Below are 68,644 nucleotides of genomic sequence, written 5' to 3' on the forward strand. Positions count from 1 at the left end.
TTCAGTCTTATGTGTTCATAAAGAGATGGCTTGAAATTGGAATTTATGTTTAAAAGGGAAGCAGAGCACAAAAGTTTGAAAGATTTGCAGGCTGACCATGTAGTCAAAAAGAAAAACTCATTTTCTAGGGAGGAGTTCAAACCAGTTGCAGAAATTTGCATTAATAATGAGGAGCCCAATGTTAATTCCAAAGACAATGGGGAAAATGTCTTCAGGGCATGTCAGAGCTCTTAACAGCAACCCCTCCGTCACAGATCTGGAAGCCTAGGAGAGAAAAGTGGTTTTGCAGTCCTGGTCCAGGTCTCCATTGCTGCTCTGTGCAGCCTTGGAACTTGATGCTCTGTTTCTCAGCCATGTCTAAAAGGTACTAAGGTATGGCTAAGTCCATTATTTCAGAGGCTGCAAGTTGCAATCTTCGGTGGCTTCCACATGCTGTTGGGCATAGGAGTCCACAGAAGTCAAGAACTGAGGTTTGGGAACCTCCACCTACATTTCAGAGGATGTATGGAGATGCATGGATGTCTAGGCAGAAGTCTGCTGCAGGGGTGGGGCCATCATGGACAACCTGTGCTTGGGCAGTGCTAAAGGGAAATAAGGGGTTGGAGGCTCCACATTGAGTCTGCACTGGGACACTGTCTAATGGAGGTGTGAGAAGTGGGCCACCATCCTCCAGATCCCAGAATTGTGGATCCACCAAAAGTTTGCACCACACACCTGGAAAAGCCACAGACACTCAACACCAGCCTGTGAAAGCAACAGAGAGGGTCACTGCACTGGGCAAAGCTACAGCAGCATAGCTGCCCATGACCATGCAAGCTCACCTCTTGCATCAGCATGCCTGGATGGGAGACATTAAGTAAAAAGGAGATCATTTAGGAGCTTTAAGATCTAATGACTGTTCCACTAGATGTCTAATGTACTTGGGCAGTATAACCCCTTTATTTTGGTCAATTTCTCCTATTTGAAATAAGAGCATTTACCCAATGCCTGTACCCTCATTGTATCTTGGAAGAAACTAATATGCTTTTGATTTTACAGGTTTCTATGTTGAAGGAAATTGCCTTATCTCAGGTTAGGCATTGTACATGAACTTTCAAGCTAATGCTGAAATGAGTTAAGACCTTGGGGGACTGTGGAATAAATATGATTGATTTTGTAATGTAAGGAAAGGAGATTTGGAAGGGGCCAGGCATAAAATGATATGGTTAGGCTTTGTGTCACCACCAAAATCTCATCATAAATTGTACACCCCATAATCCTTATATAGCAAGGAATAAACCACATGGGAGGAAATTGGACTATGGAGGCAGTGTTCATCCCACGATATTCCTGTGATAGTAAGTTCTCATGAGATCTGATGGTTTTATAAGTGTCTGACAGTTTTTCCTTCACACACTCATTCTCTTGCTTGCCACTTTGTAAGACATGGTTGCTTCCTTTTCTACCATGATTGTAAGTTTCATGAAGCATCCTCAGTCATGTGGAATTGTGAGTCAATTAAGTCTCCTTCTTTTATAAATTACCCAGTCTTGGGAAGTACTTTCTAGTAGTTGGAGAATGGGTGAACACATAAGGATTTAGTCATAAATTGTTTCCAAAGGCAAATGTCCAGAATGGTGTCTCCTAGGTTTTATTCTAGGATTCTTATAGTTTGAGATTGTAGAGTTAAATCTTTAATTCTTTGTTGTAGATCATTTTTGCATTGTTATAAAGTAATGCATGTGGTTGCATAAGTTATGAAGAATGGAATTATATTTGGCTCACTGTTTAGTAGGTTGTACAAGCATCACCCCAGCATCTGCTTCTAGTGATGGCTTCCTGAAGCTTACAATCATGGAAGAAGGTGAAGTTAAGACTTTGGGGAACAGTTGGAAGGACATAATGGTATTTCGAAATGTTAGGACATGAGATTTGGAGGGACGAGAGGCAAATGATATAGTTTGGCTGTGTCTGCACCAAAATCTCATCTTGAGTTGTAGTTCCCATAATTCTCATGTGTCATGGGAGGGACCCAATGTGATGTAATTAGATCATGGGAGTGGTTTCCCCCATGCTATTCTCACAATAGTAAGTTCTCAAAAGAACTGATGGTTTTATTAGAGGCCTCCCTCTTTGCTCAGCTCTCATTCTTGTCCTTGCTGCCACCAGGTGAAAAAGAATATGTATACTTTTCCTTCTGCCATGATTGTAAGTTTCCTGTGGCTCCCCCAGCCCTGTGGAATTTGGGGTAAATTAAACTTGTTCTTTATTAAGTTACCTAGTTTTGGGTATGTCCTTATAACAGCATGAGAACAGACCAATACATCATAAAAAATCTAGTTCTTAAAAAAATATCTTCAACTTACCTTCTCTCTCTTCCTTCCATTCTCTCCCTTTTACTCATGCAAGCCTGTCTAGCAAGTGAATGCACTGAAGCCCACTTGAATAACTCTCCTGAAAAGCTATTTTCATTTCAACCTAATGTCTATTCTGAGAATATTCCAAACTTTTATGCTCTTTTTCTTTTTCTTCTTAAATATATGTTTTAACTTTAGGTTCTTTCCTTGCTCCTATATCTTATCATAGGCTGTTAGAAACAGACAGGTCACATCTTGAATGTTTTGCTACTTACAAATCTCTTCCACCCAACACTCTAAGTCACCACTCCTAAGTGTAAACATTCAGAAATCCCTAGGACATGATCATAATGCAGCCAAGATTTTTGGTAAGGTGTAATATGGGTGACCCTTACTCTGGTTCCTCATATCTTCCTCATTTTCACCTGGTACCTTCTCAGTCTGTCCCTCACTGTCCATACTTGTGTCAGAATTGTGGTCACAAACATCACCCCAGTTTCAAATGAGTTCCAAACATTTTCTCAACTTTCTTTCTTCCTCTAAGCCCTCAAATCCCTACTAACCTGAGCCCATTACCCATTTCCAAAGCTACTTCCATATTTTCAGGTATCTCTATGCCAACATGCTACACTTGATATCAATTTTCTGTGTTGGGCTATTTTTGGCATTGCTATAAAGTAATAAATTAGGCTGGGTGATATGGTTTCTTTTATTATTATTATTATTATATTTTAAGTTCTAGGGTACATGTGCATAACGTGAAGGTTTGTTACACATGTCTACTTGTGCCATGTTGGTGTGCTGCACCCATCAACTCGTCAGCACCCATCAACTCGTCATTTACATCAGGTATAACTCCCAGTGCAATCCCTCCCCCCTCCCCCTTCCCCATGATAGGCCCCAGTGTGTGATGTTCCCCTTCCCGAGTCCAAGTGATCTCATTGTTCAGTTCCCACCTATGAGTGAGAACATGCGGTGTTTGGTTTTCTGTTCTTGCGATAGTTTGCTGAGAATGATGGTTTCCAGCTGCATCCATGCAAAGGACACATACTCATCCTTTTTTATGACCGCATAGTATTCCATGGTGTATATGTGCCATATTTTCTTACTCCAATCTGTCACTGATGGACATTTGGGTTGATTCCAAGTCTTTGCTATTGTGAATAAAGCCGCAATAAACATACGTGTGCATGTGTCTTTATAGCAGCATGATTTATAATCCTTTGGGTATATGCCCAGTAATGGGATGGCTGGGTCATATGGCACAATTTGTATTCCTGTATGAATCTCATGTTGAATTGGAGAAAGGGCCTGGTGGGAGGTGATTAAATCATGAAGGTGGATTTCTTCCTTGCTGTTTTCTTGATAGTGAGTGAGTTCTCATGAGATCTGACAGTTTAAAGGTGTGTGGTACTTCCTCCTTTTCTCTCTCTCTCTCTCTCTCTCTCTTTCTCTTTCTCTCTCTCTCTCTCACTGTCCTGCCACCTTGGAAGATCTGCTTGCTTCACCCTTTACTTTCTCCATGATTTTTAGTTTTCTGAGGTCTCCCAGTCGTGCTTTCTGTCAAACCTGTGAAACTGTCAGTTAATTAAGCCTCTTTTTTTTCATAAATTACTCAGTTTCAGGTAGTTCTTCAGAGCAGTGTGAGATAGACTAATATGCTGAATAATTTATAAAGGAAAGAGGTTTAATTCGTTCACAGTTCTTTAGGCTGTGCAAGCTTGTCTCCAGTACCTGCTTCTGGCAAGGACTACAGAAAACACACAATCATGATGGAATTTATAGAAGGAGCCAGGGCATCATATGGCAAGTGTGGGATCAATAGAAAGAAGGGATGTTCCCAGCTGTTTGAAGCAACCAATTATTGTGTGTATTACCTGAGTGACAATTCACTTATCACCAAGGGGATTGTGATAAATCATTCAAGAATGCTTCACCCCCATAATCCAATCACCTCCCACTGTACCAAAAGAGGGTCTGGGTGCTCACTGCTTATAGAAATAAGCCACAATAACAAAAGCAAGGTATAATAAGAAAGACAGTAAATTTTATTACTGTTGTCAGCAGAGGGGAAAGTGGCCAGAAGCACTTTCAAAATTTACCACTTCTCAACTTCTGGAGACATGGTAATGATTTAAGAAGAGGGACTTGGAATGCAGAAGAGGCAAGGTGGGATAGGACGTGCCAGGTGGTGTGACACACTCCAGAGGTATATCTTGAATTATTGTTCCATCTAGTGAAGGTGAGAGCATTATGTGCTCAACCTGGTTGCAAATTAATCACAGAGAATCTTACAGTTACTCTAAAGCTGGGAGTGAACTCCAGCCTTGAAGTAATCTCCTGCTGGGAAGAGAATTCCACAGGTGCCTGCTGCATGTGAGGCTTTGATCCCTGAAGCTTCTAATGTGTATATGGCCAGATAAGTTAGCATAGTGTGAGGTTAACAGGTATCTAGGTAAATAAATGTGCATAAGACATGGGAGCTTAAAGTGGGAAAGGAGAGTGGAGTTTTAAAGCACATTCTAATGCTGTATTTCAAGATGAAAGAACACACATCCGTAGACTGCCTCAAAGCTATGTCTTGAGACTGGAGAGAAAGAGGAAATAAAAAAGTTTTTAAAATATTGTTTTAACCTAAGCTGCTTGGTTACAAACTGATACAATTTTTGCAAAGGTGATATTGATATCTCTTTTGGCTTTCATATGTCTTATTCTTAAGTTTGTGAATATAGAGATAAAAAAAGGGTTAAAACCAATTTGGCTTCTTCCTCCTGACAGAAGCATAGGTAAGGAGTTAGTCCCAGGGAAATAGGAGGGAAACCACTGCTGTGAAGCTAGCTATCTGCATGTCCTCATGAGTGTATAACAAATATGTTAATATTCTCACCCACAGTTCTAGTACAGCACTTACGTGAACAGTGACTATAGAAAGTCACTCAGTTTTAGAAAGACAGACTCAGTTAAACAACAAGAGCAAACTTAAATACATCATCCTATATCTATTTAGTCAGTGTTCTAGTCCTGAGACCAGATGAGTTCAGTTAAACAGATGTTTCCCATATCTGTTTAAGAAGGCAGCATTGAAGATGAGCTAAGCCTCTGTATGTAGGAAAGAAAACATATGTTTAATGAAAGGCAGTTATGTAGAGACCAAAGAAAAACAAAAGGTTAATGTTGAGCACAATTTTTCTATACATTAGACTTAAAGGATTTTTATTTATAGAGGAGTAAGGTAATATCAATTCCACAAGCTTTTCTCTCACCTGTATTACAAAGAACCAAAGGTTCAGAAAAGATGTAGTAACAATTTTATTGCACCCAAGTCAGAAAAAGAATTAAAATATAATTTGCAGGCATTACTTTTGGGACTTGTAACCAAGAAAGAAATCAGGATTAAGTCCACATTGCAGAAAATAATAAAATCTCAAAAATAATAGACAGAACTAGAATCTAACAACAGGTGTGCTATATTATTTTTCTGAAACATAATTTTCCTTTCTTCAATTCCCATTTTTACTAAAAAAAAAAAAAAAAAAAAAAAGAAAAAAATAGTAGGACAAATGTATTTGCAAAAAGTATTAAAAAAAATTCCTATTAAATTTGGCCTGAGTTTTTGTATAAAGTTAATAAGAATAATTATTTGCCTCATAGATTTCTTAAAACTAGCTTTGCTGGAACCTTATTGCATAAGAAATCTTAGCTTAGACTTTTCAAACCCTCTGTGCCTGCAAATATCAGTATGGATTGGATGAATTTCTCACCTTGAGGTCCCAAGATAATGTGGGGCTCCTGAGACTCGTTGAAAGTGACATGCTTTACTTGCCATAGGGAAAGAATTCTTACAAGAATTGTGTAGACAAGTTAAGAGGTCACATTTACTAAGGGGCTTTTATTGGCTCTATTAGTCAACTTTGATCCCTAAAAGCAATCTGAAATTATGCCATTCCAGTTGAAGCTTTGATATATATTTCCTAATAGTGTCCTGTTATTAAAAAGGAAAACAAAACAAAACAAAAAAAAGCTTCTTGTTTAACTTTTACAAGTAACTAAAGTAACTATACTGTCATAAATTAAGTATACTTAAAATGAGTCTTCAAATCCTGCAGAAATCAGGTAGAGAGAGAAATATGTTTTAAATTTTGCTCAAAGGAGTGTACATTACCCAATTGTTAAAAGTTGTATGTGGCTCAAAAGGAAAAAAAAAAACTTTTCTAATTTCTAAAAAGCAAAATTATTAGCAATGCTTCAAACAAAAATCCACAAAAAATTATTTTGAGCTTCCATTAGTTAGGTGTGGTTAATTTACTCCTGTTCTTTTCAATATTATCTCTTTATGAAAATCTCGGAAGTTTTGTCCTCCATTCTAATGTAACAAACACCACAGTTATCAGAAACCTGCATTCAATAGCACTAGTCAGAGTTCTGATTATGAAGTGATCTTGAAGTAACCAAATAAGTAAAATAATTGTGAATAATAAAACACTTAGAAAAACCATACGTAAAGTCTGACAATATCTTTAGCACACAATAATTCATGTAATCATCAAAATTTTTACTGAAAACATATGCTGTGTCATGTCAGAATTATAAAAGCTTTATGCAATTCTGGAACACACAACAGTAACAGATTTCTATAGAAACATTCCCTAAAAAAGCCAAACACCATTTTATACTTGACAAAGCTACACCAAATATGTGTTTGTTTGTTTGTTTTGTCAAATATAAAAGTTTTAAACCATTCATGTTATAAAATAAAATTCTAGGTCACTGTAAGTCATTTATTTAGCCAAAAGGAGAACTAAAATATTTATAAAAAGCAAGAATGAAACAGAATGAAATAAGAATGAAACAAGAATGAAACAAAAGAAATTTTGTTTACCATAAATGGTAAACAAAGATCTTTCATTTTTTAATATTACATGAAAATCATGTTTATAGAGAAATCAAAATTCTACCTTTGCATTAGCGTACTATTAATGCTCAATTCAATTACTAACTTACTTAATAGTTTACCTAAAATATTCCTAAAAACTGTGATAGTTGTCTTTTGAAGTTATTTTGCTATTAACCATTTTTATGACCTATGAATTTCATGAATTTATATAAGTAAAGAACTTAAACATATGAATGTTTTACCAATAACAGAATTTAGTTGCTTTGATTCAACAAACAATATTAAATGTCTTTTTTAGCAAAAATTACACCAGCAAAGATTATTCTGTTTGGAGTGGAGTTCATAGTTTTATAAACCTTATACCAAATTTTGACACCTTATAGTACTTGGCAGGGATAAGTATGAAACTGCTTGATCAATAAATGGAACAAAAAATGCTGACAATTATTAAGACATCTCTAATAGTACCTTACCAATAATTTTAAGGCTAGCTTTTTAACTGAAAATTTTACTTAAGTCTCATGAACTTGAAAGTCAGTTGTGCTTATTATTTTTTTTAATTTATAAGTGTTCCTTAACTTTAATTTAATTTGATATCTTGCACCCATAACACATAAGAAAATATGTGTATAAACACATAAAAACATACCTACACAATCATACAAAGATCCTATAACTTTTACGTTTGAACTCTGTCATGAAATGTTGATGTAAACTCATTTTTTACATGAACAAAACAAAACAATAATGGCTGGATTCAAATAGTTTATAAGAGCATATTTAAAGTAGGTAGAAAACAAACAAACAAACAAAACCACTTAGAAACTTTCTAGTTGGGTATCAATTTTGGGGTTCTGAATTTTTACTTGTGTGATTTGCCCATCAGTTTAAAATGTGCACAACAGACCATAATTTGTAACCAGTTGGAGTACTAGAAAACTTGGCATGCCCTCGAACTTCATTTTACACAAACATTTGCAAGTAGATGTTCGATCAAACCAATAGAGTGCTTAAAAGGGGTTTGGTTTCTTTGTTTTTCCTCATTCTTAAATTGTTTCTTACTTTTTTTTCTTAAAAAGAGGAACCAAGTTATGGCCTAATGTTTTATGTGTGTGGTGGGTCACTGTGCACTGATTGTGGGCGAGACTTCAGTGTTTGACCACTAAGTTGTGTCTGCTTTCTTATGCATCTTAGTTTCTCTTTCCACAAGTCTATCACCTCAGAGAAGGGTGAAAACACTGAGGGATAAGCTCTTATATTCATTTGCTGACTAAGCCTTTTGAAACTAATTATGTTGGGGCATCCTCTGTAGGGACACTGCACATAATGGGGGTGGGAGAAAAAACACCTAGATGTTCCCACTTAGCCTCTGGTCACCCAGGACCCATTTTCTGGGAGGAGCAAAATGTTCTTTCTCTTTAGAGCTGAGAAGCTTAGCCTCTCATTTATCTATGACAGTTCTACTCTTCTTGCAAATGTGAAGACAAGCCAATTGAGTTTATCTTTTCGAGAAAAGACAATGAAGAAGACACTTCTGGATTCACCCAGAATTAGAATTAGAATACCAAACAACTTTTTAGGAAAAAAAATAAGTTCAGGAAAAAACAATGTCCTTCAATGAAAGGAAGATCCAGGGCTCTAGAGGACTTACCAGTTCCATCAGAGGAGCTTAAAGTTAGAAAAGTCTTCAATGGGGCCCTTCTGGTAACTTAGCTTCAAATTCAGGCAAAATTTTGGGGATCCTGAGGTTTCTGTGAGTTCCCACATGTTCAAGTGTCAAATTGCTGTGAGGAAATGAGTCAAACTCTGTAAAATATTCAAAGAGATTTATTCTGAGCCAAATAGGAGTGACTGATGGCCCATGACACAGCCTTCATATTTTTCGAACATGTGCCCAATGTGCTCAGTCTACAACTTGGTTTTATACAATTTAGAGAGACATTCGACATCAATCAATACATGTAAATGATACATTGGTTTGGTCTGAGAAGGTAGGACAACTGCAAATGGGATTCTGAAGGTCATAGTTAGATTCAAAGATTTTCTGATTGGCAACTGGTTAAAAGAATTATCTTATTGTCTAAAGCATTAGAATCAATAGAAAAAATTGTATGTTAAGAGTCTGTGGATACCAAGGTTTTATCATGCAGATGAAGCCTCCAGATAACAGGCTTCAGAAAGAATAGGTTATAAATGTTTCTTATCAAACTTAATGAGTCTATTCTATCAGTCTTTTGTTCTGTGGTGATGTAATGCTGTCAACTTTTCCTGAATTCCAATATGGAGGAGGCTTTAATGGAGCATGTTCCAATTCCCCCATTTCCATCATGGCCTGTGTTATGCCCAGACCGTTTATTCCCCGAAGAAGACCACCAGAGTCCAGAGTCAAAGCTAAGCAGCAAGGATCTTTATTACAGGTTCGAACCTGGAACTCTCCCTCGCTCGTGAAACGAGACGGGCAGGAGAGCTCCCCCACTGAGCTCCGAGCAGTGTTATATAGTCTAAGAAAAGTGGGCATAGAGTTATTATACAAATCAGATACATGATTGACTAGTGTTTGAACAAGGCGATTTGGCTAACTATGATTGGTTCCCGCCATTTCTGATATTTTGGTTCAAACTTTGAGGCGGGAGAGCAGGTTTATGGCAGCAAGAGTTTATCTTACTTAAACACGTCTTGTGACCTTGCCTCAGAACTTACAAAATCTCTGGTATGTGCAAAACAAAATCTCTGGTACGTGCAGAAAACCAGGTACTCACAGAACTTATGAAATCTCTGGTATGTGCAAAGATTAGAGAGCAGAACAAGGGTGTAGCGGGTGGGGGGCGGGTACACATCTATCTTTGTGTCCTTTCACCTGAACTAGTTTTTCAGGTTAACTTTGGAATGCCCTTTATGAGAGGAAGGGTTAATTCAGATGATTGTGGGCCTTAGAATATTATTCTTGATTTACATTTTTCCCCTTCTTGCCAGGGTTTGCAGGAGGCAAGGTCAATAGCGAACAACCTCTTATTTTGTTCCATAGCATTGCTGGGATGGCATGGCTGCCAGCCCTGGGCTCCTACTATCCATGGTTGAGACACCTATGGCTAAGAGACTTAAAGCCAAAATATTTACAGTCAATTTAAATGTCCTATACAAGACAGGAGTGAATATGGACAAGCATTATATTTGACCTTTAAAATTTTTAAACTAATATAAAACCAAGAAACAAAAAGTCAAAGGTTAAAAAACAACTTATCTTTAACCGCTATGTGTAGCTAAGGTAATCTTAGTTACAGATTTATAGCACTTAGTTATACAATTAAGAGGCTTTTACTGTGCTGCAAGACTTTTTGAAGTCTTTTAGTAATTTATTCTCACGTGGTTTAAAAAATTTGTTTCAAATCTGTATCTAGCTAAATAAAATATCATAATTGTGAGCATTATATCCAGGACACTTTGTCATGAGGAATCGTAATATTTTCTTTATTTTAATTTTACTTTAGTTCTACAGGAAGCAGAAAATTCTTTAAGGTTGGGATAAATAAACATGTGCCATATAATAGCTCAGAAAGTGAAGTTCCTAGTTTTACCAGCTGTTTATCTTCAATTCTTTATTTAGAGGGTCTGAATTAATTCTGTCCCTCAAAACTGGCCCTTACAATCTCATGCTCCCACCCTTTCTGTGGTAGTCCCTGGAAACAGAAGGTAGGTACTTGTATAGTTGTGTAGCAGGGCATTTGCAATAAAAACTAAATCAAGATGAAAAGAATGAAATAAATCAGGCACATTCCTCAGCCCCGGGCTCAACTTCCCAAGCCCAGTACAAACACATGCCCCCATATATCTCTCAACTTCCCAAGCCCAGTACAAACACATCCCCCCATATATCACTCAACTTCCCGAGCCCAGTACAAACACCACCTGGAAAGTCTCCGATAAGGACACAGCCGTTCGTGGATTTACTGAAAGCACGGGAACCAATAGAAAACTGCTAAATATATAACTTAAAATGTTAACCAATTGTAGTGCTGTAACCAAAAGAATTCCTTTGTTCCTCTGTAACTTGACGTATCCTATTTACCTCGGGCTATAAAAGGCAAGCACTTGCATTGTTCGGGGCCCTCGTATATGCGGTGGAATGGAGGGACCAAGTTCGAACTTGTAGTAAAAGATCCTTGCCACTTGGCTTTGACTCTGGACTCTGGTGGTCTTCTTTGGGGAACAAACGGTCTGGGCATAACAAAGCCCAATAGGATTTCAAATGAGGGAGATGAACAGGTTTTGTCAAATGATCTCTAGACTTCAGAACAGCTTTATTCTGATTTTCTCAGAAGTGAAATTGGGAAACATTAATAACAATAATTTGACAAAAGAGAATGTGTGTGTCAGATCAGGAAAAACAAACAAACAAACAAACTATTCCAGTAGGGTGCAAAATAAAAACATGAAGAAAAGTGATAACCTGGCATTCTTTAGGAGATTATTGCAGCCAAGAAATGAGTCATGATTCAATCTGCATTCAAAAATAAAAGTCACTTTTCTTTTGAAAAAATTTCTCTGTCTCTCTAGTTCTTTTTCATACTAAAGAAAACCTTACAGTAAGACCAATTTGTGTGTAAAATAAGCTTCAGGATTATTATACTTGGCCTTATTATTCACATAAAGTGCATCAAGAATTGATCAACCACACTGGCTCTTTTCAAGTTAGCTTTGCTGGAACTTTACCTAAAAATATTCTAGTCAAAGCCTTGATAAAATAACTAATGTCTCCAATTGTCCTATTTTAAAAATATGTATTTTTAGTAAACTTATGCCAATAACAATATTGTCACAAAATCAAGACTCATGAACAGTTTCTAAATTTTGGAGAAGTCAGATAGAAAGGTAAATTTGCTTACAAAAGCAAATTTTACCCAATTGCTCTAAACTATAAAAAACTCATAAGAAAAAGATTTATTTGACGCTTCTTTAACTGAAGCAGCAGCTTTCCAAACAAGATGGCGTCTGTTCACTTTTGAACTGCCATTCACAAGATAAGCAGCTCTTGTAATAGTGAGAGCTTTTTATTAAGCACTGTAGAATATAATAGCTTCTCGCATAGTTAGAGTCCATCCTAAAGGAAAAAGAGTCTCCCTGCTCATAAATATGTCCTTCTTGCATCCCAGGTAGCAATATCCTGTATAAACCATTTTTATTTTACCATGGAGCTCTTTCAGTCACCATTGTTCCCACTAGCATAGAGGTAGTTTCAGTTAACATCCCATAGCAAAGCTGTAAATGATTCTCAAGTGGAAATTCTCTAGTCCAAAGTCCCAGTAATTGCCATTTGAAAGTGCTCACAGGCTTTTGCCCTAAGCCTCAATAAACTTTCCACAAAGGGCCATGAAGTGGAAAATTTGTCTCAACCAGGACTTCGGCTAGTATTCATTTAGCTGTCCAAATAACATTTCTTAAAGAGCAGGTTTACATGCCTTCAATTTTATACAACTACACTGGGAAATATCACCCAGTCAGATAGAATACCCATTTTCATAAGACATTTAGTTAAAGGAGTCACAACCACCTTACATCCAACCTGTTTAAACATCTCAAATTTCAAAATCCTCTCAATATTTACAATTTTATGTCGTAATCCCAGGAGCTTTTCTTCTTTATCTTCAAACCAATTTACCTTTCTGGTAAAAAATAAACTCTCCTAAAATAGGGTTGAGCCAAGAGGCTCAAGGTCTTTTGTCAATCTTTATCTAAACTTGCCTCAACATTGCCACAGGCAATGCCAGCTTTCCCATTAGATTACAAATCTTGCTTTTTTTTTTTTTTTTAGAGAAAAATATTATCCAATCTAAGGCAAACACCAAAAAACTGGTGTAGGTCCCTTTAATGTTTGGAGACCAGTAGGCGCTCCCTTTGGTTCACCCCACATTTGATAGCATTGTAAAAGTCTTTGTTTTAAACCTGTCGATTTTTATTTTATTTATTTTATTTCTTAATAATCATCTAAAGATTTCCACCTTGATGGGATGAGACGTTTGACTCCCTTTTGCCTTCCCCATTTTTAAAAATTACCCTAATGTTTTAATAGCATTGGTAAGATCCATGAGGAATAGCAAATTTGGGAAGGCTTCTCAAACACTTGTTTGATTCTGCAGGAGTAATGTCACGGGGGATGCCCAGGTAGAAGGGGCCCAATTAACCATAGCATTTACTATGACCAGGGTAATAGATATATTTAGTTGAATAATATTCTGGTCATCATAAAGCCAGTCCCATATTGCTTTCATATGAAGCATATCAGGGGCTTCATCTGGGGAACTCCACCTGGAATTTTACAGGGTGAGTTGAGCAGTCCCTCTCTCAGGATGATAGAACATTACAGTGGCAATTATTCAGTCCACTAGGCTGCTTGTTTTCTTAGGAATCACCTTTTGTGAAGCTGGGTCACATATACTCCTCAGTGATTGTTTAATCGTGAGTTGTGGGAACTGCATAAACCCATGCTCTTTCATTCTGTAGCACTTAATATAAAAAATATTGTCTTTAAATTACTTTTTCCAATCCATTATAGTAAAGGTTTCTCAGAAACTGATTATATTACTCTACAAAATGGAGCAATTTCTTTACATTGCACCCTCTGGGTTTAATAGTTAACGTGGTGTTCCCTTTCTCCGCATTGACAACAGGATCTTGGTAACTACAGGTTTCAAAAATAACTTTGTTGCACTGGCTTAAGTTGTGTGTGTGTGTGTGTGTGTGTGTGTGTGCACGCGCGCGCACGCGTGTGTGTGTTGTGTGTGTCGCTTTGAGGCTAGGTGAGAAAGACCCACATAAATTTGGTCCAGTCTTAAGGCAAAACCCAGCATTCTTTTTCTTTCATTTTAGTGATTACAGATAGCACTAACTGAAGGAATTAACATTTTGTAGTTTCCTTATTAGTTTACATTTGGTTATGGATTCAGTGAACTAACTCCTGAGGTGGGAAAGACCCACATAAATTTGGTTCAGTCTTAAGGCAAAATCCAGCATTCTTTTTCTTTCATTTTAGTGATTACAGATAGCACTAACTGAGGGAAGTAACATTTTGTAGTTTTCTTGTTAGTTTACATTTGGTTATGCATTCAGTGAACCAACTACCTGGGAGTATGTCTATGATCCATCTCTAAATTCCACTGGTAACTTTTACCTTTAGTTAGTGAATGCAGTCCAGCTACAGCTCATGAAGGCGGGTGACCATGTAACCACCCAAGAGTCAAAAGTTTCTCATTCCCTGAGTTTTCATTTTTCTATTTATCCATTTGGTCTATCTATCTATCTATCTATCTATCTATCTATCTATCTATGCCCCCTGCATTTTTGTTTTGTTTTGTTTTGTTTTGTTTTTGAGACAGAGTCTTGCTCTGCCACCCTGGCTGGAGTGCAGTGGTACGATCTCAGCTCACTGCAAGCTCTGCCTCCAAGGTTCACACCATTCTCCTGCCTCAGCCTCCCAAGTAGCTGGGACTACAGGTGCCCACCACCACACCTGGTTAATTTTTTGTATTTTTTTTTTTTGGTAGAGATGGGGTTTCACCATGTTAGCCAGGATGGTCTCAATCTCCTGACCTCATGATCCACCCATCTCACCCTCCCAAAGTGCTGGGGTTACAGGCATGAGCCATCACGTCCGGCCCATCCTTCTGTTTTTATAAACCTCTCCCAAAAAACCTTTTTATTCTACAACTATTTTAACTGTTAGCAACATAAATTATCAGTGACCATACTGAGGGTTACTTAATTTAATATAACATAAGTCAGATTTTATACTATTGGAGAGAATTTTGAAGTTAAATTTTCTAATTTAATGTTACCAAATATTACTATAGTCATGTGAACTCAAAGGTATCCAAGCTAGCTTTTATTAGTATGATAAGCAATTAACTTTTCTTTAAGTCAATTGATTAGAGCTCTTTCATAGATTTTGATATTGAAATATCACTTCTACATGACACAAGTAATATATGAATATAACAGAGATACAGACAAAGGCAGATGTTGGAAACAGGCCTCCAAATATGGCCATAATCTGGTCCCAAAACTGGCCATAAACAAAGTCTCTGCAGCAATGTGACATACTCATGATGGTCATGACACCCACACTGGAAGGCTGTCAGTTTACTGGAATGAGGGCAAGGAACATCTGGTCCACCCGGGGCAGAAAACCGTTTAAGGTGTTCTTTTTTTTTTTAAATGAGAAATTATTATTATTATTATTATTATTATACTTTAAGTTCTATGGTATATGTGCATAATGTGCAGGTTTGTTACATATGTATACATGTGCCATGTTGGTGTGCTGCACCCATCAACTCGTCAGCACCCATCAACTCGTCATTTACATCAGGTATAACTCCCAATACAATCCCTCCCCCCTCCCCCCTCCCCGTGATAGGCCCCCGTGTGTGATGTTCCCCTTCCTGAGTCCACGTGATCTCATTGTTCAGTTCTCACCTATGAGTGAGAACATGCGGTGTTTGGTTTTCTGTTCTTGCGATAATAGCATAAGTGATCTGTGCCTTAAGGACATGTTCCTGCTGCAGGTAACTAACCAGAGCCCAACCCTTTGTTTGGGCTTTATTTCCCATAGGAATAATTTTAGTAAATCTTATCACTGGCTTGCTGTCAATAAATATGGTGGTAAATCTCTGTTCCAGGATCTCAGCTCTGAAGGCTATGAGACCACTGATTTCCCACTCCACATGCTGTATTTCTGCGTGTGTGTCTTTAATTCCTCTAGTGCCGCTGGGTTAGGTTCTCCACGACTGAGCTGGTCTCGGCAGGCAGAACCAAAATATGTTTTTCATGCCTGTTTTCAAAAACTGTCTCCCATACTTTATTAATAAAAAGAAATGTTATAGAATTTAACAAAAGTTTAAGGAGAGAGTTACCATCCCAGGCCTTCTCAAAAGGGAAGAAGAGCTGAAGCAGCAGGTACAGCAGAAACTAAACTTCTATTAAACAGATTATACAGTTTAAAAATTGAAATATTCTTGTATTAACTCAATTTTTTAATATAATTTTTTACTCCAAACATTAGTTTTGTATTAGTTTAATTTTAATATTAAAGTCCAATTACCAGAAAGACTATTATAGATTCTTTTAATTATAGCTAACATAATCATATATATTTCATATATTTTTTTGAATACATTTCATTTTACTAAACTTACTATGACCTACACAGATTATTCATAACATACTTAGACATTGAGATTTCTCTTAAACATCCATATTCTTAAACAACCTGTTATTTTATTTTAGAACACAAATTTACCATACAAGATTTATTTTCTTGTAATCTTTCTTACCAAAGGTTACTTTTTATATTGATGCTTCTTTAACTCTCTCTTATTCCCTAGTTTCTTTTGCCTTGTATTATATATACCCTTTAAATAAACTTTGAACTAGAAAAATAATTGTCTTTTAATAAGAAAACATTTTTAAAGTTTCCTTATAATTCTTGAAATCAAATATTACCCATACATTTAACAAATATCTATTATTTAATATAATTTTAGATTACAAATTATATGACATTCATTTTATTACAGTCACATAATAAATTTATTTAATAGTTTACCTAGATTATTTATAAAAACTGCGACAGTCATCATTTAGTTATTTGTTGTTGTTGTTGTTAACCATTTTCATACCCTATGAGTTTCAGGTATTTACCTAACTAAGAAACTTAAAGTTAAATATATGGGTATTTAAACTATCACTCAGGATTTATTTGCCTTCATTAAGCCAACAGTATTAAATGTCTTCTTTACTAAAAATTACACAAGCAAAGATTATTCTGTTTGGGGCTGGGTTCATAGTTTTATAAACCTCATGCCAAATTTTGGCACCTTACAATATTTTGCAGTTAAAAAAATATATTTGGCAAGAATAAGTAAGAAACCACTTGATCAATAAGTGGAAAGAAAAATGGTGACAATTCTTAAGACATCTCTAATATTAGGTTACTTATAATTTTAAAGCTAGTTTATTCATTAAAAATTTTACTTAAGTCACATGGACTTGAAAAGTCATTAGGCTTGTTGTTTCTTTAATTTATGAGGTGTCCTTAACTTTAATTTTATTTGGCTCCTTGTAGCTACAACACATAAAAAAAAATACACATATGTACAGGTAGACATATGCACACTCATACAAAGATTTTAGTGCTTTTACTTTAGAACTCCAGACATGAGATGTTGATACAAACTCACTGGTTTACAAATAATAATAATTAAAATAAAAAGAAAATCACCAAAATAATGGTTCTAGCTAAAAGGTAATTTTTTTTTTCTCAGTAGAAAACTGCCAGTAGACTTAAAGCAGGTAGGAAAAAATATGTAAAAATAGAGAAACTAGAAACTTTCTAGTTACATGTAAGCCTTTGGGTCTAAATTTTTACTTAGTGGAATTTGGCCATCAGTTTAAAAAATGCAAAACAGAACATAATATGTAACTATCTGGAGCCCTAGAAAGTCTGATACTCCATTATCACATAGTTATAAAGAACTACCTGAGACTGGGTAATTTATGAATAAAAGAGGTTTAATTGACTCACATTCTACAGGGTGTATAGGTAGCATGATTGAGGAGGCCTAAAAAAACTTATAATCATGCCAGAAGGTAAAGTGGAAGCCAACATATCTTACATGGCTGGAGCAGCATGAAGGTGGGGGGTGGGGGGTGATGCACACTTTTAAACAACCAGATCTCATGAGAGCTGTATCACAAGATAACACTAGGAAGATGGTGCTAAAACATTAGAAACCATCCCCATGATTCAATCACCTCCCACCACCCTCAACATCTAGCACCGAAGTTAACAATTCGTAATAGTTCATTATCACATTGCTAATAAAGACATACCCAAGACTGGGTTAATTATAAAGAAATTTATAATTTATGGTTCAATGGACTCACAGTTCAGCATGACTGGGGTGGCCTCAGGAAACTTACTGTTATGGTGGAAGCAGAAACAAACATGTCCTTTGAACAAAAGGGGAAAACACCCCTTATAAAACCATCAGATCTCATGAGAACTCACTATCATGAGAATGGCAGCATGGGAATAACTGCCCTCATGATTAATTACCTCCCACTGGGTCCCTCCCAAAACACATGAGGATTATGGGAACTACAATTTAAGATGTTATTTGTATGGTGACACGGCTGAAACATTTCACAATTTAACATGAGATTTGGGTGGGAACATAGAGCCCCAAACTGTATCATTCTCTCCCTGAACCCTCCCAAATCTCATGTCCTTCTCACATTTTAAAATAAAATCATGCCTTCTCCACAGTCCCCCAAAGTCTTAACACATCCCAGCATTACCCAAAATGTCCAAATCCTAAGTCTCATCTGAGACAAGGCAAGTCTCTTCCATTTATGAGCTTGGAAAATAAAAAACAAGAGGGTTACTTTGAAGATACAGTGGGGATACAGCAACTGAGTGAATGTTCCCATTTTAAAAGGAAAAAATTGGCCAGAAAAAGGGAGTTACAGTCCGCAGGCAAGTCGAAAACCCAGCAGGGCACTCATTACATCGTAAAGCTCCAAAATAATTTCCTTTGACTCTGTGTCTCAAAACCAGGGCACATCAGTGCAACGGGAGGGCTCTCAAGGCTTTAGGCAACTCAGGCCCTATGGATCTGCCTGTCTTTTTCTCATCTTCCTGTGTTATTCTGAGCCCTCCAAACTGTTCCAACCTCTGCCTATTACCCAGCTCCAAAGTTGCTTCCACATCTTCAGGTATATTTATAATAATGAACCACATCTCTAGTTTTCTGTATTCATTTGCTGTCCCATTGTTCTCACATCTTCTGTATTACTTTGTTTTCACATTTGTTCTCATATTGCTATAAAGAACTACCAGAGACAGCAGTAATTTATGAAAAAAAGAGGTTTAAATTACTCCCAGTTCCCCAGGCTGTATAGGTAACATGGCTGAGGAGGCCTCAGGAAACTTTTAATTATGAGGTGAGGGGGAAGCCAGCAGGTCCTACCTGACTGGAGCAGGAAGAAGGTTGGGGGAGCCGCTACACACTTTTAAACAATCATATCTTCTGAAAACTCCATGACAAGACAGCACTAAGGGGGTGGTCCTAAACCATTAGACACGGAATGCCCTCAAACGTCTCCATTTTACACAAATGCTTGCAAATGTGAGCCCAATGAAACTAAAAAATTGCCCCAAAAGAGATTTTGTCCTTGTCTTTCCTCATTCTTAAATTTTTTCCCACTTTTTTTCTTAAAAGGAGGAACCAGACTGTGGCCTAGGGTTTTTTGTGTGGTGCGTCGATGTGTGCTGAGTGTAAGTGAGACTCCACATGTTTTAACGTTGAGTTGTTTCTGCCTGCTTACATGTCTTAGCGAATCGTTGAAATGCTTTTTCTTCAGTGCCATAAAGAAATAACACCTGAACATAAATTTAATTTCTTCAGCAAGGCCATTTTTTTTTTTTCTACTTTCTGCAGAAAGTATGCACTAACCAGCAGTTTAGTCATGAAACTACACTGAAAAAAAGAGACAGGGTCATTTATAACTTGACGTGTCCACCTTACTGCTGTGTCTGGTTTCTACTGGAAGGAATAGGACCTCACATTCTCTATTAGGGCAGATTGGCTAACAACTTAGAACTTTTTAAGAGGCAAAGGCAGAGGAGAACAAAGGAAGGAGGAAGTAACTTGTGGAATGCTGAGAAAGGTAGAAACACCTTCAAATAAGGAAAAGGAACAGGCTATTACCTAATGCTTGCTTGGACCAGTGTAAGCATGCCAGGGCAAATATTTAGACTAAATTGTGGGAGTTAAAAACATAAAGTATATTGATTTCTTTATTACGGCTAGCAGATATTTAAGAATGTTAGCACAGGTCTTTGAACAAATTTTGCTTCTAAGAGAAGTTACTATTTATTCTTAATTAGAGGGGAGGAAAGTCTTTGAAGAGGAACCTGTACTTTACTTTTTACAGTGAAGCAGCCTAGGGTCACTGGAGCAGTCTTGTTGTTGAGGTATGACTGGGAGCTCTTGAGAGGGTTGTCATTTCACAGTAGAATGCAAAGACTTTTATTAAAAAAAAAAAAAAAAAAACCTAGTGGGGCAGAGTGTTTCATTTGCATAAGACACGAAAAACCAGTCAGGATTGGATGTCTTATTTGCATACATACAAATTCTTGTTAGTTTCACTTCTTCCCTCTAGTGTGTATGCACATCCTTAGCCTGACTTATTGCATGTTGTTTTATTTTGCTTACTATGTATGTGTCACAGAGGCATGTCTGGTTCTGTGTAAGTTTCCTTATGTATACAGTCACAGGTCTGTCTAAGGCAAGCACCTTGTTCAAGTTCCTTTGTCCGAGTATGCCCAAAAAGAAAAGGAATATGCTCACTGAAGGCCATCGTATATAAGCAGAGCTCACTGGTTCAAAGGCTTTGGGCTTTGCTTCCTTATCTGCGCTTGCAGCTTGATTTCTTAAACACTGTTATTTTTGGGGGGATGACTTCTACCAAGAACCTTATCCTAACTATCTGCCTAACTGGTTTCTTATTTTCTCTTCTCTCATTAGTTTCTCTCTCCAGACTTTTATCACCTCCATGAGGGTTCAAAACACTGAGTGATCAGCTCCTACATGCATTTTCTAGATGAGTTTTTTTAAACTCATTGTGTTGGGAGGGATTCTCTGTTTGACCACTATACATCATGAAGATTTTAACACCCCAGAAATTCCAAATAGGCCCCTTTGGCTGGGAGGAGCAAAATGTCCTTTCTCTTCAGTGCTGAGAAGCTCAGTCTCTCCTCTCTTATTTATCTTCAAAAATAATAGTTCAACTTCTCATGCAAATGTGCAGAGAAGCCATTTGAGCTTATCTTTGGGAGAAAAGGCAATGGAGAGGACCCTTTAGAATGAACTCCTGAACTATAATTAGGATTCTAAAAGTAGGATTCTAAAAGACAACCTCTAAGGAGAAAATTTTAAAAGTTCAGAATAAATCAAGGACTATAAACCAAAGAGAGATGTAAGACTCAAGAGGACTTACCAGTTCCACTGAAGAAGCTCAAAATTGGAGAGGCATTCAGTGAGCCTCTGTTGCTACCTTAGCTTCACGTTCAGGCAAGTTTTATGGTGTCCTGAGTTTGGTCTGAGGCACCAGATGTTCAAGTGTCAAGTTGTTATTGATGAAAAGAGTCAAACACTTTAAAATATTTGAAGAGTTTTATTCTGAGCCAAATATGAGTCAGTAATAGCCTGTGACATATCCCTCTGGAGATCCTAAGAACATATCATCATGGTGCTCAGGCTACAACTTAGTTTTAATGCAATTTAGAGAGACATTAGACATCAATCAATATATGTAAGTTTTACATTGACTTGGTCTGGATAGGCAGGACAACTAGGAGTAGGGACTTCCAGGTCATAGGCTATTTCAAGGATTTTCTATTGACAATTGGTTGAGTTATATTGTTGTCTAAGACATAGAATTAATAGACAAGAATGTCTGGGTTAGCATAAGGGGTGGCTAATACCAAGGTTTTTTCATGCAGATAAAGCTGTCAAGCAACAGGCTTCAGAGAGAATAGACTGTAAATGTTTCTTGTCAAACTTAGTAAGTCTGTTCTATTGGTTTTAAGGTCTGTGTTGATGGTAGTGCTAATAAGTTTTTCCTGAATTCAAAAAGGAGGAGGGTATAATGAGGCATATCGTATCCCACCACCCCACTTCCCATCATTGCTTGAACTAGTTTTTCAGATTAACTTTGAAATCCTCTTTGCTGAGAGTAAGGGTCCATTTAGATGGTTGAGGATACTTAAGATTTTATTTTTGGTTTACATCTACATAGAGTTGTTGAATAATTAGAACAGTAACCACAGGAAAAATAACCCAGTTAGATCATATTGATTCTGAAAACTGCTCTAAATTTTGTGCGTAATATTTTACCTAATGTCATTATCCGCCTTCTGCTAATTAAGACAGAAACAACAACCATGTTTTTTCTCTTATACATTTTTTCCTATCTTAGATATTACCAGTAAATACAAATTTAAAATTAATTTTTTGCATTTACTGTTAACAATTTATGTTTCTTTCCATTAGGTTGACATGTCTCAGTAACTAATATAAAATTTTTATCATTTTCCCTATTTTTAAATTCTTACTTTTACATACCACTCTGTTGAGATGTAAGAGTTTTTTGCTAAAGAAAACTTGATCTTGTGACTGTCCTTTAAAACTTGAGTAAATAATTATTTGCCTATAAATTATCATTCAAACTCATAATTGCTTATTTAAAACTGTGTTCTCCTGTTTCAAACTAACTTTCTTCTGAAACATCCTGCCCTGAACTTTCTCTGTGATCACTACTCACTGGAATGATTTTCAAGTATCCTATACTTTCATCATGCTTCTGTTGATTGTGAAATGTTTCCTTTGGCAACAATAAATCCTACCAAAGCTTTCATTTCACCTCCTGAGTCAAATGCCTTACTAAAGTTTTTATTAATTATCCCATATTAAAGCAATTGTGCATTTTTGCCTCTGAAACACTGAACACTGTGTACTTATTATATAAAATTAATCAAAATAGTTACCCAAAGTCTCCAAGTGTATTTTCAGTAAATCTTTGTATTGTCCTTTGTGAGCAAGGGATGTGAAACATGTGCTGTCCTAAACCATCTGATACTTTGGACTTAGTGTGGAATGAATGTAAGTGTGATTGTATGCATGTTTCTGCACATGAATCATTAAATCTAAAGATTTAATTTTTTTTTCTTTATCATCAGTATAGATAATAAAAGTATCTTTATGTATTTTATTTCTAAGTTCTAGAAGGTTGGAACAACGTTTCCCTTTTACATTGCACTTCTTTTTGATACCTTCAATAAATGTTATACTGGCAATCAACCACTGAACTTTACTCTTAAGATATTAATTTTTAACTTCTGTGCTTATATTGTCATTTCAACTCCATGTTTAGTAACTACAAAACCATTGCAGATCAGTGTGTGAGGGAACTGCCGCCATGAGGTCTGAGAAGTCAGCTTTGGTATTTCTGCTCCTGCAGCTCTTCTGTGCTGGCTGTGGATTCTGTGGGAAGGTCCTGGTGTGGCCCTGTGACATGAGCCATTGGCTTAATGTCAAGGTCATTCTAGAGGAGCTCATAGTGAGGGGCCATGAGGTAACAGTATTGACTCACTCAAAGTCTTTTTTAATTGACTACAGGAAGCCTTCTGCACTGAAATTTGAGGTGGTCCATATGCCACAGGACAAAACAGAAAACAAAGAAACATTTGTTGACCTAGCTCTGAATGTCTTGCCAGGCTTATCAACCTGGCAATCAGTTATAAAATTAAATGATTTTTTTGTTGAAATAAGAGGAACTTTAAAAGTGATGTGTGAGAGCTTTATCTACAATCAGACACTTATGAAGAAACTTCAGGAAACCAACTACGATGTAATGCTTATAGACCCTGTGATTCCCTGTGGAGACCTGATGGCTGAGTTGCTTGCAGTCCCTTTTGTGGTCACACTTAGAACTTCTCTAGGAGGCAATATGGAGCGAAGCTGTGGGAAACTTCCAGCTCCACTTTCCTATGTACCTGTACCTATGACACGACTAACAGACAGAATGACCTTTCTGGAAAGAGTGAAAAATTCAATGCTTTCAGTTTTCTTCCACTTCTGGATTCAGGATTATGACTATGATTTTTGGAAAGAGTTTTATAGTAAGGCATTAGGTAAGAGATTTTGTTTTATTTTTAATTTGGTTATCAAAAGAAATATTTTTAAAAATTGCCATACATTGTCTATGACATACATATGCAGGTCAATGAGTTTTTATTTTAGAAAACGTTGTAACTGTTTTTCATAAGGGAAGTATATTTGTTCTTAATATCAGTAATATACTTAAAAATGATCATCATTAACAAAGAGATTACATTTTATATTTCCTCCAAATAGCGCAAATCTACATCACATATTTAGAGAATCATTGATTGTTAATCTGATTTTTATACCAGTTCTATTGAAATAAGATGCTAATAATTCTTTTCTCTCTCATCATATATTTAAAAAGCAATCTTCACAAAGTCCTCTTTGAATTATTTTTTCAAGAGTCACTAAAATGAAACATTTTCTAGAATTCTTTAATGTCTTAGGTGATTACTTCACAAAAACTTGAAAAAAAAATTATTAAAAGTTAAAAACCTATGGTCTTGTGGGGCATGAGATAGTAGAATGTTTGCTTTACTGATATACACCCCCATTTGACTTATTTTTATTTCTTTGCTTTACTGATAAAAAGTTGTTTTGCTTTGCAATTTTCATATACAGTTGTGATCTGAGCTAGTCAATGCAAGACATGTTTTTATCCAAATATGTTTGAGAAATATGTAGAAACACGAACAAAAGAATAATCATATTAGAAACTAAAATACTGTTTAATGTATTCCACTGAATTCTAATATATAGACTGTTTCACAGAAATAATATTCAGAGGATCCTACTTCAAATGTCCTTAGCCTTAGGCATGATTTTGATTTACATGTATTGATTTGCCTTAAATAATTTTGTATTCAGTAATCTCTGACTAGCAGCAAATAACCTACCAGGCTTTATGGATGTAGGTAAATAATTCAAAGACCTTGGCCTCAAGTCTATATTAAGATATGAATTGAAAGAGGTACAGCTATGTAGAGATCACTGGCAAACTTTGGTAAATTATGACTATAGTTAAAGCCCCCTGATAAGACTGAAATTTAAAATAAAACAAAACTGTTATCAAAGATGAAAAAAGGGGTGAAAGAGTATTTTCCTATAAACAAAAGTAGGTTCTGGCCATGCGTTCAGAAAGCCCCCAACAATTCTTTAAAAATCATTTCACTGATTTTTAGAAATCATTTAAAAATCATTTCAATTCTTTAAAAATCATTGAGCGGTGGCTCAAGCCTGTAATCCCAGCACTTTGGGAGGCTGAGACGGGCGGATCACAAGGTCAGGAGATCGAGACCATCCTGGCTAACACGGTGAAACCCCGTCTCTACTAAAAAAAAATACAAAAAGCTAGCCGGGCGAGGTGGCGGGCGCCTGTAGTCCCAGCTACTCGGGAGGCTGAGGCAGGAGAATGGCGTGAACCCGGGAGGCGGAGCTTGCAGTGAGCTGAGATCCGGCCACTGCACTCCAGCCCGGGTGACAGAGCGAGACTCCGTCTCAAAAAAAAAAAAAAAAAAAAAAAAAAAAAAATCATTTCACTTGATCATTGAGCAACTTGAAAAATTAATAACTAGATTTATTCCATAGCTCCAACTTACTAAATTATTGATTATTATATATTTTATAGAATTATCTATTGTGAGTCTAAATCAAGAGTACATATTAAAACAACTATAGGAAAAATGATATCAATCAATTTCAACTCATGGTTTTATTTCCATAAGTTCTTATGCACAGGCATATTTCATTTTATTATACTTTGCTTTATTGTGCTTCACAAAAAATGAAATTTATAAATTAAAGGTTTTTGAAAACCCTGCATCAAGCAAATCAGTTTTGCATAATATTTCCAACAGAAAGTATATACTTTTTGACTCTATCTCATATTGTCATTTATTGGACTTTTTCAAATGTTTCATTATTATATCTGTTATGGTGATCTGGGATCAGTTTTCTTTGATGGTTACATGTTATCCAGCTTGGGGGCACCTTGGTTTCTTTCCGTATAAGACTGCAAACTTAATTATAAATGTTGAGCATGTACTAACTGCTTCACTGATTTGTTTCCCCATCCCACTTCTTCTCAGGCCTCCCTATTCCCTGAGACACAGTAATATAACATAAAACGACTTCTACATGTTCCAGTGAGAGGAAAACTAGCAGTTCTCTCAATATAAATCAAAATGTAGAAAGGAATAAGTTTAACAAGTACTATAGTTTAGATAGAGTTTGCTTGTCTCTACAAAATCCTGTGTTGAAATTCGATCACCAATAATGGAGGTGGGCATTGATGGGAGATGTTTGGGTAATTAGAGTAGATCCCTTATGAGTACATTAATGCTCTCCCTGGGGAAAAGGGTGAGTAAGTTCTCACTCTATTAGGTACTAGGAGAGATAATTATTAAAAAGAGCCAGGAACATCCACCCTCTTTCTCTTGCTTAATCTCTCATTTTCTGATCACTGCACTTACTGGCTCCCAACATCTTCTGCAATGAATGGAGGAAACCAGAGGTCTTCACCAGATGCAGATGTTGGTGCCATGGTGCCATGTTTCTTGTATAACCTGAAGAATTGTGATCCAAATAAAAACCTTCTTGTTTTACAAATTAGACAGGCTCAGTTATTCCTTTATAGCAACAAAAAGGACTGAGACAGGCCAAAACCTATACCATTGCACTAAACAGTTAAACAGGATGTGAATGCAAAGGAAAAGTTTTTGGAGGAAACTAAAAGTGCTACTCTAGCATACATACAAATGATAAGAATAAACAAACATTATCACTGCAGATATGGAGAAAGTTTTAGTTGTCTGGAGAGAAAATCAAATTAGCTAGCTAGCTGCAGTGATTCATATCTGAAATCCTAGTGACTTGGGAGGCTCAGGTGGGAGAAAGGCTTGAGCCCAGAAGTTTGAAGTCCAAGGCTGCAGTGAGCTATGATTGCTCCCCTGCACTCCAACCCAGATGATAGAGCAAAACCACTTTAAAAGAAAAGGAAAGAAAAGAAAAGAAAAGAAAAAATTAAACCAGCCACAACATTGCCTTAAGTTTTGGCTTTAGCTAAAAACTGATACATAGTAAAACCTTAACTATTCAGTTGCATGAAGCCTTAGAGAGAAGAGGAAGGTGCAGAAAACAGACTGAAGCTAGCAGAGGTTGATTAATGAAGCTTACAGAAATAAACTGCCTACATGATGTAAAAGTTCAATGTGAATCAGTAGAAAGTCATGCAGAAGACTTAGCTAATATTCTCAGCAAAGGCGGTTGCAGTAAACAACTGATTTTCCATGTAGACCAAACAGCCTTCTGTTGGAAGAAGATGCCATTTAAAACTTTCGTAGCTAAAGAGGAAAAGCTAATACTTGGCTTCAAAGCTACAAAAAACAGGCTGAATCTCCTGTAGTGGCTAATACAGCTGGTAACAAAGTTAAAACCAATGCTCATTTACTATTGTAATAATTATAGAGGACTCAATAATTATGTTAAATCTACTTTCCCTGTGTTCTATCAATGGAACAACAAAGCCTGGATGATATCACATCTGTATATGACATGGCTTATTGAATATTTTAAGCACACTGTTGACCTTTAATGCTCAAAAAAAAAAAAAAAGGATTCCTTTCAAAATATTGCTGCTCATCGACAATTCACATGGTCACCAAAGAGATATGATTAAGATGTACAGATATTAATATTGTTTGCATGCTTCCTATCATTACATCCATATTACATTCCATGGATCATATAACCTTGACTTTCAAGGCTTATGTAAGATATATATTTTGTAAGACTATAGCTCTCAGTAATAGAGAAAGTGTTTTAAAAATCTTCTCAAAAGGATTTTTCATTCTAGATTCCATTAAGAGCATTCATGATTCATGAGAGGAATTCAACATATTTACATTAACAAGAATTTGGGAAAAAATGATTCCAACTCTCCTGGATGATGTTGAGGGATCGAAGCCATCATTTGAGGAATTAACTGTGGATGGGGTGGTCATGGAAAAAGAAATAAAATTATAGGTGGGCCTGAAGTTTTATCTAAATTGCTATAATATCATGATAAAACTAAAACCTGTAAAACAGATGAGGAGGTGCTTTTTAAACAGTTGCTTTTTATAGATGAACAAAGAAATTGGTTTCGTGAGTTGGAATCTTCTCCCAGTGAAAATGCTATGAACATTGTTGAAATGGCTACAACTGACTTAGAATATTACACAAACTTAGTTGATAGGACAGCATCAGGGTTTGAGAGAACAGATTCAAATTTTGAAAGAAATTCTACTATGGGTAAACTGCTATGAAACAGCATCATATGCTACAGAGAAATCTTTCATGAAAAGATGAGTCAATTCATGCAAAAATCTTCATTGTTGTATAATTTAAAAAAATTGTCCAGCCACCCTGATCAATCAACAGTAATCAACAGTGAAGCAAGACCCTACACCAGAAAAAAAACAAACGACAACAACAAAAACCTCACTTACTGAAAGCTCAGCTGACTATTAGCACTTTTTAGCCATACTTTTAACTAAGGTATGTGCATTGTTTTTTAAATGTGATGATATTGCACAGCTAAAAGACTACAAGATATGGTGAACATAACTTTTATATGTCCTTGGACACAAATTTGTGTGAATCACTTTATTGGCATATTCCTTTTATTGAGATGAACTGCAATTTAACCCACAATATCTCCAAGACATGTGTGTATGGCATTTCAAATAAGATGTAATTTATCTACTTTAATATAAAAAGCAAATTTAATTTTCTTTCCGTTGATCATCTTTATATACGTTACTGTATATTTATCCTTAAAATATTGAATGACTCCAATTGTTCAAAACTGAGTCTTTTTTAAATGAGAACTAATATCACATTAATTAAAAACATCTAGAGGTTGGTAATGCAGGTAGCATGTGAGGCACAGAAAACAACAAATCTAGAGGACATAAATGCATTTGCTTGGAAGTTGAGAGATAGCTCTATTCTAATTTCTGGTAACTTCAAACTGAGTATCTTCAGTACAATTTATTCAATATCAAATTAAAGACATTTGGATTTATGACCTAGGAAAAAACTTCAAACATTAAAATGTGATGACTTTAAAAAAGAGGTTCTCCACACTATGGTGTATAACACCACCAACTTTGATTTGAATTTTAAAGAGAAAAGAATTATCTTATGGGGTTTTATCTTTTTATGAGTTGCAAAATATGTTTTTGTAAAGAGATATGAATTACTTCATTATTTGCAGTCAGCCATTCTTCTGATTAAAAGCCTAAAATTAAATCTTGAAAATGTGTTTTTCTTCAAAACACATCTTTTGAGAGAAACACTAAAGTAAGTGTATGATAATCATAGTATGTACATGGGTGCTTCACAACCCAAAAAGAGGATTGTTATGGGTAAAAATTAGTCAAAGAATTCCTACTAATAAAACAATAACCTATTAATTAATGATATGCAATTCAGCATGTTAAAGGGAACCGATCCTGGTGGGATTATGGAAAGATACACCTCTGACTATAGATTAGAAAACACAGAGATGTTGTTTGGTGAAGATATTGTGGGACTCATCTATCATCTGCGATTAACTTGAAGAGGTAAAAAATGAGTAATAAATTTATTTGTATTTTGGAGTTGTGTCTTTTTTTTAAGTTGTGAAAATACACTTAAATATAACTGTCCTTCCTTCCTTCCTTCCTTCCTTCCTTCCTTCCTTCCTTCCTTCCCTCCCTCCCTCCCTCCCTGCTTCCTTCCTTCCTTCCCTCCTTCCTTCCTTCTTTCCTTCCTTTTTTCCTTCCTCCCTTCCTTCCTTCTTTCTTTCCTTCCTTTTTTCCTGCCTCCCTTTCTTCTTTCTTTCCTTCCTTCCTTTTTTCCTGCCTTCCTTCCTTCTTTCCTTCCTTCCTTCCTTCCTTCCTCCTTCCTTCCTTTCTCCCTTCCTCCTTCCTTCCTTCCTCCTTACTTCCTTTCTCCCTTCCTTCTTTCCTTTCTTCCTTCCTTCCTTCCTCCTTCCTTCCTTTCTCCCTTCCTTCCTTCTTTCCTTTCTTCCTTCCTTCCTTCCCTCCCTTCCTTCCTTCCTCCTTCCTTCCTTTCTCCCTTCCTTCCTTCTTTCCTTCCTTCCTTCCCTCCCTCCCTTCCTTCCTTCCCTCCCTCCCTTCCTTCCTTCTTTCCTTCCTTTCTTCCTTTTTCCTTACCTCCCTCCTTCCTTCCTTCCCTCCTTCTTTCCTTCCTTCCTTCCTTCCTTCCTTCCTTCCTTCCTTCCTTCCTTCCTTCCTTCCTTCCTTTCCTCCTTTCTTTCTTTGTCTTCTTTCTTTTTTCCTTTCTTTCTTTTTTTTCTTCTGTATTATTTCAATAATTTTCCCTTTCATTTGACATCTAAAAGCCATGCTGTTCTAGAGGACCTAAACTTATTTTTTTCTTAATAGTTTATTGAAAGATTAGTGGTACAATTTTTATTTAAATTGTATGTTAATTCATTCTGTTATTTATTTTATTTAGGAAGGCCCACTACATTATGTGAGACTGTGGGAAAAGCTGAGATATGGCTAATACGAACATATTGGGATTTTGAATATCCTCAACCATACCAACCTAATTTTGAGTTTGTAGGAGGATTACACTGTAAACCTGCCAAACCTTTGCCTAAGGTAGGACTATTATATTAAGGAATATTATGTACTTTATGGCATGACTTGTTTTCCCCTGAAAGATTACAACCTTAGTTATAGAAAGATGATGTTGAATGTCTTCTGTTTGCAACTCTGTATTTATTTTCCATGCCACAGGGGCTTTTATAGGTGATATATGCCTTTTCTGCATTATGATAAGAAAGTAGGCAGAAGAATGTCATGATTAGAATAGATTTTAAAATACTAGTGTTACAATAGTTTGGATAATACATTGAATTAGTATGGAATTGGAGCCATGAAGATCACTAAAAAGAATGTTCAATCCTTTCTCACAATCAAACTGGGCTTATGAACAAGGATATTTGTCATGATAGTACAGAAATAATCGTATTTTCATGAGACATATTGGATACATTCCACAGGAGTTGGTGAGTGAGAGAAAATAAACGATGAAGGAAGACAAGAAATAAAGGAAATTTTCTATAAATGGAATATTTAAGTGTTTAAACATAATGATGGCTTTTACTCAAATAAGTACTTAGAAGTAACCTTGTTGGTGATTTATGTGATCAATTCTGTGTTGTGACTATTCACTTAGAGCTCATGAGAATTTTAGATGAGGTTTTATAAAAGCCACTTGAGAAAAACAAGGTTTCAATCTCTGTAGACAGAAATCTAAATATTGATAGTCATCAGGACAAAGTAGAGCTCATGGAAATGATTTTGCAGCCTGCAGGTTTCTTTTGGAGTGAAAACAAAATTGTATACTATATTCCTAAATGATCAGAGGAAAAAATTGTAGTTCAAGGAATGTTGAAAGAAACAATATTGAGAAGCAAAAGTGAGTAATAGCTGTTCTCGTTTTTTAATAGTTTTGTAAGTATGTCTTGAGTTCATTGTCCCAAAAGTGGCTATTAGCTCTAGCTTTGACCTGACAAGGTTCCAGGGTATTTAGTCATGGAAATTCATAATCTACCTCTCATGAGATACTTTTTATTCTGATGAACAGCCTAATGCCTAAGTGTGCAATCTATACCAAGATTGTTCTTATAGGGAACTTGTTTACACTGGAAGACACCAATGTGTCTGTTGTATGTCCTATGTCTTCTTTATTTCTACAAAGATAACCACTCTATAGGAAATCGTGACCAGGCCAGATGTTATGTTTGTGTTGGTCAAGTGAGAAACAGAGGAGAAACTTAACCAAATACATAAAATAACAGAAGCTGTGCACTTTCGCCATTTCTAGAGAAAAGAGTTCAGTATCTCTTATAGGAACATTGGGAATAAGAAAGTTCTCTGGGAAAAGCACATTCAACCAATGAGTGGAGACCAAGAAAGAGAGTGAGGGATCTGTGTTCCAAAATGTTTACTGGGATCCAGGGTGTTACCTACGTGGGTTTCCAGTGGGGAACTGTAACTGGGAGGTTTAATGCAAGCAGGCACAAGTTCCTTGGAGGCATTCTGAGACTGAAAGGTAGTCACTTGGGCATATCTGCACAGTCACTGTGGAGTACAGAGGATCAGTGATGCAAGTCCAAGTGGGTTGTATCTAGATGTCCTATAGGATGATTATCAGGAGGCAGTGTGTAAGCAAAGATACTGACTGAACACATTGAAGAAATGGAAGGAGGTGGAAGATTTTAAGCAGAGTCAGTGTTGACAGAGACCTGCTTCTGCTATGGGAAAGTTCAACTTATATTTTAAATGCATAGCTAGACAACATAAAATTGTAAGAATTTACCACTGTAGCTATGGTAACACTACTAGGTTTACCAATCACTACAGGGTGAAAAGAAAAACCTCATTTCCTGTTTTATGGAAATATAATCAAAATCCTTTTAGGAAGGGTTCAGAGCCATTAGGATTTCCAGAAAAATTATGGGCTTTGTGGTAAGATGTGTACTGATGAACACAATTTTATTTAATAATTGTTAATATAATTTTACTTACCAGGAAAGTTATACCAGAAAATCAAGCTCTCGTAAGTCATGGCATCTGTATCTAAAATAGAGATACAGAAGGAGGGGTGACAATTTTCATCATTCTCTAGGTAATCTCCCATGCCATACTAGCTTTTATTCTCACACTCCAGATTTTACACACACACACATGCAAATGCACACACACAAACACACACTCACATAAATAATCATAGAAGTCATTTTTTTAAAAAGTTGGATCCATACAGTATTAATTTATTAGGTAAAAGCTTTCGTGCTGATAATTTTACAAGTTTAATTGAGACACAGTTTAGGGCTGTCTTACACTAAATATTTCTTTTTCTTTTTCTTTTTAAAATTTGACATGTAATAACTGCACGTGTTTAAAAGAAATGCTGTGGTATTGCAATACATTTATACATTGTATAATAACGATATCAAGATACTTAATAAACCCATCATCTAAATACTTATCATTTCTTTGTGGTGATAACATTCAGAAACTTGCTTTCTAACTATCTTGAAATATGTAATACATCACTATTAACTATAGTTACCCAACAACTTAATATAATAACAGAACACATTCTTCCAAATTATAACTTTGAATCCCTTGATCCACCATTTCTCATTGCCCTCCCTACTATCTCTTCACCCTCTAGTAACCACAATTCTACTCTCTACTTCCATTATGATTAATTTTTCTGATTCCACATATAAGGGATACCATGCTATCTCTGCCTGGATTATTTCAGTTAACATTATGCTCGGCAGGTTGATTCATATTTCTACAAATGACAAAATTTCATTCTTTTATATATATATTTAATGAAATGGATATATATATACACACATTGGAAAAAATATATATATCTCTCTCCAGTGGAATGCTATTGAGCTATTAAAAAAGCTTATATATAATAGAAATAGCACTTATATATATCTAATGGAATGAATATATATATATATATAATGGAATTGATATATATAGCTATACAGAAAAACACACATAATACATATATCCATTCCATTGAATATATGTGTATATATATATTCAATTATATGTATATTAATTCCATTGAATATATATATTCAATTATATATATATATTCATTCCATTGAAAATATATATATATTCAAACAAGCATATATATATCCAATGGAATGGACACATATATATATGTATATATATTTTCCATATTTTCTTTATGTATTTCTTCATTAAAGGATGTTTATAGGTTGACTCATTCCTTGGGTATATGAATAATGGTGATGTAAACATAGAAAGACAGCTATCTCTATGACTTTTTAGTTTATTTATATATATACCCAGTAATGGAAATGCTGTATCATATGGTAGTTTTATTTTCAATTTTTGAGGAACTACCATACCGTTTTCCTTACTGATTGTAATAATTTGCATTTTCCTCAACACTTTATAAAAGATCCTGTTTCTCTGCATACTTGCTAACACTTGTTTTTTTTGTTTGTCTTTTTGTTAATAACCATAACAAAGATGTTGTGATATCTCATTTTAGTTTTGATTTGCATTTCCCTGATAATTAGTGATTTTGAGCATTTTGCAATATACTTCTTAGTCACTGAGAGTCTTCTTTTGAGAAATGTCTATTCAGATATTTTACTTATTTTTTAATCAAATTAGTAATTTATTTTTATTGACTGATGTTACTTCTATGTATATTTGAGATAGTAACTCATTGTCAGATTCATAGTTTGCAAATTTTTTTCATGTTGTGGATTGTCTCTTCACTCTATTGTTTGCTTCATTTTCTCTGCGCAAGCTCAGTACTTTGATATAACCCATTTATAGAGTTTTGCTTTTGTTGGCTGTGCTTGTGAAATCCTATCCAAAAAAAAATCATTGCCTAGACCAATGTCACAAATCATTCCTCCTATAGTTTCTTCTAGTAATTGTATAATGTTTGGTCTTACTTTTAAATTTGTAATTCATTTTTACTTACTTTGTATACGGTGAGAGAAAGGGGTCTAGTTTCATTTTTTGCATGTGGATATGCAGTTTTCCTAGCACCACTTAGTGAAGAGGTTGTCTTTTTTCTATTATGTGTTCTTGGCACCTTTGTCAAAAGTCAATTAGCTGCTATCTTCCTCCATTTGTGTTGTTATAAAGGAATACATGAGACTAGAAAATGTATATAGCAAATAGAATTATCTGAATCATAGTTCTGCATACTGTACAAGAAGCACAGAACTGACTTCTGCTTGGCCTCTGGCAAGGTTCTCAGGATGCTTCCACTTGAGGTAGAAGGCAAACAAGAGGTGGTATATGCAAAGGTCACATGACAAGAGATGAGTCCACAAAGAGGGGATGTGGGAGAGTGCCAAGTTTTGCTAAACAACTAGCTCTTATAAGAACTAATAAACATACCCCTCCCAGGCAGGGGATTAATCTATTCATGAGGGATATGCTTCCATGACACAAGCACATTCTGTTAGGTTCTACCCCCAATATGGGGGATCAAATTTTAACATGAAGTGTGGAGGGCTCAACTATCCATACTATGATAGCAGTAAATGCATAAATTTATTTTGTGGATCTCTATTCTATATAGCATTGGTCTATGTATCTGTTTTCCTGACACTGCCATACCGTTTTGATGATGACATCTATATATATAATCCTTTAAGTTCTAAGGTAAATGTACATGATGTGCGTGTTTGTTACATAGGTACACATATTCCATGTTGGTTTACTGTATGCATCAACTTGTCATTTACATTATGTGTTTTTCCTAAGGCTATCCCTCCCCCAGCTCCCCAGCCAACAACAGGCCAGATGTGTGATTAATTCTATTTTTAGAATTAATAGATTCCCTGCCCTGTTAATTCTATTTTTAATATTTTTTGAGAAACCTCCATACTGTTTTCTAGTAGTGCCATTTTTTCCCCCAGTGTGTGATGTTCCCCTTCCTGTGTCCAAGTGTTCTCATTGTTCAATTCCCACCTATTTCAATTCCCACCTATGAGTGAGAACATGCAATGTTTGTTTTTCTTTTCTTGAAATAGTTTGCTGAGAATGATGGTTTTCAGCTTCATCCGTGTCCCTCAAAAGGACATGAACTCATCCTTATTTATGGCTGCATAGTATTCCATGGTGTATATATGCCACATTTTCTTTATCTAGTCTATCATTGGTGGACATATGGGTTGGTTCCAAGTCTTTATTATTGTGAATAGTGCTGCAATTAACATATGTGTGCATGTGTCTTTATAGTAGCATGATTTATAATCCTTTGGGTATATTCCCAGTAATGGGATCACTGGATCAAATGGTATTTCTAGTTCTAAATCCTTGAGGAATCTCCACACTGTCTACCACAATGGCTGGACTAATTTACATTCCCACCAACAGTGGAAAAGCGTTCCTATTTCTCCACATCCTCTCCAGCATCTGTTGTTTCCTGACTTTTTAATGATCACCATTATAACTCACATGTGATAGTATCTCATTGTGGTTTTGGTTTGCATTTCTCTGATGACCAGCAATGATGAGCATTTTTTCATGTGTCTGTTGGCTTCATGTCTTCTTTTGAGAAGTGTCTTTTCATATCCTTTGCCCACTTTTTGATGGAGTTGTCTGTTTTTTTTTTCCCATAAATTTGTTTAAGTTCATTGTAGATTCTGGATATTAGCCCTTTGTCAGATGGGTAGATTGCAAAAATTTTCTCCCATTCTGTAGGTTGTCTTTAACTCTGATGGTAGTTTCTATTGCTGTGCAGAAGCTCTTTGGTTTAATTAGACATCATTTGTCTATTTTGGCTTTTGTTACCATTGCTTTTGGTGTTTTAGTCATGAAGCCCTTGCCCATTCCTATGTTCTGAATGGTATAGCCTAGGTTTTCCTCTAGGATTTTTATGGTTTTAGGTATAACATTTAAGCCTTTAATCCATCTTAAATTAATTTTTGTATAAGGTATAAGAAGGGATCCATTTTCAGCTTTCTACATATGACTAGTGTGTTTTCCCAACACCATTTATTAAATAAGGAATCCTTTCTCCATTTCTTGGTTTTGTCAGATTTGTCAAAGATCACATGGTTAGAGATGTGTGGTGTTATTTCTGAGGCCTTTGTTCTGTCCCATTAGTCTATATATCTGTTTTGGTACCATTACCATGCTGTTTTGGTTACTGTAGCCTTATAATATAGTTTGAAGTCAGGTACTGTGATGCCTCCAGCTTTGTTATTTTTGCTTAGGATTTTCTTGTCAATGTGGGCTCATTTTCACTTCTACATTAACTTTAAGGTAGTTTTTTTTCCAATTCTGTGAAGAAAGTCATCAGTAGCTTGATGGATGGGCATGGCATTGAATCTATAAATTACCTTGGGCAATATGGCCATTTTCACTATATTAATTCTTCCTATCCATGAGCATGGAATGTTATCACATTTGTTTGTGTCCTCTTTTATTTCATTGACTGGTGGTTTGTAGTACTCCTTGAAGAGATCCTTCACATCCCTCGTAAGTTGGATTCCTAGGTATTTTATTCTGTTTGTAGTAATTGTGAATGAGAGTTCAATCATGATTTAACTGTTTGTCTGTTATTGTTGTATAGGAATGCTTGTGATTTTTGCTCATTGATTTTGTATCCTGAGATTTTGCTGAAGTTGCTTATCAGCTGAAGAAGATTCTGGGCTGAGATGAAGGGGTTTCTTAAATATGCAGTCATGTCATCTGCAAACAGGGAAAATTTGATTTACTATTTTCCTAATTAAATACCCTTTTTTCTTTCTCTTTCCTGATTGCCCTGGCCAGAGCTTCCATCGCTGCATTGAATAGGAGTGGTGAGAGAGGGCATCCTTGTCTTGTGCCAGTTTTCAAAGGGAATGCTTCCAGTTTTTGCCCACTCAGTATGATATTGGCTATGGGTTTGTCATCAATAGCTCTTATTATTTTGAAATGTGTTCTATCAATTCCTAGTTTATTGAGAGTTATCAGCATGAATGGTGTTGAATTTTGTTGAAGGTATTTTCTGCATCTATTGATATAAACATGTGGTTTTGTCATTGGTTCTGTTTATGTGAAGGATTACATTTATTGATTTGTGGATGTTGAACCAAACTTGCATCCCAGGGATGAAGCCAACTTGATCGTGGTGGATAAGCTTTTTGACATGCAGCTGGATTTGGTTTGCCAGTATTTTATTGAGAGTTTTTGCAGTTATACTCCTCAGAGATATTGGTCTAAAATTCTCTTTTTTGTTGTTGTGTCTTTGCCAGGTTTTGGTATCAGGATGATGCTGACCTCATAAAATGAGTTAGGGAGGATTTGCTGTTTTTTCTATTGATTGGAATGGTTTCAGAAGGAATGGTATCAGCTCCTATTTGTACCTCTGATAGAATTTGGCTGTGAATCCATCTGGTCCTGGACTTTTTTTTTTTTTTTTTTTTTTTTTTGGTTGGTAGACTATTATTGCCTCAATTTTTGAGGCTGTTATTTTTCTATTCAGAGATTCAAATTTTTCCTGGTTTAGTCTTAGGAGGGTGTATGTGTCCAGGAATTTATCCATTTCTTCTAGATTCTCTAGTTTATTTGCATAGAGGTGTTTATAGTATTCTCTGATGGTAGTTTGTATTTCTGTGGGAACAGTGATGATATTCTCTTTATCATTTTTATTGTGTCTATTTGATTCTTTTCTATTTTATTCTTTATTAGTCTTGCTAGTGGTCTGTCTGTTTTGTTGATCTTTTCAAAAAACCAGCTCCTGGATTCATTGATTTGTTGAAGGGCTTTTTGTGTACCTACCTCCTTCAGTTCTGCTCTGATCTTAGTTATTTCTTGTCTTCTGCCAGCTTTTGAATTTATTTGTTCTTGCTTCTCTGGTTCTTTTAATTATGATGTTAGGGTATTGATTTTAGATCTTTCTTTCTTTCTTTTGTGGGCATTTAGTGCTATAAATTTCCCTCTACACACCAACTTAAATGTGTCCCAGAGATTCTGAAACATCGTATCTTTGTTCTCATTGATTTCAAATAACATCTTTATTTCTGTCTTCGTTTTGTTATTTCTCCAGTAGTCATTCAGGTGCAGGTTGTTCAGGTTCCATGTAGTTGTGTGGTTTTGAGTGAATTTCTTAATCCTGAGTTCTAATTTGATTGCACTGTGGTCTGAGAGACAGTTTGTTGTGATTTCTGTTCTTTTGCATTTGCTAAGGAGTGCTTTACTTCCAACTATGTGGTCAATTTTCGAATAAGTGTGATGTGGTGCTGAGAAGAATGTATATTCTATTGATTTGAAGTGGAGAGTTTAGTAAATATCTACTAGGTCTGCTTGGTGCAGAGTTGAGTTCAAGTCCTGGATATCCATGTTAACCTTCTGCCTTGTTGATCTGTCTAATATTGACAGTGGGGTGTTAAAATCTCCCATTATTATTGTATGTCTCTTTATAAGTCTCTAAGAACTTGGTTTATGAATCTAGGTGCTCCTGTATTGGGTGCATATATATTTAGGATAGTTAGCTTTGCTTGTTGAATTGATCCCTTTACCATTATGTAATGGCCTTCTTTGTCTCTTTGTCTCTGTTGATCTTTGTTGATTTAAAGCCTGTTTTATCAGAGGGTAGGATTGCAACCTCTGCCTTTTTTTTTTTTTTTTTTTTTTTGAGACTATGTGTGTCTCTGTATGTGAGTTGGGTCTCCTGAATACAACATACTGATGATTCTTGACTCTTCATCCAATTTGACAGTCTGTGTCTCTTAATTGGGCCATTTAGCCCATTTCCATTTAAGGTTAATCTTCTTATGTGTGATTTTGATCCTGTCATTATGAGGTTAGCTGGTTATTTGCTCATTAATTGATGCAGCTTCTTTTTTTTTTTTTTTTTCTCGATATTAAAGTTGCTTTATTCAGTGTGGGTTTCTCACATTTTTTCTTTTTTTTAAAATTATACTTTAAGTTCTAGGGTACATGTGCATAATGTCCAGGTTTGTTACATATATATACTTGTGCCATGTTGGTGTGCTGCACCCATCAACTCGTCAGCACCCATCAACGCATCATTTACATCAGGTATAACTCCCAATGCAATCCCTCCCCTCTCCCGCCTCCCAGTGATAGGACCCAGTGTGTGATGTTCCCCTTCATGAGTCCAAATAATCTCATTGTTCAGTTCCCACCTATGAGTGAGAACATGCAGTGTTTGGTTTTCTGTTCTTGCGATAGTTTGCTGAGAATGATGGTTTCCAGCTGCATCCATGTCCCTACAAAGAACACAAACTCATCCTTTTTTATGGCTGCATAGTATTCCATGGGGTATATGTGCCACATTTTCTTAATCGAGTCTGTCACTGATAGACATTTGGGTTGATTCCAAGTCTTTGCTATTGTGAACAGTGCCGCAATAAAGATACATGTGCATGTGACTTTATAGCAGCGTGATTTATAATCCTTTGGGTATATACCCAGTAATGGGATGGCTGGGTCACATGGTACTTCTAGTTCTAGATCCTTGAGGAATCGCCACACTGTTTTCCATAATGGTTGAACTAGTTTACAATCCCACCAACAGTGTAAAAGTGTTCCTATTTCTCCACATCCTCTCCAGCACCTGTTGTTTCCTGACTTTTTAATGATTGCCATTCTAACTGGTGTGAGATGGTATCTCATTGTGGTTTTGATTTGCATTTCTCTGATGGCCAGTGATGATGAACATTTTTTCATGTGTCTGTTGGCTGTATGAATGTCCTCTTTTGAGAAATGTCTATTCATATCCTTTGCCCACTTTTTGATGGGGTTGTTTGTTTATTTCTTGTAAATTTGTTTGAGTTCTTTGTAGGTTCTGGATATTAGCCCTTTGTCAGATGAGTAGATTGCAAAAATTTTCTCCCATTCTGTAGGTTGCCTGTTCAACTGATGGTAGTTTCTTTTGCTGTGCAGAAGCTCTTAGTTTAATGAGATCCCATTTGTCAATTTTGGCTTTTATTGCCGTTGCTTTTGGTGTTTTACACGTGAAGTCCTTGCCCATGCCTATGTCCTGAATGGTATTACCTAGGTTTTCTTCTAGGGTTTTTATGGTATTAGGTCTAACATTTAAGTCTCTAATCCATCTTGAATTAATTTTCATATAAGGAGTAAGGAAAGGATCCAGTTTCAGCTTTCTACTTATGGCTAGCCAATTATCTCAGCATCATTTATTTAATAGGGAATCCTTTCCCCATTTCTTGTTTTTGTCAGGTTTGCCAAAGATCAGATGACTGTAGATGTGTGGTATTATTTCTGAGGACTCTGTTCTGTTCCATTGGTCTATATCTCTGTTTTGGTACCAGTACCCTGCTGTTTTGGTTACTGTAGCCTTGTAGTATAGTTTGAAGTCAGGTAGCGTGAGGCCTCCAACTTTGTTCTTTTGACTTAGGATTGTCTTGGAGATGCAGGCTCTTTTTTGGTTCCATATGAACTTTAAAGCAGTTTTTTTCCAATTCTGTGAAGAAAGTCATTGGTAGCTTGATGGGGATGGCATTGAATCTATAAATTACCTTGGGCAGTATGGCCATTTTCACGATATTGATTCTTCCTAACCATGAGCATGGTATGTTCTTCCATTTGTTTCTGTCTTCTTTAATTTCACTGAGCAGTGGTTTGTAGTTCTCCTTGAAGAGGTCCTTTACATCCATTGTAAGTTGGACTCCTAGGTATTTTATTCTCTTTGAAGTAATTGTGAATGGAAGATCATTCCTGATTTGGCTCTCTGTCTGTTACTGGTGTATAAGAATGCTTGTGATTTTTGCACATTAATTTTGTATCCTGAGACTTTGCTGAAGTTTCTTATCAGCTTAAGGAGATTTTGGGCTGAGACAATGGGGTTTTCTAAATATACAATCATGTCATCTTCAAACAGGGACAATTTGACTTCTTCTTTTCCTAACTGAATACCCTTTATTTCCTTCTCTTGCCTCATTACCCTAGCCAGAACTTCCAACACTATGTTGAATAGGAGTGGTGAGAGAGGTCATCCCTGTCTTTTGCCAGTTTTCAAAGGGAATTTTTACAGTTTTTGCCCATTCAGTATGATATTGGCTGTGGGTTTGTCATAAATAGCTCTTATTATTTTTAGATACGTTCCATCAATACCAAATTTATTGAGAGTTTTTAGCATGAAGGGCTATTGAATTTTGTCAAAGGCCTTTTCTGCATCTGTTGATATAATCATGTGGTTTTTGTCTTTGGTTCTGTTTATATGCTGGATTATGTTTATTGATTTGCGAATGTTGAACCAGCCTTGCATCCCAGGGATGAAGCCCACTTGATCATGGTGGATAAGCTTTTTGATGTGCTGCTGGACCCGGTTTGCCAGTATTTTATTGAGGATATTTGCATCGATGTTCATCAGGGATATTGGTCTAAAATTCTCTTTTTTTCTTGTATCTCTGCCAGGCTTTGGTAATAGGATAATGTTGGCCTCATAAAATGAGTTAGGGAGCACTCCCTCTTTTTCTATTGATTGGAATAGTTTCAGAAGGAATGCTACCAGCTCCTCCTTTTACCTCTGGTAGATTTCAGCTGTGAATTCATCTGGTCCTGGACTTTTTTGGTTGGTAGGCTATTAATTATTGCCTCAATTTCAGAGCCTGCTATTGGTCTATTCAGGGAATCAAATTCCTGGTTTAGTCTTGGGAAAGTGTAAGTGTCCAGGAAATTATCCATTTCTTCCAGATTTTCCAGTTTCTTTGCGTAGAGGTGTTTATAGTATTCTCTGATGGTAGTTTGTATTTCTGTGGGGTCGGTGGTGGTATCCCCTTTATCATTTTTAATTGCGTCAATTTGATTCTTCTCTGTTTTCTTCTTTATTAGTCTTGCTAGTGGTCTGTCAATTTTGTTGATCTTTTCAAAAAACCAACTCCTGGATTCATTTATTTTTTGGAGAGTTTTCTGTGTCTCTATCTCCTTCAGTTCTGCTCTGATCTTAGTTATTTCTTGCCTTCTGCTAGCTTTCGAATGTGTTTGCTCTTGCTTCTCTAGTTCTTTTAATTGCGATGTTAGAGTGTCAATTTTAGATCTTTCCTGCTTTCTCTTGTGGGCATTTAGTGCTATAAATTTCCCTCTACACACTGCTTTAAATGTGTCCCAGAGTTTCTGGTATGTTGTATCTTTGTTCTCATTGGTTTCAAAGAACATCTTTATTTCTGCCTTCATTTCGTTATGTACCCAGTAGTCATTCAGGAGCAGGTCGTTCAGTTTCCATGTAGTTGAGCGGTTTTGATTGAGTTTCTTAATCTTGAGTTCTAGTTTGATTGCACTGTGGTCTGAGAGACAGTTTGTTATAATTTCTGTTCTTGTACATTTGCTGAGGAGTGCTTTACTTCCAATTACGTGGTCGATTTTGGAGTAAGTACGATGTGGTGCTGAGAAGAATGTATATTCTGTTGATTTGGGGTGGAGAGTTCTATAGATGTCTATTAGGTCTGCTTGCTGCAGAGATGAGTTCAATTCCTGGATATCCTTGTTAACTTTCTGTCTCGTTGATCTGTCTAATGTTGACAGTGGAGTGTTGAAGTCTCCCATTATTATTGTATGGGAGTCTAAGTCTCTTTTAAGTCTCTAAGGACTTGCTTTATGAATCTGGGTGCTCCTGTATTGGGTGCATATATATTTAGGATAGTTAGCTCTTCCTGTTGAATTGATCCCTTTACCATTATGTAATGGCCTTCTTTGTCTCTTTTGATCTTTGATGGTTTAAAGTCTGTTTTATCAGAGACTAGTATTGCAACCCCCGCTTTTTTTTGTTCTCCATTTGCTTGGTAAATCTTCCTCCATCCCTTTATTTTGAGCCTATGTGTGTCTCTGCGTGTGAGATGGGTCTCCAGAATACAGCAGCCTGATGGGTCTTGACTCTTTATCCAGTTTGCCAGTCTGTGTCTTTTAATTGGAGCATTTAGTCCATTTACATTTAAGGTTAAGATTGTTATGTGTGAACTTGATCCTGCGATTATGATATTAACTGGTTATTTTGCTCGTTAGTTGATGCAGTTTCTTCCTAGCCTCGATGGTCTTTACATTTTGGCATGTTTTTGCAATGGCTGGTACCAGTTGTTCCTTTCCATGTTTAGTGCTTCCTTCAGGTTCTCTTGTAAGGCAGGCCTCGGGGTGACAAAATCTCTAAGCATTTGCTTATCTGTAAAGGATTTTATTTCTCCTTCACTTATGAAACTTAGTTTCGCTGGATATGAAATTCTGGGTTTAAAATTCTTTTCTTTAAGAATGTTGAATATTGGCCCCCACTCTCTTCTGGCTTGGAGAGTTTCTGCGGAGAGATCTGCTGTTAGTCTGATGGGCTTCCCTTTGTGGGTAACCCGACCTTTCTCTCTGGCTGCCCTTAGATTTTTTCCTTCATTTCAACTTTGGTGAATCTGGCAATTATGTGTCTTGGAGTTGCTCTTCTCGAGGAGTATCTTTGTGGCGTTCTCTGTATTTCCTGGATTTGAATATTTGCCTGCCCTACTAGGTTGGGGAAGTTCTCCTGGATGATATCCTGAAGAGTGTTTTCCAACTTGGTTCCATTTTCCCCCTCACTTTCAGGAACCCCAATCAGACGTAGATTTGGTCTTTTTACATAATCCCATACTTCTTGCAGGCTTTGTTCATTTCTTTTTCTTCTTTTTTCTTTTGGTTTCTCTTCTCACTTCATTTCATTCATTTGATCCTCAATCACAGATACTCTTTCTTCCAGTTGATCGAGTCGGTTACTGAAGCTTGTGCATTTGTCACGTATTTCTCGTGTCATGGTTTTCATCTCTGTCATTTCGTTTATGACCTTCTCTGCATTAATTACTCTAGCCATCAATTCTTCCACTTTTTTTTCAAGATTTTTAGTTTCTTTGCTCTGGGTACGTAATTCCTCCTTTAGCTCTGAGAAATTTGATGGACTGAAGCCTTGTTCTCTCATCCCGTCAAAGTCATTCTCCGTCCAGCTTTGATCCGTTGCTGGCAATGAGCTGCGCTCCTTTGCCGGGAGAGATGTGCTCTTATTTTTTGAATTTCCAGCTTCTCTGCCCTGCTTTTTCCCCATCTTTGTGGTTTTATCTGCCTCTGGTCTTCGATGATGGTGATGTACTGATGGGGTTTTGGTGTAGGTTTCCTTCCTGTTTGATAGTTTTCCTTCTAACAGTCAGGACCCTCAGCTGTAGGTCTGTTGGAGATTGCTTGAGGTCCACTCCAGACCCTGTTTGCCTGGGTATCAGCAGCAGAGGCTGCAGAAGATAGAATATTTCTGAACAGCGAGTGTACCTGTCTGATTCTTGCTTTGGAAGCTTCCTCTCAGGGGTGTACTACACCTTGTGAGGTGTGGGGTGTCATACTTCCCCTAGTGGGGGATGTCTCCCAGTTAGGCTACTCAGGCGTCAGGGACCCACTAGAGCAGGGAGTCTGTCCCTTCTCAGATCTCAGCCTCCGTGTTGGGAGATCCACTGCTCTCTTCAAAGCTGTCAGACAGAGTCGATTGTGTCTGCAGAGGTTTCGGCTGCGATTGTTATTGCCCTGTCCCCAGAGGTGAAGTCTACAGAGACAGGCAGGTTTCCTTGAGCTGCTGTGATCTCCACCCACTTCGAGCTTCCCAGTGGCTTTGTTTACCTACTTAAGCCTCAGCAATGGCGGGTGCCCCTCCCCCAGCCTCGCTGCTGCCTTGCCGGTAGATCACAGACTGCTGTGCTAGCAATGAGGGAGGCTCCGTGGGTGTGGGACCCTCCTGGCCAGGTGTGGGATATGATCTCCTGGTGTGCCTGTTTGCTTAAAGTGCAGTATTGGGATGGGAGTTATCCGATTTTCCAGGTGTTGTGTGTCTCAGTTCCCCTGGCTAGGAAAAGGGATTCCCTTCCCCCTTGCACTTCCCAGGTGAGGCAATGCCTCGCCCTGCTTCAGCTCTCGCTGGTCGGGCTGCAGCAGCTGACCAGCACTGATCGTCCGGCACTCCCCAGTGAGATGAACCCAGTACCTCAGTTGAAAATGCAGAAATCACCGGTCTTCTGTGTCGCTCGCACTGGGAGTTGGAGACTGGAGCTGTTCCTATTCGGCCATCTTGCTCCGCCTAAAATTCTTTTCTTTAAGAATGTTAAATATTGACCCCCACTCTCTTCTGGCTTGTAGAGTTCCTGCCGAGAGATCTGCTGTTAGTCTGATGGGCTTCCCTTTGTGGGTAACCCGACCTTTCTCTCTGGCTGCCCTTAAGATTTTTTCCTTCATTTCAACTTTGGTGAATCTGGCAATTATTTGTCTTGGAGTTGCTCTACTCGAGGAATATCTTTGTGGCATTCTCTGTATTTCCTGAATTTGAACGTTGACTTGCCCTACTAGGTTGGGGAAGTTCTCCTGGATGATATCCTGAAGAGTGTTTTCCACCTTAGTTCCATTTTCCCCCTCAATTTCAGGCACCCCAATCAGACGTAGATTTGGTCTTTTTACATAATCCCATACTTCTTGCAGGCTTTGTTCATTTCTTTTTCTTCTTTTTTCTTTAGATTTCTCTTCTGGCTTCATTTCATTCATTTGATCCTGAATTGCTGATACTCTTTCTTCCAGTTGATCAAGTTGGTTACTGAAGCTTGTGCATTTGTCACGTATTTCTTGTGTTATGGTTTTCATCTCTGTCTATTCGTTTATGGCCTTCTCTGCATTAATTATTCTGGTTTTCAATTCTTCCACTCTTTTTTCAAGAGTTTTAGTTTCTTTGCTCTGGGTATGTAATTCCTCCTTTAGCTCTGAGAAGTTTGATGGACTGAAGTCTTCTTCTCTCATCTCATCAAAGTCATTCTCCATCCAGCTTTGATCCGTTGCTGGCGATGAGCTGCATTCCTTTGGAGGGGGAGATGCTCTCTTATTTTTTGAATTTCCAGCTTTTCTGCCCTGCTTTTTCCCCATCTTTGTTGTTTTATCTGCCTGTGGTCTTTGATGATGGTGACGTACTGATGGGGTTTTGGTGTGGGTGTCCTTCCTGTTTGTTGGTTTTCCTTTTAACTGTCAGGACCCTCAGCTGTAGGTCTGTTGGAGATTGCTTGAGGTCCACTCCAGACCCTGTTTGCCTGGGTATCAGTAGCAGAGACTGCAGAAGATAGGATACTGCTGAACAGCGAGTGTACCTGTCTGGTTCTTGCGTTGGATGCTTCCTCTCAGGGGTGTACTCCACCCTGTGAGGTGTGGGGTGTCGGTCTGCCCCTAATGGAGGATGTCTCCCAGTTAGTCTACTCAGAGGTCAGGGACCCACTTGAGCAGGCGGTCTGTCCGTTCTCAGATCTCAACCTCCGTGTTGGGAGATCCACCGCTCTCTTTAAAGCTGTCAGACAGAGTTGCTTGCATCTGCAGAGGTTTCTGCTGCTTTTGTTGTTGTTGTTGTTGTTGTTTAGCTGTGCCCTGTCCCCAGAGGTGGAGTCTACAGAGACTGGCAGGCCTCCTTGAGCTGCTGTGAGCTCCACCCAGTTGGATCTTCCCAGGGCTTTGTTTACCTACTTAAGCCTCAGCAATGGTGGGTGCCCCTCCCCCAGCCTAGCTGCTGCCTTGCAGTTAGATCGCAGACTGCTGTGCTAGCAATGAGGAAGGCTCCCTGGGTGTGGGACCCTCCTGGCCAGGTGTGGGATATAATCTCTTGGTGTGCCCGATTGCTTAAAGTGCAGTATTGGGGTGGGAGTTACCCGATTTTCCAGGTGTTGTGTGTCTCTGTTCCCCTGGCTGGGAAAAGGGATTCCCTTCCCCTTTGTGCTTCTCAGATGAGGCGATGCCTCGCCCTGCTTCAGCTCTTGCTGGTCGGGCTGCAACAGCTGACCAACACTGATTATCTGGCACTCCCGAGTAAGATGAGCTCAGTACCTCAGTTGATAATGCAGAAATCACCTGTCTTCTGTGTCGCTCACGCTGGGAGCTGGAGACTGGAGCTGTTCCTTTTGGCCATCTTGCTCCGCCCCCTTGATGCATTTTCTTCATAGCATTTCTTGTCTTTACAATTTGGCATGTTTTTGCAGTGACTGGTACCAATTGCTCTTTTCCATGTTAAGTGCTTCCTTCAGGGTCTCTTGTAAGGCAGGCTTGGTGGTGACAAAATCTCTCAGCATTTGCTTGTCTGTAGAGGATTTCATTTTTCCTTCACTTATGAAGTTTAGTTTGGCTGGATATCTGATTCTGGGTTGAAAATTATTTTCTTTAAGAATGTTGAATATTGGCCCCCACTCTCTTCAGGCTTGTAGGGTTTCTGCTGAGAGATCTGCTCTTTGTCTGATGGGCTTTCCTTTGTCGGTAACCTGACCTTTCTTTCTGGTTACGCTTAGCATTTTTTTTTCTTCATTTCAACCTTGGTGAATTTGACAATTATTTGTCTTGGAGTTGGTCTTCTCAAGGATTATCTTTGCGGTGTTCTCTGTATTTCCTGAATTTGAATGTTGGCCTGCTTTGTTATGTTGGGAGATTTCTCTTGGATAATATCCTGAAGAGTGTTTCCTAACTTGGTTCCATTTTCTCCATCACTTTAAGGTATGCCAATCAAACATAGATCTGGTCTTTTTACATAGTCCCATATTTCTTGGAGGCTTTGTTTCTTTCTTTTTACACTTTTTTCCCTAAACTTGTCTTCTTGCTTTATGTCATTAATTTGATGTTCAATCACTGATATCCTATTTTCCAATTGATCAAATTGGCTATTGAAGCTTGTGCATGTGTCACAAAGTTATCATGCCATAGTTTTCAGCTCCACCAGGTCATTTAAGGTCTTCTCTACACTGTTTATTCTACTTAGCCATTCGTCTAACATTTTCTCAATGCTTTTAGCTTCTTTGCAATGGGTTAGAATATGCTCCTTTAGCTTGGAGAAGTTTGCTATTACAGACCTTCTGAAGCCTACTTCTGTCAAGTCATCAAAGTCATTCTCCTTCCAGCTTTGCTCCATTGCTGGTGAAGAGTTGCAACCCTTTGGAGGAGAAGCAGCACTCTGGTTTTTAGAACATTCAGTTTTTCTGCTCTGGTTTCTCCCCATCTTTGTGGTTTTATCTACCTTTGGTCTTTGATGTTGGTGACCTACAGATGGGGTTTTGATGTGGATGTCCTTTTTGTAGATGTTGATGCTATTCCTTTCTGTTTGTTAGTTTTCCTTCTAATAGTCAGGTCCCTCAGCTGCAAGTCTGTTGGAGTTTGCTGGAGGTCCACTCCAGACCCTGTTTTCCTGGTGTCAACAGCAGAGGCTGCAGAACAGCAAATACTGCAGAACAGCAAATATTGCTGCCTGATTCTTCCTCTGGAAGCTTCCTCCCAGAGGGGCACCCACCCGTATGAGGTGTCTGTCGGCCCTACTGGGAGGTGCTTCCCTGATAGGCTACACAGGGATCAGGGACCCACTTGAGGAGACAGTCTGTCCATTCTCAGAGCTCAACCGCCATACTGGGGGAACCACTGCTCACTTCAGAGGTGTCAGGCAGGGATGTTTAACCTTGCAGAAGTAGTCTGCTGCCTTTTGTTCAGCTATGCCCTGCCCAAAGAGGTAGAGTCTATAGAGACAGTAGGCCTTGCTGAGTTGCAATGGACTCTGTCCAGTTTGAGCTTCTTGACCACTTTGTTTACTTACTCAAGCCTCAGCAATGGCAGATGCCCTCCCACCACCAGGCGGCCACCTCTCAGGTCACTCTCAGATTGCTGCACTAGCAGTGAGCAAGACTCTGTGTGTGTGGGACCTGCCAAGTCAGGCACAGGAGAGAATTTCCTGGTCTGCCATTTGCTAAGACTGTGGGAGAAATGCAGTAGTTGAGCAGGAGTATTCCATTTTATCAGGTACAGTCTGTGATGGCTTCCTTTGTCCAGGAAAGGGAAATACCCTGACCCCTTGCACTTCAGCTCACCTTCCTTGGGCTGCACACCACCCTGCTTAAGCTCACCTTCCTTGGGCTGCAACCTCTGTCCAACTAGTCCCAATGAGATAAGCCAGGTACCTCAGTTGGAAATGCAGAAATCACCTGCTTTCTGCATCAATCATAGTGTGAGCTGATGACCAGAGCTGTTCTTATTTAGCCATCTTCAAATGGAAGCCCTCTAAGTGATATATTTTGAAGTCAGGTAGTGTGATGCCTCCAGTTTTGTCTTTTAGATCACAGTTGCTTTGGCCTTGGTCTTTTGTAGTTCTGTACAAATGTAATGTGTTTTCCTATTTGTGCTTAGAATGTCATGGTATTCTGATAGAGGTTGTTAAGAATCTGCAGTTTCCTTTCGGCAGTATGTACATTTTAATAATACAAATTCTTCCAATTCAAGAATGTGACATATCTTTCCAAGTATTTGTGTCTTCTTAAATTTCTTTCATCCTTGTTTTATAGTTTTCATTGTAGATATGTTATGCCTCCTTCATTAAACATATTCTTAGGGGTTTTATTTTCTGTAGCTCTATTGAATGAAATTGGTTTTCTAAATTTTTGCAAATAGTTAGCTCTTTGCATACAGAACAATACCAATTTATGGATTATAATTTTGTATTATAAAAGTTTACTGAATTTGTTTATCAATCATAAGTGTTGTTTTCATGAAGCCTTTAGGTTTCTCTCTACATAAGGTCATGTCATCTGCAAGAAGGAGCCATTTTATTTCTTCCTTTCCAATTTTTATGTCCTTTATTTCTTTTCTTGGTTAATTACTCTGGCTAGACATTCAAGTATTAGGTTGGATAAGAGTGGTAAATGTGTGCATCTTTGTCATGTTCCAGATCTTAGGTAAAAGAAAACCATTCTACTTTTCCCCACTCAATATGATGGTAGCTGTGTGTTTACCATGTCTGGGCTTCATTGTTCTATGTATGCATTTGTTAGAAACTTAATGTTTTGAGAATTTTTATCCTGAATAAATATTGATATTTTATTAAATGACTTTTCTCTATCTATCATCTATCTATCATCTTTCTATCTACCTATATTTTTTTTCCTTCATTCTGTTGATGTGGTGCATTACATTTATTGACTTGCATATGTTGAATCATCCTGGCATCCCTGGGATAAATTCCAGTTGATCATATTGTGTAATCTTTTTAATACGCTGTTGGATTTGGTGGGCTAGTAGTTTGTTGATGACTTTTGCATCTTTATTCATCAGGTATATTGGCATATATATATATATATATATATGTTAATATAGGCCTATACATGTATGGCATACATATATAATATATATTAAATATCTATTTAATTATGTATTAAATATATATTTTATATGTATACACACACACACACATCTCCTTGTCTAGTGTGGGATCAGGGTAATACTAGCCTCACAATATGATACTGAAGTATTTTTGCCTTTTTGATGGTTTGGAAGAGTGAGAAAAATTGATATTATTTATTCTTTAAATTTGGCTGAATTTCATAGGGAAGACCTTAGCGCACTGACTTTTTAAATGAGACTTTACTATTGCTTTAAACTTCTTCCTCATTATTTATCTCTCCTTGTTTTTATTTCTTCATAATCCAGTCCTATTTTACTGTATGTGTCCAGTAATTTGTTTATTTTCCTACATTTTTCCAGTTTTTGGCATATATTTGTCCATAGTAGCCTCTTATAGTCCTTTTTATTTCTAGTGTCAATTTTTTTTTTTCCTTTTTTTAAAGAATCTTTAAGATTTTAGAGATGAAGTGTCACTTTGTCTCCCATGCTGGAATGTGGTGACCGTATTATAGCTCAATGAAGCCCAAACTCCTGGGTTTAAGCAATCCTTCTACCTCAAATTCCTGAGTAGCTGAGACAGGCATACACCACCAAGCCTGGCTAATTTATTTCAAATTTTGCAGATATGGGTTCTTACTAAGCTATTTTCAAACTTTGGACCTCGAATGATTCTTCAGCCTCTGTCTCCAAAAATGCTGGGATTATAGATGTGAGCCCATCTGCCTGATTTCCTTTTTCTCTTTGTAATCTCCCATTTTATTTGAGTATTTTCTGGTTTGTTATGTTTTGTTTTGTCCTGTTTTCAGTTACTTTGCTAAAGTCTTGTCAATTTTATCTCTTCAAACAACTAACTTAATATTTTGCTGATTTTCTATATTGTATTTTATTTCTATTTCATTTATTTCTCCTGTAACCTTTGTTAAATATCTTGTTTTCCTAAAAATTTTGAGTTTCCTTGTTCTTGTTTTTCTAATTCCTTGAGATGTTATCATAAATTGTTTTTTTGAAATCTTATTACTTTTTTGATGCGTGTGTTCATTGTCGTAGACGTTCCTCTTAGAGCTGATTTTGCTGTATCTATTCATCTTGCTATATTATGCTGCCAGTTTTGTCTCAAGAAAATGTTTAAATTTACTTTTAAATTTGTTCATGTACTCATTGATCATTCATGAACATACTGTTTAATTTCCACGTAGTTGTACAGTTTATAATATTCCTTCTTTTATTGATTTTATCTTTTTTCACTGTGATTATAAAAATTATATGAGATGATTTAACTTTTTAATATGTGCTTTCTCTTTTGTAATCTGACAGAAAATGTTCTGTGTGCTGTTGAGAAGAATATGTATTCTGCAGTTTTTGAGTGGCATTTTCTGTAAATGTATGTTAGTTTTATTTTGTCTAGAGTGCAGTTTAACTCCTATATTTTGTCTAGAGTGCAGTTTAACTCCTATGTTGTTCTATTGATTTTCTGTCTTGATTATCTGTTGCTGTAATTAGGGTTTTTAGTTAGTCTACTATTTTTGTATTACAGCTTATCTCACTCTTTAGGTCTATTAATATTTGTTATATATTTTCCCTGGCATGAGAGACACACATGTTTACAATTGTTATATTCTGCTGCAATATTAACCCTTTATCATTATGTAATGGCTTTGTCTTTTTAAAAATCATTCTTGACTTAAAGTCTATTAAATCTGATATAATAATAGCTACTCCTGCTTTTTTTTAATGTTTATTTTTCTTTTCCACTGGAATTAAATACCTTTTTCTACTTCTTTACTTTTAGTTTATGCATATTTTTATAGGTATAGTAATTTTCTTATAGGAAAAATATAGTTGGGTAATTTTATTTTATCCATTTAGCCATTTCTATATATGTTAATTGAAGAATTTAATCCATTTACATTTAAGAATATTATTAACAATTAAAGATTTAATACTGCCATTTTTAAAATTTTTCTCTGGCTGTTTTCAGATTATTTTGTCCTTTACTCCCTTCTCTTACTGTGTTCCTTTGAGGTCAAGTAACTTTCTCTAGTAGTATGTTTTAATTCCATTTAGGTAATTTTACTGTATCTATTATAGGTTTTTGCTTTGAGGTTACCAGGAGGCTACGGAAACACTTTATAGTTATAAGAGGTTATTTTACATAAATTACAACTTTAATTCGAAAGAAAAAAATTAAACTGCATTTTCACAATATTTACCCAATTGCTGGACTTTTTCATGTCTCAATTTACATCTTTCTATGTTGTCTATCTCTTAATTATTGTAGTTATTACCTTTATTAGTTTTCGTTTATACTTTTATACTAAATATCAGTTAGAGCATTAGAGTATTCTGACTTTGTCTATGTATTTACATTTACAAGTTACTTTTTATATTTTATTTGTTATCTGTTAGTGTCCTTTTCCTTTAGAGTGAAAAATATCCTTTGCATTTCTTTTAAGAGAGGTTTGGTGTTGGTGAATTCTCTTAGCTTTTACTTGCATTGAAAAATCTTTATCTCTTCCTCATACATGAAGGCATGTTTTGATGAGTATAGTATTCTTGGATTAAAGGCTTTTCAAATTTTTGTTTACTTCAGCATTTTGACTATATTATCCCACTCTCTTCTTGCCTACATGGTTTTTATTTTATTTTTGCTGAGAAATTCACTGAAAACAGTTTTGGAACACTATTGAATGTGTTATGTTTTGTTGTTGTTGTTGTTTTGTTTTGTTTTGTTTTTGTCTCTCCTTCTGCTTTCAGTATTGTTTTTGTTCTTTGATTTTTGGTAATTTGATTATAATCTGCCTCTGGAAATTACTTTCTGGGTTGAATTTGTTTGGTGATGTCTAAGCTAACTGTTACCAGATAAGTATTGTCTTTCTCCAAATTTGGAAAATGTTGAGTCCTTTTTATCTTGAGTTGGTTTTCTAGTCCTTTCTTTTCTATCTCATATCCGTTGGAAACTTATATTATGTGGAAGTCATTCCCTTCACAGTGTCATATAAGTTCTGTGGCTGCCACTATGTCTTTTTTCTTTTTATTCCTCTGATTAGGTAATTACATGTTTTCTTTCTTTGACCTTACTGATTCTTTCCTGTTTGATCAAGTCTGCTGTTGGAGTTTTCTAATTAGTTTTTCAATTTAACAATTTTATCCTGCATTTCAAGGATTTCATTTTTTTATTATTATGATTTCTTTCTCAAATGCCTAATATTGTGTCTGCATTATTTTCCAAGTTTATTTAGCTTAGTTTTTTGTTTACAGTTTATGTGATTACTGAACTTGTCAAAGAGATTTATTGTGAATTTGTTGTCAGATATTTAAGCATCTTCAAATCTTTTGGTGCATTATTGAAACTTGATTGGGTTCTTTTGGAGATGTTCATATTTCCCAGCTTTTTTTGTTGCTGTTGTTTAACAATGCTTGCTCTTTACATTAATATCTGCATGTTTAAAAAGATAGCCATCTGATTCAGCTTTTTAAGGTGTTATGCAGTGGTGTTAAAACTTTACTATTTAATATCAGAGCTGAATCAGTGCCCTAAGGATTCTTTCTCTTCTGAGGAGAGCTTATAGTTGATAGCAGAACCTAAATAGTGCACTAGAGCTAAATCTCTTCCATGCTGTTGTTTTCCTGTCTGGGGAAGACTTATCATTACCATGAAAACATAATGCTGTGCCAGAACTTAAACCCAAACCTGTAGTAATGTCTGGGTTGGGGAAGGCTTAAGAAATAACTGGAACTTAGTTACTGGCCTGATAGTTGTTTCTGGGTCAGAAAAAGGCTCTGTATGATCACCTGGAATATTTGTAAAATCTAACCAAAGACTCTAGCCTTCCCTTGGATTGTGCCTCCTGTACTATTGTAGTGCTGCCTAGCCCCTCTCAGTGTGAATTCACTGCTGATAGGACCGCAAAGCTTCTGCCTTGATCTGTTTGCCATTTTCTATGATCAGTGCTTCTGCTTTTTGCTTCCAATTCAACCCAGGTGGTTCAGGCTTTCTGACACTCTTAATACCTCCTATGGGATGGAACAAAGAAGGCTTCTCACAATGATTCACACACTGATATGGGGATTGAATGTCCACCTGCAATTATTTTCTTCCACCTGTGTAATTTCAGGTACAGAGAAGTTTTCTGTGAGTGGTGCTATTTTGGTTTGGAGAATGGGTTGATGCAGCACAAATGAACTTTCTTCTTTCTGCTCATGGATTTTTAAATTTCAATGAACCCATAAGATTTTTCATTTTTCTCCTGAGCTCTGATGCTTTCAGAGTGGAATTTTTGTATTTCAGTATTTGCTAGTTGTATTTTTAAGAGGCACTGATGCTGGAGGTCTTCTATTCCACCATCTTGCTGATGTCATTCCTCAAATAATAATTTTATATTTTAGCAAATTATTTAGTTTTTAGGATTTTGTGTCTACATGACATGGACATGAAAAGAAATGTACTCTTATCACTGAAACTTTTTGTATATATTTTGGTTGTGTGCCTTTTCTAGTAATGAATGATTATATTTTAAGCCATATGTTTTATACATACACTTTCCTATAAAGAGACTAGGTGGTTCTGTGCATCAGCATATAGGGACAGAATATAACTACACATTAATAATTTATCAAGTCTTTATTTTAGAAGTGTAAGCAACCTTTATTTTAATCTTTGTTATGTTACACCTCTGTAATGCAGAGAAATTTTTATCTTCAGGAAATGGAAAATTTTGTCCAGAGTTCAGGGGAAGATGGTATTGTGGTGTTTTCTCTGGGGTCACTATTTCAAAATGTTACAGAAGAAAAGGCTAACATCATTGCTTCAGCCCTTGCCCAGATCCCACAGAAGGTCAGTAAAACCTGCAATCCTGATAAGCAGCTACTCACATAATGAGACAGCACGGCTTTATTTGGGTCTTGAATCTCATTTTTCACTCAGTATAACAGGCACCAAAATTTGTACCAAAATTTGTAAAGCATTATAGTAGTGTACATGGGCATAATTGATCATTTGCCTACTGATTCTTGCTGTTCCTGGAAACAACTCTCTTGACTGTCATTTGTTTATAATAAAATAGAAATAATAAATTAAGCCCCACTTTATATTTTAGGTTTTGAAATCTAAAAACATGTGCCAACTATTACAAAAAAAATTCTGACATGTATTATTTCAAAGGACCAGAAAAAGGAAAACTGATATAAAAAAATGTGAAGAAGAATCAATCTCAAGAATATCCCTTCTTATATTTGAGTGTATAAAACTGTATTCAGGGTACTTTTACTTAGAAATAAAAGCTCAGATTAATGTAGTCTTTCTAAATAATTAGAGGTTTCAAAAGTTAAATGTCAATTACAATTATATTTTAGTAACTTAATTATTTAAGTAATGTATTATGATATTCAACTAATTTTAACTTTATTACTGTAATTCTAGAATTTCACACTTTAGATAGTGGTATATATAAACTATCCAAAAGATATTTCATTTTATGTTTAGCTAAAATACATCAAACTCAATAAAGGCAAGTATACTAATTAGGAATTTGAAATATTATAATTTTAATTATGAAATTATCTGTTAAGTAGTTTGAAATATCTATGCCATCCTTTGTTTTCAAGTGTTCAAAATTTTTATAGGTGTACCACAAATACAAATTATGTAAAAAAAAGGTCCAATCCCAAAGAAAATTTATCATGGAACAATGGAATTTTCTAGCTCATTCCTCTTCAATAAAACTATTAAATATAAGAAGAAAGAGACCAGGAAGAAAATAGAGAAGAAAAGACACCCGATTATCCAAAATGCACACATAATTGAAAGCAAATTATATCTGTGGGGAACTGTAAATCTGATGGTAGAAGTAAAATGGTCCCATGAGTTAAAATGACACAGAGATCAGGTACTTACACAATTTTTAATTCTTATATGAAAAAGGATTAGCCAGTACTGAATTATTTTTTAAATATTCACTGATATTCTCATTCTCAAATATTTTTAATTGGTAATAAAATAATAGAATACTTAATAGGCAACGGGTACACATTATTTTTAAAGATCTTTGTAAAACGTCCAACCATATCTTTCAGTGTTTACACGATACCTCTGCATATCCCTGTCGGAACCATCACCTGAAGTACAATGAGTTTATAATTTATAACTATATCTACATCCTTAGAATGCTAATATCCTGTGGTTTAATCTGTGAAATACATGTGTTCCTTCCACAGGTGTTATGGAGATACAAAGGAAAAAAACCATCCACATTAGGAACCAATACTCGTCTGTATGATTGGATACCCCAGAATGATCTTCTTGGTAGGACTATGAGAAAGTAAAAATATGAACTAGATGAGGAAAAAATGAATAAATGTTAAATTGCAAGCAAATTCAGCAAAGATTTAAAATTATAAAACTTTATTTTACTTACACTTTTGAAGCAGATATAATTAAAGGATTGACTAAAATGGTATAGATTAACACTTTCTATTGTTAAAATGAGAGTGACATGAAATGCAAAAGGAATTAATGCCTCTTTTTCTGAAGATAGAAATGATCTTTAGTAGCAATGCTCCATGTGCACTCCTTTTAAAGAAAATGCTGTACGCTTCAGTGAGTTATCTAATAGTTTCGATTTTTAGTCCTGAAATTACTTTAAAATTTTAGAATAAAATAACTCACAATTTCTCATCCAATTTGCATACTAGGTCATCCCCAAACCAAAGCTTTTATCACTCATGGTGGAATGAATGGGGTCTATGAAGCTATTTACCATGGTGTCCCTATGGTGGGAGTTCCCATTTTTGGTGATCAGCCTGATAACATTGCTCACATGAAGGCCAAAGGAGCAGCTGTAGAAATAAACTTCAAAACTATGACAAGTGAAGATTTACTGAGGGCTGTGAGAACAGTCATTACCGATTCCTCGTAAGTACTACTGCTTCTACAGACTGATCTAACATTGATTATGTTATACATTATGCCAGAAAATGTTAAATATCACCCTGGTAGACATTTTTAGGGATTTTTCCCTGCAATATTGAGTCATTCATCAGCTTTGTATTGGGATAGTCCTGGAAAGTATAGTTCATAGAGTGTCAATGTTTCTTCATGGAAATATTAGGTTTAAGTTAACAATTGGCTTACTAAGCTTCTATTCACATCTTTATTTTACCCCATTTTGTTAAGAATATACTCTTTTTCAGTCTCTCCACTGTATCTCTTTAATGCTATGCAACCAACAATGTTCTTGTCACAACCAGAACCAATCTTTTACTCACCAAGTTTTTGGCTTGCATAACATATACTACGGTTTATCTACCTGTCTTTTACGAAAACAAAATGACAACTTTCTAAGTTCTATGGTGTTTTTGCCTTCCAGTTATAAAGAGAATGCTATGAGATTATCAAGAATTCACCATGATCAAAGTGTAAAGCCCCTGGATCGAGCAGTCTTCTGGATCGAGTTTGTCATGCGCCACAAAGGAGCCAAGCACCTGCGATCAGCTGCCCACGACCTCAACTGGTTCCAGCACCACTCTATAGATGTGATTGCATTCCTTCTGGCCTGTGTGGCAACTGCTATATTCTTGTTCACAAGATGTTTTTTATTTTCCTGTCAAAATTTTAATAAAACTAGAAAGATAGAAAAGAGGGAATAGATCTTTCCAAATTTAGGAAAGACCTGACGGTGTAATCCTGTTAATTCCAGCCACAAAGAATATAGTGAAAACACGTTACCTTTCTATTTTCATATTATCTATTCTGATATTTTATCTTAGCTATGAAGCCTAGAATTCCACGATCATGAAGTTATGAGCATATCTTATTCTTTCATTGTATTTTCCTAGGTGTCTTTACTCTCTTCTCTCACTTTGTGACACAAAGACATGAATACATCTATATTTTCCTATTTCTGATATTACTGTTTTCATGATGTCATTACTTCTATAACCCTAAGTGATAGGGTGACATGCAATATGCTGATTCCTGGTGTGTGCCCGAACACATGGATGTAAAGAAGTAAAACATGTAAAATTAAAAAAAAAAAAATCAGTAAACCACACAAACCAGGTAAGTGTTCTATGAGATTAGCTTGCTATGAGAAACATAATGATGTTTCTTTTTCAATTTAAATAAGCCCTTCTCCATACCCAGTATCAGTGATCTCAGAAAATGAATTGCTAATAATGATGATACAGCATTACACTTGGAAAAGTTTGCTATATTTCCATAGACCACATCTTGTCATGCCCTATATTTCTGCCATCACTCAACCAATATTTTTTGTGTTTTCTTGATGATAAAAAAGATCATTCTCATTATTGCCCTCAAACAATAAAATAAACTATTTTTTTCTCACATGGAGAAAATGTCAGTAAGATATTCAAGGTGAGCAGATTATGATGGGATAAGTAACCATTAGAAATATATGTTGTTGTTACTATTATTATTATTATTGTTTTTGAGACGGAGTCTCACTTTGTTGCCTAGGCTGGAGTGCAGTGGCACCATCCCGGCTCACTGCAACCTCTGCCTCCCGTGTTCAAGCAATTCTCCTGCCACAGCCTCTTGAGTAGCTGGGATTACAGGAGCCCGCCACCACCTCCAGCTATTTTTTGTATTTTTAGTAGAGACGGGGTTTCACTAAGTTGGTCAGGCTGGTCTTGAACCCCTGACCTCGTGATCCACCCGCCTTGGCCTCCCAAAGTGCTGCGATTACAGGCATAAGCCACCGCACTCGGCCAGAAATATATGGTTTGAATTACTGAGTTTATAAAATTTGTTTGATGGTACACTTAATAAAGAAGATTTAAATGTCTATTATTTTAAAATGATGAATACTCATGATTCTAATCTCTATAATCAAAAGTATAATTTCCTGTAGAAAAAGAAAGAGATGCTTGCTCTGAAAGTAAGACCAGTAAACTGCTTTCAGGTCTCAATCTTTAAGAATTGCAAATTCATCAAATAATTGCTTACATGATAAAAGTTTAAGGTATTAGAAAACCTGCTTAACAAACAATATTATGTATTAAATATTTTGATATGTAAAGCTCTACACAAAATTAAATATAGTTTAATAATCTTTACACTAATAAGCAAATATGTTAATCTTTTCATTTTTTTGCTGTCATGTAATCTTAGTGATATGCTTATTTATAATTTTAATTTAAGGACTTGATTTATTAAATAAACAAATTGGCTCAACTGGCTTTTTTAAAATTTTGAAATTCTTATAGATGTTGATAAGGTATATCTATAAATTAACTTCAATTTTTAAATGATGATATAAAAATAAATATAAGTATTTTTCTTGTCTGTGTATATAATTAAATGTAAATAAAATTATTTACTATGTTTTTAAAGTTTCTTAAGGTTTTACACCAATATGTTTTTTGACTTTTACAATATTATCATAATCTAAGAAAAGCTGATTATATCTGTCTTAAGCCTCTTCTTTTCTCTGCAATTAAGCACAGCAATTGATTAACATGCTGTGACAGGTAGGAAGCCATTTCTGGAGTTAAGCCTGCTAACACTCTGAGGCGTTTTAGGTTAGACGTTCATAGTACGTGGGACACTCTGCCTCTCAAGAACTGTTGCTCATAAGACTCTCCTTCATCAATCTGGCATTGCCTTTTGAGATCAGTTCCAATTAGAATCCAACTGGCCTTACTGTTGTAATATGTTCTATCTTAACCAGCACTTTATTACCAGGAGTCTGCCCAGGTTTGTTCTCTCATTCCTGTGAGAAGCTCCCAGCATAGATATTCTAAATTTTGGACTATTAATCTATTAACAAACCTTTGGAACGTGTTCACTTTAAGTTGAGCATAGTGTGATGAGATACAAATTAAATTATAATCCTATATGTGTGTGTTATAAATTTTAAAGTGTATAAATTAAATAACATATTCTAAGTATCCGACAAGGGTCAAATAAATGATATAAAGTCACTAAATCAAGGCTATTTGATCTCATCTTGTTTCAGAAATCTTCTGGTAACATCATCTTTTGTTTTTAAAATTATATCAATTACTGCAAACAAAGGAAATCTCAAAGGAATTTTTAATAATTACCTAGACTCTCACTTCTAGACCTAACAAATAAGAGCAAATTCCCATATTTTCATCACACCGTCTTTAAAATTTGCACATGGTGTGGTGGCAAAGTTGATGTTTTAAAGGTGGCAGAGTAGGAATGCCCTGTCCGTGTTCCCCCATGCAGAAAGAGACTTAACAACATCATACAGACCAAATTTTCATGGTGATAATCCCAGAAACTGGTGAAAAGGTTGCAGCACCCCAGAAAAGAGCAAAGCCAAGAAGAATTTTATTTTAATATCTAAGAAATATTGTACCATATCCTCTCTATAGATCCTTCTCTAGCCAGTACAGCTTTACACAATAGGAAAAAATTCCTTAGTCATCACTTTTCCCACAGGAGTGAAAGAAGAGTGGAATGTCTTCTAATGCTCTGGGTCTTCAGGGGACATCCCAAGGGTCTGATTTCTGTTACTGAACTTAAATCACTTATAGAAATCCCAGCCTTTGAAAGCCTGGGAATAAAGGCAGTGTGGCAGTTTTGGGCCTTACCAGAAGAGCTGCATTATCACTACAGAATGACAACAGCTGATGCAAAATATTACAAAATCCTGAAAACAAACAAATAAACAAAAAACCCTATTTAATTTGGTAATTACATTCAAACATTCAAACGTTGGAAATCACAACGTTTTAAGAAAAGCCCGGAGAGGATACAGCTCTTGGAATGGTTTGCAAAGCTCTCAACATCTCTAGCTGGGGTGATTGATGAAGGTCTTTCCCTACAATAAGCCAGGACATAAAGACTGGGAGATGTGGATGTTTCTTTAAAAATTTAAACAAAGAAATGCAAAGCATGCAGACAATGGAAAGTATGACCTATTTTAAGGAACAAAATAAACCTTTTTTCAACCCTGAATGAACAAAGGTCTATTAATTACCTGTCAAAAAATTCAAAATATATTAAATACCTAAGAAAATGTGGCATATACACACCATGGAATACTATGAAGCCATAAAAAAAGATGAGTTTGTGTCCTTTGTAGGGACATGGATGCAGCTGGAAACCATCATTCTCAGCAAACTATTGCAAGAACAGAAAACCAAACACCGCATGTTCTCACTCATAGGTGGGAACTGAACAATGAGATCACTTGGACTCGGGAAGGGGAACATCATACACCGGGGCCTATCATGGGGGAGGGGGAGGGATTGCATTGGGAGTTATACCTGATGTAAATGACGAGTTGATGGGTGCTGACAAGTTGATGGGTACAGCATGCCAACATGGCACAAGTATACATATGTAACAAACCTGCACGTTATGCAAATGTACCCTAGAACTTAAAGTATAATAATAAAAAATAAAAATAAAAAAATAAACCTAAGCAGTCTAAAAAAAAATTCAAAAATAATTAAAGATGCTTGATTCACTAAAAGAACACAGAAAAGTTTTTAAAAATAAGGAAAATAATACATATATGAAATAAGAGTATCAACAAGACATAAAAAGTATAGAAAGGAACCAAATAGAAATTTTGGCACTAAATAATACAGTAACTAAATTGAAAAATTTGCTAGAGAAATTCAATAGATTACTTGATCAGCATTTGAAACTATTAAGGGAGAGGAGCAAAAAGAATGTGATAATAAAGTGAAGAAAGTTTGAGACTTATGGGGCATTGTTAACCTAACCAGTTATGCATTGTGAGAGCCGTCATGGGACAAGAGGAAAAGATTGAGACAAAAAGTCTATTTAAAGAATTAATGGCAGGCAGAAAATTTCTCAAATTTGAGGAAGAATATGGACATAGAATCTTTTTAAAACACAACTACTCTACACTGAAATCAAATCAAAAATTTTACACCAATAAATATTATAATCAATCTTTCAAAAGTCACAGACAAAGAAAGAATATTGGAAGCAGAAAAAGAAAAAAATGAATAATGACATAAAAGGGAATTCATATATCAACAAAATACCAGAAGATAAATTTTTAAACCAAAGTAAGCGACATAATATATTCAAAGTGTTGAAAGAAAAGTAAGAATAAAACCCTACCACACAAGACATTCATTTGGCAAACATGTCATCCCAAAATTACGGAAAATGGAATATTTCCTCAGGTTAAAAAAAAGGTTGAAGAAGGTAATTATTACCACACCTGTCCTACATAAAAAGAAAAAAGAAGTCATTCAAGTCGAAATGAGGGACGCTAGGTAGCAAAATGAATGAATGTAAAAGTATAACTCTATCTGGTAGAGATAAGTAAGTAATTAAATATAAAGTCCCATAAGTTTTTAATGTTGATACACGTTACTTTTAATTCTGTTACACAATTTAAGAGAGAAAAGCATAAAAGTAACATTGCATTTATATTATTTGGGACACAATATAAAATATATAACTAGTGATAGTACTAACATAAAGTAGGAAGGGAAGATGTAAAGGAATAGAGTTTTCATATATAATTAAAGGTTTTTTGGTTTAAAATGGACTATTATTTTAAAATATTCCTATTTTATTTAATATTTATTTATAATTTATTTTGTATAATTTATAATTATTTATAAATAATTATATAAAATAATTTAATTTTATATTTATATTTTCATTTATATTTTATTTATTTATTTTTTTAAAATACTTTTTATTATACAATTATTATAAAATTTTTTTATGCAATCCTCATGGTAAGCACAAAATGTACCTATAGAACAAGAGTGTTCAATCTTTTGCCTTCCCTGGACCACATTGGGAAAATAATTGCCTTGGGCCACACGTAAAATACACTAGCACTAGCCATAGCTGGTGAGCCGGGAAAAAATCACAAGAGAAATCACAACGTTTTAAGAAAGTTTACAAGTTTGTGTTGGGCCGCATCCAAAGCCATCCTGGGCTGCATGCAGCCCTCAGGCTGCAGGTTGGACAAGCTTATTGTAGAGGATACACACAAAGAAGTGAAAAAAAGCAAACTGAACTTACGAATGTAGCAAAAATAATACTATGAGGATAGTCTATAGTAATAAATGTCTATGTTAATAAAGAAGAAATATCTATAGCATTCTAACTTTACATATCAAAGAACTGCCCAAAATTATCAGAAAGAAAAGAATCATAAAGATTACAGCAGAAATAAATACAATAGAAAATAGAGAAAAATCAACAAAACTGAGTTGTTGCTTTATTTTTTTAAAAATATAAACAAAACTGAGAAATTGTTTTCTCGACTATAAAAAAAGTGAATAGTTGTATAATTAAAACCAGGCTGAGCATGGTGGCTTATGCCTATAATCCCAGCAGTTTGGAATGCTGAGGCAGGCAGATTGCTTGAGCCCAGAAGTGGGAGACCAGTCTGGGCAACATGGTGAAATCCTGTCTCTACTAAAACTACAAAAATTAGCCAGGTATGGTGGCATGCACCTGTAGTCCCAGCTACTCAGGTGGCTGACATGGGTGAATCGCTTGAACTCAGAAGGTGAGGGTTTCCGTGAGCTGAGATGGTGTTGCTGCTGTACTCCAGCCTGGGGACAGAGCAGAGACCCAGTCAAAAAAAAAAAAAAAAAAAAAAAAATCAGATATGAAAGAGAAGACATTACAATTGATGCCATAGAAATAAGTAGGTTGTAAGAGAGAAAATATTGGCAAATCGCTTATCTGCTAAGTGTTTTATATTCAAAATATAAATATATGACAATATATATATCTCCAAGATGTCTTATGGAGTTTAGACTTCCCATGTAATCTGAGCCTCTTTACTTTCCCTAATTTTGAAATAGGACTATTCAGTGTGTTGTTCAGGGGACTATTCAGAGAAAGAAATCCCAAGGCTCACCCACCTTGAGTCTAGGCACCCACTCAGCCAGGTAGTTTAGAGAAATAGAAAAACCAACCTGGCTTGATAGACTAGACCTTGCCAATGTCTGAAAGGAAGGTGTAACAGAAAGGAAGGGGACTGGATTCTGTCCTTAAGGTGGACCATGTTTAGTATAAAATGTCTCCCCAAAAGACTGCACTTCTAACCCATGTATTTACACTATCACCCACTTGAAGAAGAGGATATTAGAAAGAGTCAAGGTCAGGTGTGCTGGCTCACACCTGTAATCCCAAGATTTTGAGAGGCTGAAGTTGGAGCATTCCTTGAAGCCAGGAGTTTGAGACCAGCCTGGGCAACATACAGAGACCCTGTCTCTATAAAAAGTAATAATGATAATAATAATAATAATAATAAATAGAAGTGTGCAGAGGTGCATGCCTGTAGTCTTAGTTATTCTAGAGGCTGAAGTAGGAGGACTGATCGAGCCCAGGAGTCTAAGATTGCAGTGAGCTATGATCACACTTCTGCACTCCAACCTGAAAGGCAGAGTGATACTGTTTCAAAAAGAAGAAGAAGAAGAAGAATTAGAAGAAGAAGAAGAAGAAGAAGAAGAAGAAGAAGAAGAAGAAGAAGAAGAAGAAGAAGAAGAAGAAGAAGGAGGAGGAGGAGGAGGAGGAGGAGGAGGAGGAGGAGGAGGAGGAGGAGAAGGAGAAGGGGAGGAGGAGGAGGAGGAGGAAGAAGGAGAAGGAGGAGGAGAGAAGGAGAGGAGAGAAGGAGGCAAGGGGAGAAGGAGAGAAAAGGAGAGAAGGAAAAGGAAGAAGAGGAGGAGGAGGAGGACAAGGACGAGAACGAGGACGAGGAGGAAGAATATCAAGCAAGGAGAGAAGTTCACATACCCCAATCCATAAAATATAGTAATAGTTAACTTTCTAATATCTACAATACAACTATGGTCTTTGAATACTTATGAAATGCTCTTTATTTTTATAATCTATGTAGCTTTTTGTAATTACCTATACTATTTTTTTGGCTGCAAATCTGAAGTTACTTTTAGCACTCACATAAAAAATAAATTTCAAAACTTGTAAATTATGCACTACTTTATGAAGATTGCCTGGTAATTCCAAAATCCATACCTCATTTTGGTACTAGGCATGTACCAAATGGCTTGGCTATAGACAACCATATTAAACACTGCTGTCAATGCTTTGGAGTATGTCATTGAAGATTTAATAGTCTTTGAATAAAATTTAGCGTAATTGCAATTTTAGAATTTTTTTTAACAGGTCTGTTATTTATAAGATGCCAATCATTCTTTCCTACATCTAAATAATATCTATGCTAGCAAATGTATAATATTATGGATATATGTGAAAAATGCCACTTGAAATATTTTCTCTTTATATGTAATTCCTAAGCAGAATTAATTTATTTCTCATACAGAGATGATTACATAGATTTGTTTTCTTTGTAAATGAAAATATGTCAAACTCTAACTATGGAACAAGTGAATATAAATAAATTATCTCCCATTTCATTGTTTTAAAAATAAAACGCTTAATAATAAATCTGGAAGATGAGGGTGAGTATAATACAAACATTAATTTAAAAAGTGTGGACCATTATTGGTTACTCCTCTTCACACTAGAATTATGACTGTCTAACAATTAAATACATGAATTTTATTATCTCAATTGTCTAAGTCACTATATATGAAACATGATGATTACATTTAACCTGATTTAATGTAAAAACAATTCCAGGACATATAATTGTCCTATTTACTTCAGTCTTCTAGTAGTTCTCATTAACTAACCTGTCTTATCCTCATTTATTTGTCTGCTATATAGAAGGCATTTAGCAGGGATCTCAGTCTTTTTAGAATTCTAACAAATATACTTTAATTTGAATTTGACTCAGAACAAAGTATTTTCTTTATATAAATGATTACATGAAAATTTGAAGACGGAAAATCAGATACCTTAGTACCAATACTTCGCTGTATAGTGGGTATTCCAGACTGACCTTGGTGAGACTCTGAAGAACAAAGATTGAAAACATGGGTAACAGCCAATCATGATGAAAATACTTCAACAGAAAACAAACAGATTCACCATTTATTATTTGAAAACTCAGAAACAAAATCTAACGTCTTTGTATTTACGTTCCACTCCTGGGGGAAAAAATACAATAAACTACAACAGTTGACATTTTTTTTACATACACAGTTACATTCTTTATGGCCAGAAAAAAATTATGGTTATTTCTATTCCAACTATAGTTACCACTTAAAAATAAAAGCTCAATAATTTTCTATTCTATGCTGTCTGTCTCCTAATTCAATCATTACACCCACCCTTTCTCCTTATGTTGGGATATTTCAATTGCAACTGAAAAATTACGGCCCATCCTTTATTTCCTGTGACTGCATTTTCTATGGGAATAAATCCCCAGTCTTTATCATGAAGTGGTAACACACTTCATACTGGAGGTGGCCTTTACTTCTTTTTGGTGGTTTTAGTGGAAATATTTGTCAGAGGTTCTAGGACAGTGCATAAGTTTTAAAATAGTCAAAAAGTGAAATAAGAGGAATTGCTGAAGATGGTAACAACAAATTACAAGGAAGACTGAGAATAAAGCTGAAGCAGGGAAACGTGAATATTATTAGAGTACTGACTAATTTTAGCATGTTTATGCCAGTCGCTCAGCATGAGAGCTCATCAAATGTTATTTTTTGAATAAATTTTATTTGCTATATTTAAGGTATACAAAGTGGTATTACCAGATACAAATACATAGTGAAAAGGTTACTGTAATGAAGCAGGTAAGCACGTCCATCATCTCACATTAGTTACTCAATTTTTATTGTTTTTAAAAGTCTTCCAAAATGCTTCATTTTCAGTAAATTGGTATGACATAATCAATCACTAGCTTCTCTTCTATTTAATTATAAGGAAATAATTTTGATACTACTGTTTTTATCCCATCACTGATAAATTGTAGACCACTAGATCTTTCAAATTTACCTTTTTAAAGCAATTGGAAAATTAAGATACTAGTATAAATGTTACTATATCCTTGTTATTGAAATTGTGGTTGCTTTTATCTTATTTGAAATAATTATAAAATAATGAACTTGAAAGAGATGAATTGGAATATTTTTGGTTAACAGCCAAAATGTCTGAAACCAGAAATACGTAGTTTTTAAATTATTTCAGTACATACAATAATTTTACTTATGCTATTACGATTGTGTTTTTAATATGAATTAATTTTAACAAACGTCATTCTAGTGTTGAAAAATAAAAATAATTTTTAAATAGTTGACACGTTGAATGTATGTGAAATGACATGTATTGTATTGGTTCTTTGTATTATGTAACTTCTTGATTATAGTTTTATACAATTGTATTAAAAACATGTCAGGATTACCATTATCCTGTGAAAACACAGTCTTCCCATTGTGATTTTCAAATAACTAGAACAAAAGTTACCTCCATTGCTATTGTTACAGTGCCACACATTAGCATTTTGTAGTTTTAACTTTGTGAGCATATACTTATATGCATTCTTATTATTTGTCTATTAGTCCATAATTATTTCAACACTAAATGCCTCAAAGCATTCAATACAATGCCCCAAAGTAAAATGTTGAACACTTCTTAAATTCTAAAATCAAAATACAACAAGAAAAAACAGTAATAATAGCAAACATTTACTGATAATCTCTTTATGATGAGAATATTATTACCATGTATTCTAAGAATCATTGCATGACTATTCTGATTCATTCCATTTAACAATAAAAAAACTAGGAGGAGATGCGCGTTTTTAACTTATAGTCAGCATATATATAATTGATGAAAGTATATTTTTCAGTATTTTCTTATAAAATTTACATATATTGAAATGCATATATCTTCACTACACATTTCCCGAGTTTCAACAAATGAATACACCTCTATAAACCCAAACCCCATAAGACATTATTATCACCACAAAATTGTCCTTTTATGTCTCCTCCCAGTCCAACTCAGCCCTTGCTACCCAGAGATTGTTCTAGAATATCTTATATATGAAATTATGCATGGAGTATGTACTCTTTTGTGACTAGTTTCCACTC

At 35.9% G+C, this 68,644-nt stretch overlaps 1 protein-coding gene across 2 annotated transcripts; it reads left to right on the forward strand.

Annotated features, from left to right (window-relative positions):
- The first annotated feature begins 23,214 nt into the window (after positions 1 to 23,214).
- Positions 23,215 to 60,621, forward strand: UGT2A3 (UDP glucuronosyltransferase family 2 member A3). 2 transcript variants are annotated; one of them, XM_078001824.1, is made up of 6 exons: positions 23,215 to 23,980; positions 30,459 to 30,607; positions 55,359 to 55,508; positions 56,888 to 56,975; positions 57,365 to 57,584; positions 58,039 to 60,621. In XM_078001824.1, the coding sequence occupies exons 1-6, from the start codon at positions 23,266 to 23,268 to the stop codon at positions 58,316 to 58,318; spliced, it is 1,602 nt and encodes a 533-aa protein (XP_077857950.1). In that variant the 5' UTR covers positions 23,215 to 23,265; the 3' UTR covers positions 58,319 to 60,621.
- Positions 60,622 to 68,644: the final 8,023 nt, after the last annotated feature.

The sequence above is a fragment of the Macaca mulatta genome, chromosome 5 (genome assembly GCF_049350105.2).
Source record: "Macaca mulatta isolate MMU2019108-1 chromosome 5, T2T-MMU8v2.0, whole genome shotgun sequence".
NCBI classification, from domain to species: domain Eukaryota; kingdom Metazoa; phylum Chordata; class Mammalia; order Primates; family Cercopithecidae; genus Macaca; species Macaca mulatta.

Coding starts and splice junctions, on each gene's coding strand:
- UGT2A3 (XM_078001824.1), top strand. CDS start 23,266: ATGAGGTCTGAGAAGTCAGCTTTGGTATTTCTGCTCCTGCAGCTCTTC. Junction 55,509..56,887: donor TTGCCCAGATCCCACAGAAG/GTCAGTAAAACC, acceptor TTCCTTCCACAG/GTGTTATGGAGATACAAAGG. Junction 57,585..58,038: donor ACAGTCATTACCGATTCCTC/GTAAGTACTACT, acceptor TTTGCCTTCCAG/TTATAAAGAGAATGCTATGA.